Below are 72,089 nucleotides of genomic sequence, written 5' to 3' on the forward strand. Positions count from 1 at the left end.
AACTAGTGAAGAGTATAGCTCACTGAACAGTGTAGGCTGTACTTGCAGACTTTAAGCAAATGTGGAAGGTGGCCTACAGGTAGTAGTAAACTAACAGATGATCCTTCCTGAGCAATTCAACTGGTACATCAAAGTGGACTGGTGCTATAATCACACCATCCTTACAAATATTGTATTGCATTGTAATTATTTTAGCAAAATAGTGAGCTACAAGACTAGTAATTTTGTCAGTAACTGTGTGGGAATAAGAGAGAATCTGCCACTATTCAGCAGTGGCGTTATAAACTAAAGTACACCGCAACCTTGTTCCTTCAGTCTTAAACACAGGACAGTCAGTGTTAACACAACTGCAAACAGTGACATAGGAATATGACTGACTGGGAAAGAACTGACATATTAAAGCATATCTGTGAAGAAGAGGACCCATATTCTGGTTTTGGTTTTGCTAATTCTTTGTTTATCAGCAATTTTCTGGCATGGGGTATATTCCAGGAATATAGAAGTTCTTGTGATCTTTAAGAAGGGAAACAGATCCAGGGAAATTATAAATGTCCAGTTTAATTCAAGTTATTTCAAAAATGTGAACAAATTACTCTTCCTTATCTGAGTCAACAGAATAATGGCTAGGTAAGTAACAGTCAATGATCTGTCAAGAAGAAATTGTGTCTGACCTGTCAGACTGACTACTCAGTTTTCTTTCCAATTATCAGGTATTAGGGTGGTACATATCATGTGTCTTGACTTGAACAGCTGCATCAGATATAACATAAAAGCTGGAAGAATGCAGTCTAAATAAAACCACTGTAAGACAGAGAGAAATTGTACTCAAAAAGAGTAATCAATTGTTCCCTGTCAGAGTGAAAGAATTACATTAGATTCCAAAAAGTAAGTAAAGGCCAGTATCATGCAGCATTTTCATAATTATTTACAATAAGTAGAGAGTATGTTTATTAAATTTGCAGATGACATCTGGCTTGAAAATGCTGCCAACTTGTTGGAGGACATGGTTAACATACAGAGCAAAAATAGAGAAATGCCTTAAGGGGGAAAAAACCTGTCAGACACCAAGTTCTGACACTTGGGTAGGAATAAACAATATGGGATGGGAAAAAGCAGGCTAAGTAACAGTTCTAAGATCAAATCTGATAAATAGTAGACAAAGAAGGGTGGAAGGGAGAAAGGAGAAATTATGACTGCAATCTGAACACGTTCTCAATATCAAGCCGTGATGGCAAAAAGTGTCATACTATGAAGTGTAATCACAAACAGAGCTTGCAAATTGGACGAAAAAAAAAATCTTACTGCTGCTTTTCTTGGTTTTTTTAAGACTGTAGTCTGACTGTCATGCCTAGTTTTTCTAGACAGATCTAGTCTACTTAGTGAGAGTTCAGGAAAGACCAAGCAAAATTATGAGCACATTACAGAAAAAGGAAGACTGCAGGAGCTGGGGTTGCCCAATATACTGAAGAAAATACTAGTGAGGTTCAGACAACATGCTTTGCATATATAAAGGCTAGCTGTGATGAGTAAGAAGAACAATTCTCCATGTCAGTGGTGGTCATGGAACAGTGGACGTAACATTCCTCACAGGGAATTTCCTCTGGATATTAGGGCTTTTTAGCAGGACAGGTAGTTAGAAGCTGGTTAGTTTGCCTAAAAATGTTGTGAAACCTACTTTTATTTATTTTTTTAAAGAAACAAATTAGGCAACAACTGTCAGAAGTGATTTACATATAGAGGACCTTGCTTTGGGTAGAACAATGATTGGGTAGTTTTAGCATGATGCTTCAATGTAACAAATACTACCATGCATAATTTTTAAGATTTGAATATGCTACATAGAAAAGAACAGTAAGTATTCAGAAAATGCCCAAAGTTATTTGGAAACAAACTTTGAACCACATACTTAGCTCCTATTACAACGCAGAAATGTAATGTTTACTTACAACCTAAATAAAAAACCCCAAAGTTCCCCAACTATTTGTATCCTGGTCCTGATTTCTACATAAACGTTCTTGCACAGTTTAGCAGCAAACACAAGTAATTTATTTTACAGCACCTTTTTTTTCTATATTTCCTTCAAGATTCTGAAGTAATTGGAAGATAATGTTTTTATGTAAACTGATGACTTTAAAGAATAATGCTTCTAAATAAAAAAATGCTTCACATCTTCATGTGTATCAGTTCCATAAAGAATATTCCAAGATGTATTTTATATTCAAGTACGACAGAATGTTATAATAAAACAAATCAGCTTGCAAATACATGAAGTCGTAGAATTAAAATCCCTTTATCGACCACCACAACAGTGAACTGTAACTTATGATGACATGAAGTTTAGTACCTGAACCAGAAAAAAAAAATTACTAACTATAAAATCATTTAGCTTTATTTAATAAAATCCTTTGATATTCTTACTATTCCAAGAAATGCAGAAACAAAACATTTCCAGATTTTCTTTCATGCCAAATGGGAACATTTAGCAAAGCGTTGTTTTTTGGGTTTTTTTGATTTATTTTTTTTTTCCACTTGCCTGAAGCAAGTTGGACATACATTTTGAAAATTATTATGTATTGCGATATACCAATATTGTCTCTCTGATTATATTAAACAGTAGCACCATCTACTGGTTCAGAAGATCCTTTCAAACTTTAGAAAAAGCCGTGGAGAGTGATCCAGCCAAAATGATGCAAAATGCTACTGAGAGTAACACGTAGTTTTTCAGTCCCTGGATAGGCAAAGGGAGAGAAAAAGAAAAATATCATGTTGTCATAATAGATACCACTTCACAAAAAAAAGTAAAATAAAGAACTAGGGTTTCATTTTATGACAAAATTAATAAATCCGCTACATGAAATGGTAAATTTTATACTATTTTATTTCATATAATGTTTGTAACATTTGCTGTTCGTAACAGTTTAATAGAAGTAATCTATGATGTCATACACTCAGTAAAATATTCACAAATTAATTCAGCAATTTTTAGAAGTATTTTTAAAGGCCTTTGTCTATTTTCAGGTTATTTTTAAGCAGTAAGCACTTATGCAGAGACTATTCTAAAAGAAATGTATGAAAAGAATGCAAGATTTGGTGAGTCACAAAGATTTGGATAATGAACATGAGGGTCTTCTAATGTGGTGCAACATTAATCTGCAGCGGGGGAGAGAGAGAACTTCCAGTTCCCAATTCAAGGATGCTAACATGTTTTACACAGTCACCAAAAATATTGGGAAAGATGATCTCTAATGGCTAATTAGGTACTTACAGATCCTGGACAGATTAGCTAAGGGAACCTGAGGATTACACTGCTAGCATTCAATGCTTCAAATTCCACTAGAAAAATAATTTCTGCCATGTATGTTAACATCCCATAGAGTAAATTAGCCTGTTCTAGGCAATCACTGCCATATCAGTTTAGGATCTCTACATTATACTGTAATTAGCATGGCCAACTAACCTCCATCTCATTTTTTGGTCCTTTGGTGAACCTGACCCTAGAAGCCTCATCTACTTGGCTACGTAATTATTAGGAAAACTGCTCATTCCCCTACCCCCACTGAAAAACTGGCTCAAATAAAGACTGTTTTCAGGCTGTGCTTGGCATCCTGCCTCCTGGCCCTGCTACAGTCTTCATTTACTCCCACTGCTGCTCATACAGTTATGGAATTCAAATCTTCATTCCTGTAAAAATTGTTCACAGTTCTTCATCTTTCTTGGAAAACGTGGTATTGCATGGTATGACTTCCAGCTTCATAACGCAATACTCGTGAGGAGAAATCTAAGAGATACAGCTGTATACCAACTCATACTGTTCCTAGAGCTAGAGACAAGCAAGAGATCCTAGGTTAAGAGACCTAGTAAGATTACCTTGATTTCTTTAAATACAAGGACTCCCCACATTGCAGCAACAAGGCCAGGACCCTAAAGAATAAGATTCAGTTGTACATTACAGCATTTCTTTGAAGTGTACCGCTTTCTCATCATTGTTCTCAGGGTGGTTGAATTTTGTCTGGATAACAAATTTAGGCCTTTCCATTCTGTATAATTACAGCACTCATGGCAAAAGCATAAACATCACTGAAAACTTTACAAAGTAAGACACAATAAAATCTTCAAGAAGGGCTAAAGAGGCAAGAGACTTTTTCAGAGAAGGCGCAATTTCTTTCTAAATTACACTGTGGAATCTGCACTGGCTGTTATACATTCTTTTAGTAGGCTCCAAATAATATGCCTCACTTTAGTCCAAACTACAGTCCACAATGTTACCACATTTCAGAGGACTATTCAGGTTTATTGGCAGCTACCATGGATATTCCTAACATTTCCTTTATTAGCATGACTAACTAGTTGGACAAAGTTTGATTTTATCACTCAGTATGGTATCGAAAGACTGGAACATAAATGTATTTCCTGTATAGCAGGCACCGGGACAAAGCACAAAGCCAGCCAGATAGACAGGTCAGGAAAACTACTGATTATCTGTGATGCTGTTGTACAGACTTCCTGGCTAACAGCAGTGATACACAACGATAATTTCCAGGCACTTCTGGTAATACAGTTTTTCCCCTGTGGGAGCAACGATCTGAATTTTCATGACTGATGAGAAAATATTATCTGAATATGAAGCGAAAACTGGCTCTGTTAATGCTTCCCATTAGAGCTGCTCTCAGAAACACTTGACAGATGTTTGGATCTTCCTCTCTCCATCTTCAGCACTGCTGACAGGACACAGACTAAGGCCAGCAGGAAACAGTGTCTCATGCTGAATGTATTTGTGGGTGCTGTTTCCTAGTGAAATTGCCAACTATTATTTGAATAATAGCTAAAGTGTTATTTCACTTCCTAGATAATGTATGCTGTGAGAGGAATGCATTTTAAAAATGAAACAAATTGTTAAAGGGATGTGATGAATAGCTGTCTGAAATTCTCTCTAGGATGAAGCAAAGCAGGAGTTCTGAACCTGTGGTCCAGATAGCCAGTTTCTCATCAGTGCTGTCCTTAAATTTTTCATTTCGTGATTTTATATCCTTGCCCTTTAGGCATACTGATAACTAAGTTACTAAAGCTGCTTTCCATTAATCCTTCAATTTCTAATTAGAATGATCCCAAGTCTTTTTTTTCATTACATACTGTGGAGTTTATTCTGATTTACTGCATCTTGAGGCAAAGCTTAATCCCTACTAAGGTTGTTTCATTAGTTTGCTTCCAAAATACAGCTGTTCAGCAAAACTTTATTTTTGATATTTATGAACTCTCATTTGCTAGAAGTTATCCATTTTTGCCTCACCATCTAGTAGATTGGCAAAGGAGTAAAGGTAAAGTTTATTTTTACCTAGTGATGGAATTTATGCAGCTTCTGGAAATTAACAGTGCTTTAAAGGTACAGTATCATAAAAGGAATAAACCAGACAAAACGGGTGAACCTATTTTTCCCTCATTTGCATAAGAACATTATTTTCAGCAATACATAATCTGTTCTGTTTGTTCAAGAGCTGTAAAAAGAAAAAAATACCTGACTTTAATTAAGCAAAATGACTGCTAGAGGATAAAAATCACAAATGAAAACATCCAGAACAAAATGTACTTGCTGAGATGGAAGCACAAAATGTTTCTTCTTTTAATCACTTCAGTTTACTATTTAATATTGATATAGTTCTGATTACAGAGCTTTGGCTTTTATATAACCTAAAGACTCACACTTTCAATTCTTCTGTTTTTTTATGCTTGGCATTGACCAAGATGGTGCTTGTCACAGTCACGCATGTTCCTAAAAAACCAAAGGCTAGCAAAGACAAGCAGAAGAGGCAATGTATGCTCTTGATTAAAATGCTCTAGACACATCATAATTTCAACTTAATTCTACAAATGGGAGGGAAAAAAAACCCTTCACTTTTAGTTACAGTCACAAATTTTATTTTTTATATACTTACTGCAGTAATTATTGGAAAGCTGACCACTGCACTGAGATAGTGATTGGCTATGAACCAGCAGCAATTGGCTATTGCCCAAAGCACACCAGAAACAAATCCTAGAAAAATAAATTCCAATCAAAAACATGCACAGCAAGGTATAGACAGCAATTTGTGGAACATTTATATTTATAGCTCAATACAGAAACTGTATGTATGTATTTTAGTATGTCAACTACTTTAACAAGCTGGCTCTGATAATCTAACCCAAAGCTCAAGGGAAAAAAATCAGCTACTCCAACTGAAGTAGCAAATTAAAGTTCATAATATTCTGGGCAATGTGCTCTCCACTCTGGCAGAGTCAGTTTTGGAAAATCAACCGCATGCAATGTCATTTTGTTCTAGTTTCAGATAAGAACAAAATTTATCATTGTTTCCTAACCTTAATTAATTAACCTCATAGGAGTGATCTTTCAATAGAGACAAAAAGTCAAATGAAGATACTTGAAAAGCAAATTACAATTCCAACACATAGTTTGAACTAATCACTGCAAAATGGTCAGAAGAAGTAACTGAAATTAATTGCTAATTTAAAACAGTCATACCTGGCAATATGGCTTGGGGATAAACATTAGGTTTATTTTTCCTGACTGCACAGTAGATTAAGAAGTAGATGGTACTTGTAAGAAATATTCCACTGAAGTGTGCAAAAACATAATCTAAATCTGAAAGAGAAATTTAAAAATTATATTAAACATCAGTTATTAATTTTAACTAAATTTATTTCACTGATAGCATTCACACAGACAAAAACACATAAGGTGCTACTGCTAACAACTCAAATTCAATTGTGATTGTGATGAACACAGCTGCCAGTGTGACTGTGGATGGATTTTTGTCAATCACATACATATTAAACATAAATTAACTGCTGTGTTGACCCTAGCATTTATTATGCTTTTATGCATTTCTGTTAGTTGTTATTTTCGGAACTCTATTAGTCAAACTACTGAATTAATTTATTAAAACCTTAAGAAAATCTTCAGGTCAGGCTACAAAACTGGGGTGGGTATTTTACACAATTAAATCCTCTCCTTACCATCTCCATTTGTATTCCTGTAAATAGCCTTGTTTCTTTTTTGCACCTTTAAGGGCAAGGCAACTGCACGTACTGTATAAGCTAAACAAGGCACAGTTTTGTCCTTTTTTATCTTAAAGAATGCATCACAATTTTGATCACTATAATCATTAACAATAATAAACCCTTTATGGACTTCATATGGGCTAAAAGTATTTCCAACATGATAAAGCAGAAGCACGTAGCAAGGCGATCTCTATCTCCTTGGAGTTGTAAATTTTCAACAGGAAAGGCAGCTGTAGTAATGATAACATCTGTTTTGTCTAGCTGGGGAAAATATAAGTTGCAGTATTCAAGAGAAATTGTATGTGACATAACAAACAATTTCTTAATGGCAACATTATGCAATCTCAGCAATATGTTGCTCTTAAAGCTGCTGCTAGTATTACTTGATAGACTATACACTAAATCTTAAGGAAAATGTTTCTGGGGAAATGTTGTTTGAAATTGGCGATTAGGCTTATGTTAAAAGGTTTCCATTTCAAAAAATACAAGGTTTTAACTATTTATGTTGTTACATAACTCTTCTGCTCATTGGTTATGATCAACCTCCTCCTCTTCCTTTACTGGTGTACTAATCTGGCAATCGGTACAGCTTGTGCCCTTGTCTACCTCCTGTTCCAGGCGTATGAACTTTGTATTTTGAGAGTGCTAGTATTTAATGCCTTCTAAAACATAGCTATGAGTTAAGTATGGTATCCTCTGGGCTGTTTCTCACTGTTCTTTTAATGGTGTAATTCATCTCTGAGAAAAAGCAAGTGCTAGTACTGTGATTAGAACAACATATAACATAGTGCAGAACTGATAAGTTGTCATGGTATATTTTCAGGCATATCAAGAATTTCACTCTATGTCTTTACAAAAGCAGAACACAATATACTGATGAAACAAAGTAGAAGTGATCTATTAGCCTTTACCAAATTGACTTGCTCCTGTGTACATAGTTTCATTTCTTCTTCCATGGTCCTTGATGTAAAGTACTGGTATAAAACTGGAACCATAGAGTATTCCAGCTACTACAGCCAGGCTACATCCTCTTTAAAAAGAGCAAAAATCAGAGAAAATAGCCTAGCATTAATTAGGGAAGTAGACAATACACTTAAGACAAGTCCAGTATTGCAGTTAAAGACTGTGTATCGTATGACAATTGCTAGCAACACTATAAAAATAATACATTTTAGCATATTTTTATTTTCTAGTGTAGAAATTGTTCAATACAGTAACTTAGTTTTCCTATACTTTGTGGCCAAGTAACAGACAATTCTTGCCCCAAGAGCCTCCAGTCTAGATTAATGACAAGGTAAATCAACAAACTAGGATTTCCTAAAAGCAAAGCTAGGAGAAAACAAACAAAAATATAATTAAAATGGTCCCACCCTCAGCTTCACTGTTGCAATCTATATATTCTTTCTAACTGTTCCCAGGCTCATTGCCTCTTTAGTCCCCTTCTCCGGCTCCAGATAGTTGTGTTCTTGGCTGTCTCCACTCCTCACACTGGCCCCTTGCTAGCTGCTGCTTCCACCCTGGAGCATTTTTGCTGTCTCTTCTACCATACTGCCATGCCTTCTGTAGATGTATTCACTTGGAAACCACACCTGGAAGCATGTTATTAACATAGGCTCCTTCTACGCTGGAGTGCTGATCAACCACGTGATAAAAAACAGCTCTGTAATTACTTAGTTACTATTTACTTTGCCAAATGTTGTTCTTTTGTAGTAGAAACTAATACTTAATTGGTAAGGTAAAGCACACTCAACAGCACAAAGGAAATAATCTAATTAGTTGTGTAGCTATTCAGATATAGATAGGCACATTATACTAGTGCTTTAAAAACTTATATTTATTAGTGCATGACTGCACTAGAAAAACCACAGGGGACAAATTCTGCTCTTACGCTGTGTTCAACTACTTTCTCTGGCTACTTGGCCTGCACCAGTGAAAGAACTGTTAATAACTTACATGAGTCTCTTTTTTGCTGGAGAAAGTCTCTTCACCCATGAGTCATCAGAGTTATCTTCAGAAACATTAATAGACTGCAAAAAACCAAGAGTTTTCAGGCAAGTTTAGTTTAGTTTGATTTTTTTTTTTTTAAATCTCAAACACTGTATTAAACAGAACAGTTTTGCTCCAAGAAAATGAAAATAGGAGAATTGATTTTTTTTTTTTAAATCTCAAACACTGTATTAAACAGAACAGTTTTGCTCCAAGAAAATGAAAATAGGAGAAACAAAAGGAATTTACAAAAATACTCTATAGAATTTTTTTTTTTTTAAATATAACAAACTAATTATTGGATCTACCTACCTCAAAGTTTACAAGTATGAGTTTGGATATGGACTTTGGGTTTACTACATAATATACCTGCACTTTTTTAATCTGCGTGCAGGTAGACTGACTTTCAGAACCCGTCCTTCCTTAAATTTGATGAATGATTTAATCTATAGATTTTATGATGTGGTTTTGCCTTTTGTTGATAGCACTGGTGTTACTATCAGAATATCAGGACTATTTGCAACAGGGAAATTAACACCCCTGTCTGCAGCATGAAAAAATTGCAACGTCCCTTTATTCTAACCCTGCTATCAGATTGTCTTCTGTGATTTGGTCTGGTAGATTGGAAACTCCAGCAAGCATTGAGCACAGCTAGAAAACTCTGAGGGGCTCTCTGTTCAGGTAGCAACTGAGCACTGACCCACAAGAGTAAGGTACAGTGGTAGTAGGAGCCTACTGTTCTCCAGCTTTTGTTGCACTTTGGGCTCCCAGAAGGAGTGACAGGCAGTCTGTCTCCTTTCCTTGGCCTCCCAACCTATGCCACAGCTGATGCTGAGAATCAGCAACTCTTGACAGAATTATACACCGCTGCCTTTCATCTAAGCACCCTCCTGGTTTTATAGTTAAGTTTTCATTAAAATTGCTTCCTCTTCTCAGATAGTGAAGTAATACACTCTGGTTTTTATATCATCTCTGTCATAATGAAAAAGGACTTCTAAGTCATTTACAGCTGACAATACAAATGAATACTTGGGAAAACTTTTTTTGTTGCTCACATTTGACTAGATATACAAGATCCACAAATTAAATAGAATCAATGCATATTTATGTAGTTTTATGTAGTCTAACATAAATCGTAGCAAATCTGGTTAGCATTAAGCAAATTTTTTGTTTTTAAATGGATATGTACTTTCACTGCTGTAAAATAACAACTGTAGAGTACTTACTCTTTCTCTCAGTAAAGGCGTGCTTTCTAATGAAGCTGAAGAACTCTGGACTTCAGTTTTTATAAAAAGAAATATGACAGCACTCAGAAGAGAAAAAATACACCAATAAATACCACGTCAGCTCATAAGGACATAACATTTAGTGTCCAGAGACAAAAGTTACATTTAGAGGCATATTACTTTATTTTCATTATTGCCTAGAGTCACTTCAACGTATTTTAAAAATGCAATTGCTTTTAACAGTCTTAAACAACTTAAGTGAAACTAAGTAAATAAATTAGTCTTTGTATCACTTTATAGATCTCTCTTCTATGTAATGGGATTGAAATGTCTCCTTTTTACAATGTGTAGTTACAACCACATGTTAACAACAGTCGATTTAGTAAACAGTGCCCTTTTGTACTAAACCACACATACAATGGAACATCTGCATGAAAATTCCATATGGAACAGCTTAAACCTGCACAGAATTGGCTCTGTGCTTAAGTAAAAAAGTTAGTTTTCAGTCTTCTATCATATGTAAGTGAAGGAATACTGCTCCTACAGGGCCTCATGCATATGTGGAAGGAGAAGGGATATTGCTCATTGATGCTCCAGTGCACTAAGCGAATAAAAAGAAGAAAGGGTAACATTACTACTTGTACCCCCAGCTCCAGGAAATCAGGTAAATATGTGTAATCAGAACTGGCAGGATCTGGTTTTTATTTTTATGAAAGATATTTTAATGATTTAGGAATTCCTTCTCATAACTGTAAACAGAATGTTTCCATCTGAAGAATGATTCATCTCCTACTGAAGGAATAAGGGTAGACATAAAAGGATGTCAGCTTTCTCCAGAAGGACTAGACAAACATATACAGGTTCCACACAGGAGGCTAAAATGAAATACATGCTTCTGAGCTCTACAGAGCAACATACACAGGGTTTGTGCAGCTTGCCAGAAAACATGTTTGGTCACGATCTTTCTCCCTGTTGATCACTTCTCCATGATATGTCAGACAGAGGCAGGAAGCAGATGGTGAGCTGAATGAATGCTACTATTTTGCCAGTACCTCACAAAATCACGTGCTACATTTAACAGTAATAGGTAAAAAGCCGCGCACTCTTAGGAAAGAGGAAGAGTGGAAGCAAAATTCATGAATCTAAGGCAGCAGCTCTCTCCTAGCAATCAAGAATGGCTCCATCATCTCCACGTTCTTAAAACCCTTCTTTTTCTAAAGGCATCACATGCATCTGCTGCTTAGCACGCTTATGGCAAGCCCACTGCCCCTGGGATTTAGGGCCACCGTTACGCTCCTAGAAAGACCTTCCTGGCCACCCAGCTAGAAAGCAAGAACACTGCTACATAACAAAGACCCTCTTTCCTCTGTGTTTGGACCAAAATGTGCACTCAAGCAAATAATAAACAAAAAATAAGAGTAGAAGTCCTTCTGAAGATCCCAAAGGAAGCCACTGTTTGGGAGCTGTAAGTGTGGCTTAAGAGTTACAAGACAGGGAGCTATTAAGGACAAGAAATAATGCAAAGCCTCTGGCTTTTCATGGACCCCGAAAGATCTGGAAAGGGGTCCTGTAGCATATTGTACAGTTAAGAGGAAGGATTTTTACCCCTGACTGAGTGAAGTCAGATCGGAAATCTCTCAGAAGTTTTCTCACCAAGATTCTTCTAGTCAGTTTCTCCTCTCTCACACAAATTGGGGAAAGTGAACCATTTGAATAACCTAGCTAGGGAGACAACCAGGGCATCGCTGCTTTGCCTTGAACATTCCTACCAGCACAAAAATATATTTCTGTTTTTATGAATAACCATTTCACCACTGTACTGGATATCATGTATGTTTCTATTCTGAAATAGAATATTGACCAGCTAGGTATGGATAGCTCATGAATTCTGCAGTAAATCAATTTGCAAAAAATAATTCAATACATTTGCCCTCTAGTTAAATTGTCCCTGTGGTTATTAAATATATATTTTACATTACAGAAATTTATTATAAGAATAAATTTTTACCTTAATAGTGAAAGTCCAGCTCCAATATAATTTAAGATTGGTCTTGATACCTCTTCTGGGTCAATTCCAAACCAACCAAACCTGGAATATTTAACCAGTTTCACTTAGTGGCACTAACTACATAAAAATTATAACCCAGTCTTGGAAATCTTTACTCATGTAAATAATTCTGCCTAAGTTTGTATCAGCAATATTGGATCAGTGCTTTGGTTGGCTTGCAAAAAGCTATGTCTACTTTACAAAAATAATCTTTAAACTAATTTAATTTACACTGACAAATACATTATTTATTCATTCAATTATGTTAATGAGCATCACTGGGCATTCTTCTTCCTATTGAGACGAAGGAAACACAAAAAGATAAAATAATTAACCTGAGTACTTTCCACTAAGAGGGAAAAAGATCTTATATATATGATAAATCCTCTTTATTGGTGATAAGTTTTTTCACTGGAGTTAATGAAGAATTGCCAACATTAATTACGTATGACTTAAGAGTTAAACATACTCACCTTGAACTTGCCCAACCTGTCAGCAAATTAAAAGAAGCCCATATCAAAAGACCAAGAGCTAAGCCAATAGTTTTAATAATAGGGACAACTGTAACATTGCCTGAAATACAAAAAACAAAACTAAAATCAGTTAAAAACTAGACTGTGATCTTGTATGCTTTTTGCTTTAGATTCTGTGACTGTTCAGAAGGCAAAGAAATTTAGGCAACTACAAGGTGGTAGGAAATAGTGGTTTTTAAAAATAAATACATTAAACATGGACTTTTCCTCAATACCATTTTTAAAGTTATTTTTGGTGTAAATTCGATGCTTATAAAATAAGCATAATAAAACAGTATTTGCTATAAGGGCACAGCTCCATTAATACCAAGACTTTAAAAAGCCAAATAACTACCAAATAACTACTACCTTATATATGGAAAAGTTTTTATCACTGTTTTTTTATAAAGAGTTAAGATTACTTTGTGTTTCAAGAAATAGAATCTCTGTATCCTTACCCGTAGCCCACACGAAACCCCCAACCATAGCCAGAGGCCAAAACCGCGGGCAGTTCTGGATTAAATTGACCACCAAAGAAACTATCCATATGGAGGCACAGAGAATCCACTGGAAGAACATGCCTATGGAAAAATCAAATGCACACAATAGAGAATTTGTAGAATACTGCATGTGTGAATCTCTTAACATACTACGTTTTAGATAAAATAGTACAGAAAAAGTTGAAAGGTGGTCACCTCCTTCATGAATTTCCAGGAACCATGTTACAATATATTCAAAAGATGTATTTTAGGGTGTGGTGTTATAATTCTGTCAAACCTTTTCCTTACCGTGCATTCTTTATATGCAGCTACAAAAGACACTTTGCTGGACAAAGTTTACACAAGCCCCGATTCTCAAACACATGAAAATTTTGACAGACTTCTGACAAAGAGGATATTCAGTTACCGCAAATTTCTCCCACCACCCTAGTAGCAGCTAACACAGATGACTGCACAGGACAAAACTCTTCAAAGCTCAGGGCTCAGGCTTTTCCACTAATCCAGGACACTGAGGATAATAAAACCTTTGGACGCATTTCTTCTACCTTTAGAAGATGACCCTTAGATTCTCTAAGGGTCAAGTAGGCAGACCAGTTAACTTTATGCCAGCTGAGCTAAGACTTTTCACTTTAAAGACCAGCCTTGTCTTCTTAGGACCATATTTGGCACAAAGAAGAGAGAGAGGTTATATCCATCCTGTAATGCAGATACTATTATTGCAGTAACATAATGGCAGATTTATTCATCTAGGGATCTGGTAACTAACTGACTATGCTTCATATAAATGTGCAAATACAACATCAACCTAGTACAGTAAAGTGATAAAATTCCAAGTAAGAAAGAGAAGCTATTGTTTCCTCCCACTGAGTCATCAGATAAAAGTATTAAAATTTCAATTTTTGATTGTTTTTATGTTAGGTCCACAATTGAAAGGCAATACTCCAAAGCCCAACAACTTTTACAGTATAAATAACACTGTATGTATTTGAGAATCCCCACAAGGGTAGAAGAAAGGACATTTCACTTTCCATTGTGAAATGCTCATGAAATGCACATCATCACTGTTAAAGTGCACAACACTACATAAAAACACTCTTCTAAAGATTTGCCACATCCTGAACCCATACACTATTGCTTTATACCCTAACAATAGCAAAGAAAATTAAAACATGCTCTATGGATTAAGGCTGTGATGATATTTATAACTCTAGCTATAGAAACTCTCATATTTGCTGGCAAAATATTATTCCTATTAGCAAAAAACCCAAAACCAACAAAAGAATATAAATAAGTTTACCATCGCCAGTATCAAATTTCTTAACAGGCACAAAGTTTGTCCCAAATAGAAGGACAGCTACTGTGGAGGAGGTAAAGCCAATAGCTAGATCTGTTCCATTGCTGTTGTTAAAGGCACTGTAAGCTTTCCCAATGTTCATCTTTGTTCTGAAGGTGCCTCTTTTTGTGGAGCTGTTTTGCTGTGGGTCCTGACAGATTCTGAAATCAGAAAGTGGAATTAAACATGTGGAGTATTACATAATACCAACCTAGTTCAGAAATCTGAAACTTGGAAGGACCCTACTTATCAATCTCAAAAGCTGGAAAGAACTGCGAAGTATACTGTAGAATCCCATGAAAAGCTGTCGTAAAATGCTAGTGAAGTAACTTAAGAACAGATGCACCAAAAAAAGCACTATTGTGTTTCATAATCAGCTTCAGAGAAAAGCATGTCTGAAAACATACAACGTGAATGTAGAGATGCACACAAAGGTTATGAGGACATGAATCCATGAGGCCTATGGGAAGCCCTGATGCTTTAGGGAGATGCTCTATCAGAATATTCCTTATTCCTGTAACCAAAGCTGGGGAGTCACACTAGGGTGTCTAAAAAAGCATAGGCTAGACAAAATCTTAATTGGCAGAAGAAGCTACAGCAATTTGCAGCCCTGCTGCCTAGAAGTCAGGAACAGGTGCAGAGACCCTAGAGATGCCAAGTTGGATCAATACAGGATCATAAGGTAACCACAGGGATTGCTCTAGCTGATACAAAACATGAATAAAGGTTCATTTTTTCTGTGGGAAACAAAGGTATAAGCTGCCTCTAAAGTTTCTTTGTTCATTCCACATAACTATAAGAAAGGCAAAGATTTTCTTAATCCCACAATACCCCCCCCCTTTTTTTTAAGTGGGAGATTCATCTTAAGGTTACACTCAACAGAAGTGCCACATATATACTTTTGATATGGATTATGACTTTGACGGAAAAGGTGGCTCTGAGGACAACTATAATAACGTGATCTTTGCATACATAATCTTAATGCCACACTGAAAAGACTATATATAAGAAAAGTGTTTGGAAATTTTAACTTCAAACAGCAACAGGATACTTAGTAGGCCGTGAGTATAAAGGGGCATATTTATAGAGATACGTATGCAATCCTGTTGTCAAAGTAATGCCATTTATACTGAATCAAATGACATCCTAATGCAGTTTGATATTCTCCAGTGTAGGTGGACTAGCTACTGCCTGGAGGAAAAAAGCTGAAATAGGATGGTGGAAGTTTTGCCAAGTCTTGTAAGGGGTCCTGTGACTACACTCTGTGCACAAAAGGAAGAGCTGAGCTGCTGCACATTCTTTCATCTTATTCTACCCTCCAGTCTTACCTTCTCTGGAGTCCTTAGGACACTGACAACTGCATCTGCTGAGGTTGTGCTTTTATCTACAGCGTCAGCAGGGCCATCAGTGTCGGCTGAAATTAATTATTTGCATTAGCAGGTGAAAAGTTCAATCCCACAACTAATATAACCATCTAGTTTCTGTATTTTTTCCCCTGGAAAGATGTCAGTATATTTTTAACTTGACTACTTAAGAAAAACACAGATGACACTTAGAAGACACATCATAAAGGTACAACAGCACAGGTAGTTCCATTTATCTTACTGTCTTTTTCTCCTTCACTCTTCATCTTTCTTGCCTACTTAGAGGATAAGCTTCTCCAAGAAGTTTTCACCATATTTAAGACTCTTCTGTAAACTATGTTTTACCTGGGACCTATAGACACTGAGCAGTGCAAATAATAATGCTGGGATTTCTTCAAAGAGTGACTTCACAGGCTAAGAAACACTGTGACACCACAAGAATGGATTAAGATAGATAAAGGGTAACATCAGCTACCTTCATTCCATCAACCTTGATTCACTGAGTGAATAAGTTTAATTCATTTAGTGGGCAAGTACAACGCAAGACCTAGGTTTTGCACAGGAAGAACTTCATGTTGTTAAAAACACAGAAATAAAGCTGATTACACTGCACCTCTATGAATGCAGGGCTCAGTACTTTAGCCTTTAAATAAGTCATTACGCAGGGAAATATTAAGAACCTTTCAAATCTAAACTGGTTTATCAGCCTTTTTGATTTTGTTAATGTACAGAGAAATGTTACTTTAAAAATATTTCAGTTTTCTATCTTCTAACAGAAAATCTGTGTGCTGTGGGGCAATATACTTTTCTGCTTGCTTTTTATCTTCCAAAAATCTCTATATTGTGCACATTGAAGGCTGTTGCATACTTGGAGAACCAGAATCATGACAACAAAAATGGAAAGGAAACACAATTTCCAATTAACCAAGGAAGAGTATGCTTCATTCAGACTCCTTAAAATTCTGTAACTTTCCAAAGTCTGGGGCACCTAGCTCCAAATTTGGCTTAATTTCAGACCTAACTTTCAATTCCATTTTAAAACCTTCAAGAGAAAGCTCAACCACACCAGGCCTGGAGCAACCTCCTATAACTCCAATGACAGCACTGCTTTAAGCAGGGAGTTGAACTAGATGACCTCCAGAGGTCCCTTCCAAGCTTAATTATTCTACAATTATATGATCCAACGTCAAGAGCAAATAACGAACTGGCACACAGCATTAAGTTGACTATACTTTTTTGCAAATGCTTGCATATACTTTGCACGTCACAAAGCTTCAGAGAGTTCACTAAAAGCCTCTTCTCTACAATCCTATGTTCTTGCCAGATTTATAGCTACCAAATGCCAATCCAGAAGCACTTGCTGAACCTGCTAAGACATTAGAACACAATGGTTGTATCTGAAACTCAAGCAGAGACAACTGGAATTGTTGCTGTTATTGAAGGGTTTTTTTCACTAAGTAGCCCTTACTGAAGGGCACTTCAGGGTTCCCAAGCTGTAGAGGAAATATAATGGGATTTTGTTGGCACACATTGCCCTTATCCTACTAACTTCACTAGTTTACCTCACTGGAAGGTTGTGCTCTGTATTTTCACTGTTTCCTCTGAAATATGCCACCGTTTTCTTCCTTTACACAGAGACACAACAAATTGTAACGCCCACTTAATGCAACAGCAACACACTGCTAAAGGCTCTGCAGACAGGCAATGAAATCAAGAAGCCTGCCCTTGGGAGCTTTCACCTCGAGGTAGATTCAAGCTCTTGTCAAGACCCAAAAGAAACTGTTTGAGCTAATTGAACAGGTATTTTTAGAGGCCGCACGTCAAATTGACAGTGTATTTGCATGTTTCTCCTATCATCTATTTGCCATTAAGGGTGGATACTTTCGTCCTTATTTTAGAGTCTCGGAGCGACGTCCTCAGCTGACACCGTGACCCCCGACTAGCAGCTCAAGAACCGTTTCTTTGCTTCCCTAAGACGAACGCTTCTGAGAGACGTTCGTCCGGCACTATTTTCAGCAAGCGGCACCACGCAACAAGGAGGAAAACCGCGCGGCTGAGCTCTCGACACAGGCGGATTCCGCCGAGGCCAACCCGCCCGGCCTTCCGCAGGGCAGGCCCGCGCTGCAGGCGGGACTCGGCCCGCAGACGGTACAGGCCCGGCTCTCGGCCGAGGCCGCCGCGGGAGGAAGCGTCAGCGGCTGGGCAGGCCAACCGCTCGGCAACGCACCCTGGGAGGAAACTTAACCACCCACCACCACCACGATGCCGGACACCCTCCTTCCTTTCCCCAGCGCCCTACCCCCGGCTGACAGCCGCCGCGCGTTTTACGGCGCTCCGCTGCCACGGCCGGCGGGGCGGAAGGGCGGCCGGCGGTGGGCCCGCACCGGCTGATCCCTCGCCTGGGCCCTCCGTGCGGCCTCGGGCCTCGCCGCGCCAACCGCTGCCCGCGCCCCTCCGCCGCCGCCCCAGCCCCCGCCGCCGCGCTCGAGGCTCGGGCACAGGCCGCCCCCCGCCGCTCCGGCCGGGCGCCGCGCCGCACCGCCCCTCGCCTCGGCCCGCCTCCTCCCCGGCCGGGAGAGGGGTGGAGGCCCGCAGGCGGAGGGCGAGGCGGGCCGGGGCGCCGGCTGCCGGTCTGGCGGGGAGGAAACGCTCAGCGAAATCTCAAATGTAGGCACTCCCGGCGCGATAAAAGCGCCTTCGCCTCTGCCCGGTCTTAACGCGGCAGGCGATGAGACAGTTCGCGCTTTGGCGGAAGGGCACCGGTGTACTTCACGGCCCGCTGCTGTTACCACGCTACCCGTGGAAGAAAAGGCTCCCTGGTTTTGGCAGCGTGTGCCCGGGAACCCCTCAGACGCGGTGTGGAGGCGGGACTGCTGCCGGAGGGGAGCGGGTGACCTCCTCGCCGCTCCTGTCCTGCTCCCGAGGCCTCCCGGCCTGCCGGGGAAGGCAGGAACGCTCCGAGGCCGTGCAGCGGCCGCTGGCCGGGAAGCTCCGTGCTGCGTCAGGGCAGCCGGGCTGGGCAGCCGGCACACGGTGGGTTGTTTTTTTTTTTTTCCCCTAAGCACAAAACTGACCACCTTTTTCTCTGGGAAGCCCCCGCGTTGTTCAACAACCAAAACCGAGTACGAAAAAAAGTCTTTTGCATGATGTGGAGAAGAGATTTCTGCAGATTTCCCTGTAAGGATTTGACCCAGACCAGTTAAAGCGCAGACTGTTAGTCAGCGTGTTTAGTCACGAAGCAAACATTTCTCTCTGTCCGCTTGGAGTACAGTTTCCAGATGGCAGCCCAAATCAATCCCCTTACGAACACAGCACAGCCCTTCTAAAGTAATGCTTCACATTTTGCAAATCAAATCTGCATTATCCATAATAAGGACATACTTTTTTCCTTTGGAGAATAATTTCTCAGTCCCGTGGACTTGGTAAAGCTAGAATTGCACCATTTATCGATCATTTTAACATAAATGTCAGTCCGTGTGACGTTTAGAGAGATGAACTGCAGAACGTCTCTATGGAAACAGTTTAGCTGTAGTGCATCCAAGAGGAACATCATCCCATATGATACTCAGATACGTAGCCTGGAAAAAAAGAAGTGCTTTTTATTCTAAAGGCAGTGCAAGTCTACATGTTACATTATTTTACTCAGAAAAAAAGAAAATTTTAAGAAAAATATTAATCTTTTACATTGAACTGCCTGCACATGGAAAGCAAGAACACGCACAATAAGGAGCCTAGCCTGAAACTACATCCTTTCAAGTGTCCAGGGATAAAGAGGGGTGTTGAGTTTTGGCTTCAGAAGAATCCTGATATTAAACAAAATGTTTTCCAAAAATCCTGCCCCTGATTTCATTTAGAAGAATGGATCTCAGAGGAGTCACCAGCAATCATTTCTAATTACCGTCTCTATCCCACGTGAACGGATACTTAACCTATTCCTCACCGTTTCATCTAGTCCTCACTATTTCTTCAAACCATGCTGGTTTTGGAACATTGTTTTTCTCATTAACACAACGGTTGAAATGACACTGATGGTACGAATGAAACACCTCAAATATGGACAGATTCTGATTCATGCATTTGCGCTGTTTGGTTTTATTGAAATTAATAGGTTGTTGGAGATGAAAAGTATATGGAAAAGGAAGTCCATGAAGGCACAGTGTTTACCGAAATGGAAAATGGCAACATTCATATTTCAAATTCCAGAGGCTTCTATGAATATAACAAGTGTTCACTTAAAGAGCGTCTTTTGTTGCAAAATGCTGTACAAACCAGCACAGACAATATTTTGTTCTTTGCTGAATCGCAGCAACTTCTGCAGCCATAACTACAGTGGGAAGAACCAAACTAAGACATATTGGAAAACTAAAAACATAAACATCTTTAAATCCCATATCTCAAAACTGAAATGACTGAGTGGAGCAAGAAGGAAGGCTTAGATGAAGAAATAGGAGATGTATTGCTTTAAAATACAAAACTGATACTTGTAAAAATTGACACACAGTCTGGCATTTTGGAGAGAAACATACTAGCTGCTAGGTAGCTTTGGTATTAATAATAATAATATTGTATCACTGTGTTGGTACAAATGTTTTTCTCTCCGTTTTTCTCTAGTTCTCCGGGTGTAGTATTCACTATCCCAAAAGGCTGTACCTGGTCCAGATTAAAGAAGGAAGAAGATCACCTACAAAAGAAGCTGTAAAAAAGGAGCATGAATAATAATTCAGACAAGAAGGAAGAAGCTGTACTTGGTAGAATTAAGAAGGATGCAAAGGTGAAAGGCTATAGAAGATTGCATAGGGGAGGATGATTTATGCATAAACCCTGTGAACAGGAGGTTTTGAGAACTTTCTGGTGAATTTTTGTAATTTCCTAAAAAATGGGTTACTATCATCTTCCCATCTTCAGAGATTTGAAAATAAAGCAGAGCATTTAAGTAGCTGGATGGTGCTCTTTGAGGTTGCCAGCACATGAGTCAAGACACAGGAGCTTGTGACTGGTGGTCATTGGCTCAGTCCACTGATCTCCCACAGGTTGGCCAGAGACTGCCTGCTAGGGGGGCTGGCGGCAGTGCTGCCCACCAGCTTCTTCAGAGTCTGTAGCTTGTCCAGCACCATCAGTAGCACCCCGAGTGACAGTCCTTCCTGCAAATACAAGTTGATCTGGTTTCTTCTACAAATGCAGGTACAAGTGAAGATGAATTTCAGAAGTTAAACAAAAAAAAAAAAAAGAAGAAGAAAACAATTGCAAATCTGTAATTCAGCTACTCATTCACATTTTCAAACTATACCTAGGAATGTCAAGGACTAGAAAATACTTCTTAAATTCCCCTCTTCTGTTCATTGCTATACTCTAATATTAGTTTTGATATTCCTGTGTTCCTAAACTTAGGCAGGGTTAACACTGGCCATGAAATATGGGTATATAAAGAAATGACATGAGAAGTTGAGTTTAGTGGATGCAGATGGCGATACCACAGATATAGTTTAGAGCAAGGAATAAATACAGAATCTAACTGACATTACAGGCTAAATATAGGTAGGCAAAGTGCAATAACCTAGGCCAGAATTTGGTCAGACAACTAGTGTTGTTCATTCTATTCTTTCAAAAAATTGGTCTTGAATATTTTATGACCACAGAGAAAGCACCCTTTCAGCTCAGTAATGCCCTTTAGTGCCCTGCTGCAGCTTTGGTTTGGTAATGATTCCAGAAAGAATACTACTACCCACCTGAACAACATTTTCTTTGTCTTTCCAAACAAGTCCATAGACATTCCAGCCTTAATTATTTTGTGAAATCTCTTAGGGTGCTGGACCTGTACACTACAAGAGCTGAAAAAAAGAATTTCTCTTGATATGTTACCTTTTAAAGGTCCAAAATTAGAGGCAAATATCTGCTAAATTAACAAGATACTGAATCCTATTTAGTTGAATTCCTACCACCATCCATTCCAAAGAATGTAACAGTGCAACATTTAAAGAATGAGTTCTCCCTTCCTGAACAGGAAAAATAAAGGAAATACTATTGCTATCATCACATTTAGAAAGCCTCAGAAAGCCCTCAGCAGTCAACATTATACATCAGTGAGTACAACACATTTTGATTTCAAAGCTACAAATGAAATGAGGAGTGAAGAACAATTCTCCATATCCTTTTATAATTTCCTGCAGATAATCTTTAAAGAGTTGCAGTAGGAAGATTATATAACAGATTTCAAAATTGTCATAGCAAAGGAAAGCTGTTAGTAACTGGAATGGACTGTTTTGGCACTGCTTGATTGTAATGGACAGGTCACAGTGCTGTCTACATGCAAGAACTGGGCATTTGAAAACAACTGTTGCAGTGTGATAACATTTCCAACTCAAGCAACTCTGTGCCATTAGCAATATAAAGTAAAATCCCCCAAAATAATTCAAAGACACTTGGAAGAAATATAGTGGAGTAAAAGCTTCATGCTGAATTATTTGCTGTCAAAATCAGTGGTAAGTCAAAACAGAATCCAGAAGGTGTAATTTTTTTTTTTTTTTTTTTTTTTTTTTGCATTATTTATCTTTAAAGGAGGGAGCCTATCTTAGGCATTTCAAAAAATTTCTTCATGTGTATGTGTAAATATGTGCTATGGGTGAAATTCTGCTTTCAGGCTGCAATACCCACTCACCCTTATTTACCCTGTTTTTAGCTATATAACTTTGCTGATATTTTGCACTCACTTTGCACTGGTATTAAATAGGATATAGGAGGCCGTTCTCACTGTGAGCCATGTACAGTGTCTGTTGGTCAAATGGGCTGCAAAGCTGGTACCTCTCACTAATGACCCTTCATCTTTCAGAGGGACCCTCAAACATCTAAGACTGATCTAATAACGTCCATCTCTGGCAAGTTCTTTAAAGCATAAAAAATGTTAAGCAGCAGTAGCCACATCTGTACTGACTTTATTGATACACTTGTCTGGAACTTTTTAAATTAATCTTTGTTTGGGATATGTCCCTTCAGTCAGATTTGAACTAAAAAGAAAAAGAGAGAACTTAAGTGGCTAGAGAAATTTCTTACAATCCCTATTCCTCCAAGAACTTAGATTTGGAAAAAGCAGGTGATATGAAGGCTCTTTTCCTGGTAATACGCACAGATGCTGAAAACTTAACTTAATAGTACACGTTTAAACAAAAAGTAAAGTGACAGCCAGTGAAAAAATCCACTCACAAAGTTTATAAATTCCGATGGGACCCATCTGAAACATAAACAAATTCCTTAACTGTCTGTTCCCCTTAGTATTAATAACGGAGAAGAGAGTATCTCCATTAGCTTGAATTACAGCAAACATATACATTTTATTATTTTGTACTTAGACTAGGCAAGGAGTCAGAAGTCAGAGCTTTGCCAGTGTCTCACTGCTTAACTCTGCAGAAGCCCTTAACTTCTCTCTGCTTCAACTTTTCCATCTGTATAGCGACTATGCTATGCCTTGTTTTGGAAAGCATAAATAGGAAACACTCCTGAGCTGTTTAATAGCATTTTAAAAGCCACTATCTGTTTTTCATTTCTCATCACAAGAACATATGATTCCCAAAAGTTCTAAAATTCAGGGGGCGGGGTATTTTAAAATTAAAAAAAAAAACCCACCAAACCAAAAAAACCCAAACATGAAAAATGGGTATTTCTTCAGTACATTTACATGCAGTGCACTAGAGGGCCCTCAGGAGTTAGAAATGGATGGAATGCACTTTTGGAAGGCACATACTTCACAGGACTTTTCATTACAGAATTTAAAATAGAAGTTGCTGGGGTTTTTTTTTTTGTTTTGTTTTGGGGTTTTTTTTGTAACGTGAGGTTCATGTAAGTTTATAGCAGTCCATATGCAAACCACCTCTCAGTACGGTTAACTTCCAAACAGTATTTAGCTTGCAATGAAATACCTAAATGTGAACCATACTTAAAACTGAAATATGTGCTAGAATACTTTGAGATCGTCAGCTTTTACTAAGTTACTTTTATTAACCTAAGGAGTTTACCAGAGCGAAGGATGTGTCAAGCTGAATAGGTAAGAGAATTTATATTTTTATAGCACTATATATACACAACATGCACTTATTCTATCTTTGTTTCTTTGCAAGGATATATAAGCCATTGTCATTTTATTTGAAAAACTATAGCTAGATCCTATCTATGGCTTCACAAGAGTGAAGAGAATTAATCATCTTTCATTTTTAATGGGTGTTTATGAATTATGTGAACTATATTCATATTCAACTAGGGAAATTTGGCACTGGTAATATATTTTTATTAGTTAAATATGCACATATTTGCTACTACAGTTACTGGTGGTTAATATTGTATTATTTACAGCATTTTCATAACATGAGGATTAGTGAAGACTTTGTCTCATAAGAAAAAGATGATAATGATCTGGGTTTGACAAGCTTTTCTTCTAATGCTGGAATACAGCTTGTTGAGATTGCAAATTGAGCCTGTATTTCATGATTTTGGTGTTTAATTTATACTGTAATAAGAAAGTGAAAGATGTATCCTGACAAATTGCTAGATGCATACTGTATCATCTAGAACTTCTATCTCAAAAATATAGAACCACAGATGCCATAGGTGAGTAACAAAATGAAATACTATTTTCTTTTTGCAGTTTGCAAAGGAGGTACTTCAGATCTTTTAGACTACAAGTCAGTAAACTTTGCTTACGCAGCTGGCTCCATTCATTCTCTGAAGCCAATCATTTCCCCTGTGGTGGCTGATAAGAATTTAACGGCTTGAGAAGGTGGAGTGTCAGCATCCTTAGTGCTAAACACATTCCCAGGCATATCAGTAGCCTCTGTCCATCACCCATGCTGGAAGCTATTTGGAAAAGGAGAAATAGAAATCAGGGAAGGGAAATCATGCATCATCATCCTGGCTGGAATGTACAGAAGACTTTATGCTGTTTTCATCATGTGGATTCACTAGAGAAATGACCACCTTTGATCAGCCAAGTAAAATAAAAAACTTGTTTATTTGCTGCCTGTGCACCCCACGGGTGCTGAGGCTCTGGACTTGCAGGCGCCCAAGGACAAGGAGGAATCTGCTAGTGGGCACCGCGTGTGTGATCTACCTGGGATTCCTCATCAGTCAAGTGGGTCATGTTTTACCCCAGCACAAAGGAGGACATCAAAAGATCAGTTCCAGAAGTCTCCAAGATGCAGCCCAAACTCCTTTTCTGGGCATCCCACTGGATGGCACCCTGTCACCACCCAATTTCCAGGAACCCCAGCTTGGTAGCAATGGGACCTTGCTGCCACCCAATGTAGTTTATATCACCCTGCGGTCCAAGCGCAGCAAGCCTGCCAATATCAGAGGAACAGTGAAGCCAAAGCGCAGGAAGAAACATGCAACCCCTTTGTCCTACGGGCAGCGCTTTCCAAAAGCCACTTTTATGAGCCAGGAAGAGGCCTTTGCCCAACAGCCAGGGAGGGCAACGCATGCCACAGGCACAATGGGAGCAGCAATAGCTCTGGATGCAAGAAAGCATCAGCTGGATGAAGACAGGCATAAAGGAATGGCAGTCAGGGAGAGGGGTCACCGGAGACCTGGGGGGATTTCTGGAGCTATAAAGGCACAGCCCCAGCCTGAGGAAAGCAATATCAGGATTTACAGCGAGAGCTCTCCCTCTTGGCTGAGCAAAGACGACATCCTAAACATGCGCATGCTGGCAGATTCTCAGATAGAGAGCATCCAAGAAGTACCTTCTCACAAAGCAGTCCTGGTAGTATTTGCGAGAGGTCCCAGCACCACAGGAGCTGCTTGTAATCAGGGACGCTGTGGCATCATCAAAAGACCCCTCGATATGAGCGAGGTGTTTGCCTTTCATTTGGATAGGATCTTGGGGCTAAACAGGAGCTTACCTTCTGTAAGCAGGAGATCGGAGTTCTTCCAAGGTAACACATTCCTATGGTTTTCAGCTTGCAGGTGGGGTGCTGAGGTTTCCTTCGCCCTCCCGCATTAACCATGGGGCAGCAGCTACCACCTTTAACTCCTGCGAGCCTGAGAACTAACCCCATCATTACAGGGAAGTAAAGCTGGTATCTGTGTGTAACTTCTGCAGCGCAATTATCTGGTCTAATGGACACAGTACCCCAAAGTTTAGATCAAATACCACTGAGCTGCTGAGGGCAGTAACAGTTTCCCTTCCACAAGAGTCTGGAATGAGAAAAAGAGAGGGAGTTATCTGTAGATCGCATGATGTTGTACAGACTGCCTGAAGTGAAACTGGTGAAAAATTCTAGAATGCCCTGTGATTCAATGGGTATTTCTGATTTTTTTTTTTTTTAATTTTCTTATATTTTAGAATTGACTTTAATAAAATATTGTTGAACGTGAGCACAAGAATTCATCTCTGAAACAGGCAGTAGGAAAGGGCTTTTGTATTTAGTCAGATAACCTACTCGGAGAGGTAGGGGACCTTCTTGCAAAAGCTTGATGCTAGTTTCATGGTACTAATACCTCTGGGAACTGAAAATTTTTTCAAAAGTGCATTCATCTCCCCTGGTAATTAAAAAAAAACTAAACAAACTACATTTCAGTGAATCCTGCTGTACCTTTTGAGGTTCGCTGCACACATCTATATATCATGCAAAGAAATATACACAGTAAATATCTCAATACACCTGTTGCATGATTGGTATAACTTTTTCAATTAGAAGTTTGATTTTTAACCTTTTGTGAAATTAAAGGTCGATTTCAGGCACATTGTGAGTTAGAAGTCTACTTCTAACATTTCTATCTTGTTAAATATGTCTTCAGCTTAACTGCTGGTTTTGTACAGTTACAAATCACAATCCAAAAAGACTACATTGCATTTTAATGAATCATTGGTAAAGTGGCTAGCTATGTTTTTGCTGTTCATTTCTTGCTGCTGCAATTAGCTTATACCAAACACTTTTATATCAGTCTGTGTTTCTTAAAAAAAAAAAAAAAAGGAATGCAGGAATGACTTTCTAAAGTTTGACAGCAGGAAGACAACCCAGTGATCTCCAATTTCTTCCTGCTTTGTAAACCTTCCCTCTGGCAGCCTGTACAACAATGTGAATGAATCTCTAGGAACAACAGTTTGGAGGCTTCTGAATATTATTCATACTTGCAGAGCATGGAAGATACATTATGCCTCATTTATTTTTTGGAACAAGATTTATTGCTATAGAGCTGTCATAAGGCATTAAGGTAGTTTGGCTGGAGGAACTCTGCACAGTGTGGCTGTGGGAGATGACAGACTGCAAGCCTCTGAAAACTGCTATTAGCCTAGTTGTGCATTGTGTTGCTCAGTGTCTGTCACCTTACAGTATGTTTTGGACTGTCTGGGACAGGGAGTGTCATTCTGCCCTCTTTAATTTTCTTTTCCTCATAACTGGCTATGTTCCTATAGCACGAAGAGTGTTGCTAGGTGATGAGAAGAGAAATAACATTATTTTGGTCTCACTTCATTTTTTCCAGCTAAAGGGTGAACAGAGCATTTGGAACAGTTACTGTACCTTGCCTCTCTCCATTTCTTTAGCCTGGAAATATGCTGGAGCTCAAATGCCTAGTATCTACTTGAGCTCATTACTATTTATATGCTTGTATTTGGTATAATCTGGAAAACATCTGTGTTGAGAAAATGAGCAAAAATATATTCTTAAAAATAATATGAACAGTCAGCTCATTTCTATAACCCATATGCATTTAAGTTAAGAGTAGGTGGGCACTGTAAAGTTTTTTTTCAGGGTGGCTTGTGTGAATCATGGTTATTCATATGGGAAAGCAAGCAATGCAGGATTAGAGACTGTGCATGTGTGTATGAATGTACACAATTTCTGGGCTGACATATCTCTCTCCACGACACATCCCTTTAGCTTGCCTCAGCTGTGATGTGATCTAACAAGACATGTTTGATGTAGCATTAAAATCTTAAAAAATGGGCTTTTCAAAACTGTCACTCATTTTGTCAAAAGCGGTTTCAAAGAACCGCTTAGTAAATCCCTGTACAGGTTCTGTTTCCCCTATTCCCACAAATCCCCCACTGTTTGTTTTTAGTTTTTTTTTTTAAAGTCTAGCAAAATACTGTATGCAAGTCCTCCGTCTGCTGCCCTTGCCTTCCCTAGTTAATTGTAAACCCTTTTAAAGTGTTAACGGGGTTTTTTTATGGTTTAGCTTATTTTTCCATCATGGATGGAAAAATCAGGTATGATAACTCTCTCTCATATTTTTTGCAATGAATTGGCTGAACGTAAAAAGCCTGGGGAGTACAGGTGGGCAAAGCCCTTCTGAGCTCTGTATTACAGTCTAAAAGAGCATGATTCTGGGCATACGCAAGCAGTCATTCATTATTCTCATTGCTACCTACAACGTGTGAAAAATGTCAAGAACTCCAAAACACCTATAAAGAAAGAAGGATAAGCCTGTAAAACAACAAGAAATAATCATAAAACTGTGTCTATCATGGAGAAAATGGAGGCTGACCCTTGCATGTCTGAGTTTTGGGATGGTCACTTTAATACTACAGGACTGATAATCTTCATTATTTGTTCACCATAACCTAAGGCACAGAAGAAACAGAAGTGATCTTGCTTGGTGTCACAGCCCTACCTTAATTAATTTGCACAGAAGCTAAGTAAAATGACTGCACGTATTGCCTCTAGCTTGGCAACAGCATTCACAAGGTAGGATGATGCCAGTGTGTGTTAGGGCTTGAGGTACAACCTGAGCAACATGGGCTGGAGCAGGCTTGCTTCTGTGTTGCAGCTGACAGCTGTAAGGATAGAACTCTGGCTCCTTGGATCATAGCAACAAGGCTGAGCTCTTTATTCAGCTTTTGGTACAAAATGTGCAGGTATTGCTATGCAGTTGTGTTGCGCCACTTGCTGAGGGCCTGAACTACTACATGCTGACAACCACCCCTCTTCTCCCCTAGTTTTCTGGTATCATAAGTTTGGCTAAATATGTTTATCCTGTACTGAGAAGAATAAGCACAGGTGTACTCAATTCGGTTGGGCTTTCTTTAGCTAAAGATTAAACCCACTATTTGCCCAGAACCACTTTTATTCCTAAAACATGCAAGAAACTCTTCCTTTGAGTAACACCTTTCATGGTTGGTTTAGTGCAAATAGATGAATGACATGATAGATAGCTCCGCTGGTTGTACTTGTCATTTTCCTTTACTGGCCTCTGCATGATGATAAACGGAGCCATAGGTTTTTCCACGTTATAACCTGCACTATCAGCCTGCCCTTGCCATCCCACCAAAAGTTATGCAAAAGCAGGCAAAGATATTATGAATCTCTAATGTCAGGGCACAGAATAAGAAAAATTAAACACTGCCTTATGCATTCAGAATGCTCTAAAATGTTTCAATTTATCTGTCCTGTTTTCTGCCTAAAAACCCAAACAACTTACACCATGGTGTTGTACCTCTCAGAGGGGTACCAGAGGTTATATTTCCAATATTCTCTTGGGTAGAGAAGTTCATGTATAAGCAATAATGCAGTCCATAGTCTAGAGAGCAACTAATGCATGTTTCATGCATTCCTTAATTCTGACATCCATATGAGTGCAGGAAAGAAACCTTGCAAATAAGGTGCAGAGGGAAGAAAGAAAAATGCCTAACTTCTCCCTGCTTTGTCCCTTGTAATTTCCCTCAGAACTTAAACTCTAAAATTCAATGCTCTGTACGTCAGTCCCTCTCATCTTTCCACACTAAATTACCCTCTTCTGCTAATATATGGGCAACTGAACTGTTTCTTTCAAATGTGGCACTGGTAAGCTGTACTGCTTTGCAGTGAACAATGAGGAGTTTGAGAAAGGGCTTTAACAGGTACTTAATGCCTTCTTTGCCTCAGTCTTTAATAGGGAGACCGGTTATCCTCAGGGTACTCTGCCCCCTGAGCTGGAAGGCAAGGACAAAGAGCAGAATATACCCCCCTTAATCCAGGAGGAAATAGTTAGTGACCTACTACGCCATCTGGACACTCACAAATTTATGGGACCAGATGGCATCCATCCGACAGTACTGAGGGAGCTGGCGGAGGTGCTTGCCAAGCCACTCTCCAGCATTTATCACCAATCCTGGTCAACAGGGGAAGTCCCAGAGGACTGGAGGCTTGCCAGTGTGACACCCATTTACAAGAAGGGTCAGAGGGAGGATCTGGGGAACTACAGGCCTGTCAGCCTCACCTCGGTACCGGGGAAGATTATGGAACAGTTCGTCTTGAGAGCACTCACATGGCAAGTCTAGGACAAACAGGGGATCAGGCCCAGCCAGCATGGGTTTACAAAAGGCAGGTCCTGTTTGACCAACCTGATCTCCTTCTGTGACCAGGTGACCCGCCTAGTGGATGAGGGAAAGGCTGTGGATGTTGTCTACCTTGACTTCAGCAAGGCCTTTGACACTGTCTCTCATGGCGTACTCCTTGAGAAGCTGGCGTCTCATGGCTTAGACAAGTGTACTCTTCGCTGAGTGAAAAACTGGCTGGATGGACAAGCCCAGAGGGTTGTGGTGAATGGGGTGAAATCCAGTCGGTGGCGGGTCACAAGTGGTGTTCCTCAGGGCTCGGTGTTGGGGCCAGTTCTGTTTAATATCTTTATCAATGATTTTGACGAGGGGATTGAGTGCACCCTCAGCAAGTTTCCCGATGACACCGAGTTGGGAGGCAGGGTTGATCTGCTTGAGGGTAGGGAGGCTCTACAGAGAGATCTGGACAGGCTGGATCCATGGGCCGAGGCCAATTGTATGAAGTTCAACAAGGCCAAGTGCTGGGTCCTGCACTTGGGTCACAACAACCCCATGCAGCGCTACAGGCTTGGGGAAGAGTGGCTGGAAAGCTGCCCAGCAGAGAAAGACCTGGGGGTGCTGGTTGACAGCCGGCTGAATATGAGCCGGCAGTGTGCCCAGGTGGCCAACAAGGCCAATGGCATCCTGGCCTGTATCAGAACTAGTGTGGCCAGCAGGAGCAGGGAAGTGATTGTTCCCCTGTACTGGGCACTGGTGAGGCTGCACCTCGAGTACTGTGTTCAGTTTTGGGCCCCTCACTACAAGAAAGACATTGAGTTGCTGGAGTGTGTCCAGAGAAGGGCAACCAAGTTGGTGAGGGGCCTGGAGCACAAGTCTTATGAGGAGTGGCTGCGGGAGCTGGGACTGTTTAGCCTAGAGAAGAGGAGGCTGAGGGGAGACCTTATTGCTCTCTACACCTACCTGAAGAGGGGTTGTAGTGAGGTGGGTGCTGGTCTCTTCTGTCAGGTGGCTGGTGATAGGATGAGAGGAAATGGCCTCAAGTTGTGGCAAGGAAGGTTTAGGTTGGATATTCGGAAAAATTTCTTTACTGAGAGGGTTGTCAGGCATTGGAACGGGCTGCCCAGGGAAGTGGTTGAGTCACCATCCCTGGAGGTATTAAAAAAGCACGTAGACGGGGTACTCCAGAACATGGTTTAGTGGGCATGGATGATGGTTGGACTTGATGATCTTGAAGGTCTTTTCCAACGTCAATGATTCTATGATTCTAACTACCTCATGAAAGATTTGCTCTTTTTAGTGATGCTCTCATGCACATGTTTGAAAATATTTTCTTTTGAGGGAGTTAGAAAAAATGCTGTAGATACAAATTAGAGCACAAGACAGAAGAGTAACATTTGCAAGTGCATCTTTGTGGTTAAGAAGCATACAGATTATTTTCAAAGCGATGTGGGGTGTGGATATCTAAGATGATGCCTATGTGGAAGAAGCCATGCAGTGATACATTACCTAACTGCACACAGAGCAGTTTGAGTACCTTGAGGTAGTCTAGCCTCAGCAGCCTGAGATTTCATCTGCGTTAGCTTATTCAACTTAGGATATCCTGAGCCAGTAGCTCCTAAGGGCCCAAGAAATTTTTATAAATATTTTGATGTTTAAAAACATATATGAATTACTAGGAAGCTGGTTCCAACACAAGTTTTGAAAAAATCTTTCCCATACAATTTTGCAGATCATTTTTAGATATTTTAGATAGTTAAGTAGATATATAGATCTAAAATGGCCAATTAAAATAAAATTAAGTCAATCAGCTTTGGGCAAGATTCAGTGCAATGCAGCTGCAGTAACAGAAAAGCAGTAGACCTTTGTGCTAATATATAAGCTGATTAGGAAAGAGGCACATGCAGAACACACTGGACTTATACTGAAGTGTGCTCAACCTCCTCACTTTTGGCTGTATCAAACTGGAAGCTTCGATTCTTAGCCAGGCCTTACTTTTCACCATTCATTTAACTTCAGCCCCATCCTCACGAGGTTTGAATCAGAAGAGCTCCACTGATTTCAGTGGGGTCATGCCAATTCATGCAGCTATGAATCAGACCCCTTATCTGCTTTAATTCAGCATCTTCATGTTTTTCCTGCAAGTGTCAAAAATTTGAGTCACTGCTCTTTACTGAAGCTGCTCTTTCATATTCCTGTAATTCAATTTATATTACAGTGTTGAAAGACTTTATTTTGACTCATCTTTTCTGCTCCCATTTCCTCTGAAATGCAAACATTTCCTGTATTTAGCTTTGGTCTTTTAAAAATGTTTTTGTTTCTTAATAGAAACTGGCAAGATATTATTCATATTTTTCAAGTGTTTATATTACTATTGTTTATCATGTCCCTTTTGGGCAGACAGGAGATGTTTGTTTTGTTAGAAGACCATTTATGTATTTGGTTTGTGGAAGAATACATGAATAGTTACATAAGCTGTTATTGGAGATATAAAAATAATAGATCAGACTTTGTCCTGAAGAAAGCTGTAACAATTCTCAATGCTTATATAGACTTTCTCCAACTGGCTTGGAAAAGAGGCTTAGCCAATAGTTGACCTGACTTGGTTAAAGTCATCTACAATGTAGGTGATGGAGCCAGAGCAAGAGAGATGGGGAAATGGCTAGGATTTCCCAAATTAATTTCCTAAATACTTATTCAGGCACCTCAGTAGAAGAAGCCTGATTTTCAGGAGCACTTGGCACTTTTTTTCATCCGAGGAAAGAGTGTGGAGCATGGTGATGATAAAGGTAGTACTGATCCTAGTGAGAGAGAGAGATTGATGTTCCTAATGGAAAGACACTTTCTGTGTTCCTAAGGAAACATTGGACAACTGGGAGGGAAGTTAAAGAGGTGGTGGAGCTGCACATTGGGTTGGCTTGAGAAGGACTACCTTGTATGTGCAAGCCATGGCAGAGAGAAGAGTACATTCTGGTTTTGGAGAGGAGTTTTTCTCTTGGGCTTGATTGCATTTGGGGCCTATCATGCTCTGTTGGCAAATACAAGATCAGTTACTGCTAAGTATGGGCAAAGAATTTCTTACCTGTTGTTTTAGATCACTGAGCATCATTTGAACAAGTTGCTCTTTGATTCAGCTGTATGGAGACCTGTTATTAACAGTTCTTGCTGCTTACAGGTGGAGCATTCACATTAGCAGCTTTTACCTTGCTGTTGGCATTGATACCAGTTTTCTATGTGCTATTCTCTGTCTGGTTTGCCTCTGGAGAAGAAGGTGCCATGGATCTCATTGCCTTCATTCAAGTTTCTGAAAGCTTCTTTTCAGATGCATCTCTCGCTCCACGGGCATGTGGAAGACAAAGAGACAGTTTAGGCTGCATTTAACTATGTCATAAATTGTGCAATAGTGTGGGCTTTAGGTTCATTGACCTGCAAGTTGAATATAAATAAATTTAAATCTTTATACATATTCCAATACTTGCTATTTAGTAAATAGTAGCTTTGCAGTTAAATGGTTCCTCCTCTCTGTACCGAGACATCATATTTTGGTCTTCTGTCTACACCCAAAAATATAAAGGATTTCTTTGTTCTAATGTGTGTACAAGCCGCAGTCAGTCCTGGGTCCTTGACCATTTAAGGCAGCGGCAGCATTGCCTCAACAATGAAAAGGAGAGTTCTACTTTCCTAAGAAGATAGATAGGCCTGTTAGTTGATACTGGGTGAAATATATTTGTCAGTTCTTATACTGGAAAAACTCATTTTACATTCTTTGCTGAGGTTTCTTCCCACTAAGAAGTCTGAACACTTGAATTCACCAAAGCTAAGGCCCTTGACTTCATTTCAGGGAAGAGCAGAATATTCTTTACAGAGAAGAATTATAGAGTGTAGCCAAAAGAGCTGCTATACAAAACAGATCTCATGTTATACCTGGGTAAAGAAAAAATACTTGTCAAGGTGTTTATTCATGCTAAGCTCACACTCTGTAGTATCCTCATATATCATTTCAGAGCTGTGAAATCATACATTATAGGCCTAAAATACTAAAGATAACAAAATAAATCCACTTTGAGTATAGGATTTGTAGTGTTTCTATGCCCATTATGCAGAAAAAATACTTTGACATAAGTTTTCAGCTCTTGTAAATCATCATCAGTTCACTGGAATCAGAGGGAAATAACATCCTTGATTCACAAAGGCATTGTAGGCTCTTAATCTACCTATAAACTTTTTAATTGTCTGATTTAGTATATGTTTTTGTACATTAATCTCTTGCTTCAAACAGAGAGAGCTTTCTGTACACTGAAGATGCTAATGATGTCTGTGCTTCTTCCATTCCTATGGTGGGTGGTTTTATATGTGGAATAAGGCCACATTAAATGCAGGCTGTCAAGTTATTAGCTCCTGGCCATTTTTCCTGCCACATCTGTAAAATGATATAATTATTGATGCTTAGGCAATGTCTAAAGAATGATCAAGTAAGTCTGACAGTATTGCACTATACTAATGATCTGTTTTTCCTTTTTCAGATGGTCAAGCCTGTCCTGTTATTCTCTGGGATTCCTCACTGAGTCCAACAGATGATAATACCCATTCATCAGTGAGATTAACCTGGGGGCAATATCAGCAGCTATTGAAGCAGAAATGCTGGCAGAATGGAAAAGTTCCCAGAGCTGAGTGGGGCTGTACTGAAATCCATCATCATGAGTGGTCCAAGATGGCACTCTTTGATTTTCTTCTGCAGGTAAAACATTTACTGAATGCAAGTATCTGCCTCAAAAGTTACATAAGCACACATGTGACTCCTCAAAAAATCACTTTAGTTTATTTCCTTTTTTTAAATGGGAAAGAGATGTATTTGCACAGTTCAGTTTGAACTTGTTTCTGGTTGTTTCTTATGATTAAAATACCCAAAATGCAACTTATAATCAGGGAATGAGATCAGGAACTTAACTGACTCATTTTCTAAAAGAGAAAGCAAAGGCTTTTTGTCTTGAGACATCTTGTTTCACCTCGAGGCCAGCATACTGTTTCTCCTTGACTCCTTTCTCCAAACATAGTTCTTGACTATGTTCACAACTGTAAAACACCGTTTTTTACTGTGTGGTCCTTCCCACACCTCCCCAGCCCCCAGGGTTGATTTAAGTGGTTTCGGTCAGCTGAAATCTGGATCAAGATAACAGTTGTAGTGGCTGATTTCTCCTTCTATTTCAAAATCTAGCCAGCAACTTAGTAAGGAAAGAACAGAGCAGGAACTGATGAATGATATGGGTGCTGTTCTTCAATTAGGTATTGCACATAATCATCAGCTCTCCAAATAACACAAAACTAGGGCTCTGCCTAGTGGTGTCATAATGTGTGGCTACAGTTACAGCAATTATGTAGTAGAATATTAATACACATAGTGTATTAATAAGGATGAACTGAACCACCTGTCTGGAAGCTAATTTTATGGCTTCCTGAGATATGGCACTACTTCCAATTGTCCTTGTCTGCCAGACAGGTCCAGGTGACTGAGCCTCCTGTAGCACTTACTGGTTTATTTAAAACTGCAGCAAGCACTAGCTTTATGCACTATGTTTGGTTGTTCATATAATTCAGTTTTTTATGGAGTTACATTTCTTGAAATATAAAAATCATGACTTGGCTTATGCATAGCCTATCCCTGTCCTTCGCAGTCCTGTTCCAGGATAAATGGATGTTTCCAATTTTTTTTGAGTTACATTTTTGCAGACTTCTTATGTTAAACAGAGCATTCAATTCTTCTCTTAAAATAGTCACTTGTCTAAGGACTCCATCTTTAGTCCCAGTATGTGCAAGTCATTCTTAGAAACTGGTATAAAGTCATACGTGGATTATTCTGATGCTAAACATAGTAATGGCCCTATAGGAATAGTACAGATTGTGTCAGAGTTAATGTTTTCATACCATTGTCTTCTTGTTGAACAGTTTAAAAATTCTCATGAGTTCTGTGTTGATTTCTAATTTTAAGGTCTTCTAAGACAAGTTTTTAATCTTCATAATAGAACTCCTATTATCCAGAAGGAGCAGTCAGTTAAAATAAGATAAAACAGGATTGAACTGTACCAACAGGATTGAATTTTACATGACAAAGAAATTACTCTTACAATAGTAGCTGGTATCAGAGTGATTTAAACCTCCAGTTGCCTACCAGACAGGAATGTGCATACCAGAAAGTGAGTGGAAGTAGGTCTTATGGTTCTTAAAGATTAAAATTTTATCTGGGTGTGCTCAGACTTAACTTTAAAGTTTATCAGCAGTAGAACATGAAGACTATAAAACAAAAAATGCCAAGAAGGGGTTCTAAGTTTAAAAAAAAATAAATCCGTGCTTCATGAGTCATTCAGAAATAAAGAATAATGGTGAAAAGTATTCTCTATTAAACATACTTCCCTCAGAAGAATGGGTTTGGTGCCCATAATAGATGTTCCTAATCTCTGGTTTCAAACGCTATAAAACATAGGAGCAGGCTGAAAAATGCTTGTAGCTGACCTTCACTTGCCTTCTGCAAGAACTCAAGTAAAATAAGGACATTAAATGTAAAATGTCATCTTTAATTCTGGGGGTTTGGACCTCTCATGTACATAAATATATGACAAACCCCAGTGCTAAACTATTAAGTTTGCAGCATCAATTCCAGAATGTCCCATCATTCTGTCTTAACACTGGAATGATGCAAGATATCATGAAGAGGTTGTCTGTAAGAACATGAACTCATCTATTTAATGCATGTAATGAAGTGTGGTGCAGATGAATTAGGGCTATACATCAAAGGAGTCTGTCTAGAAGGACTCTGCTTCACTTTCTGGCAAAGCCTTTGGATGAGTTGAATGGGAGATCCCATGAGCTAGAAGACTGCAAGCAAGAGGGGCTTTAGTGCCTGCAGATGCTCAATGCTGCTCATGAGAAGAGAAAGAGAAATCTGTTCCTTTCCTCAGAATTTTCACGTCTGAAAACAAACACTGCCACCAGGACTGGTGGCAACAGTACTACATAAGAAAAAACAAAACGACTCTAAGACTTTCATTTGATGAACAAAATTGGGAGGCCTTTTCAACATGCAACATAGTTCTACATTGGGAAAAGATCCCAACAGTTCATTTGGGATCTTACATTCATTGTAATCGTAACAGTTCATTTCACTGGGGTGTCACAAAAATAAAATTGTAATTTTAGAAGGCTTATGTGAACATTAATGCTTTTATGCTTAGAGCAGTTTGAAGAGTTAACAGTGTACAACAAACAAGGACAGAAAAAATTATTTACCTTTGATAAACTACTCATTCAGCCTTAGATGCACCAGACCAGACTTCCACTTTGTAAGCACCTGTCAGCAGGAGCAGGGCTGCTCCCTGGGGAGACGAGCTGGAGCCAAGGGCAGCCCCATGGCAGGCAGAACAGGCAGGGCCAGCAGCGGGAGAGGCAGCCCAGCAGGAAGGATGGTGAAAGCCACGGGTCCCATCGATAGCCCAGCAGGCATCCGGCACAGACAAGGCAGCAAGCCAGCTCAAAGTCCACTGAGAAGGAACCCCAAGCAGCAATCCAGAAGCATCAGGTAGCAGGACAAGCAACAGATACATTCCCCACACCCCCAAAAGGGCTCAAAAGAGGGCTGAGGTGCCAGGCCTGAGCTTAAATGGGGCTCCTGGCCCCACAGGCAGAGGGGGTGTGTGTGGAGGTCCCAGGTGAGGCTGCGTAGGGCAATTAGGGCCTATCTGTGCACTCAGGACCCTGGCAATGTTGTCCATTTACTCTCATCTAGTCAACAGGTGTAGAAGCACTTTCGAGGAGTGATTTATCCTTCCTGTATTAGATGGTTATCCTAAAATGGCATCCTTTGCTCTGTGGATGCCTCATTCTTGTCATTGTTTATGAAAGGGAACATAAATGACTAAGTTACACCACGAAAGTTAGACCACATGTATTCCTTCCAGCTAAGTGCTGTGTGATGAATAAGGGAGAGTTCGCATAGGAAAAAATAGCCTAGACCATCATGTCATTAAAGTATACACCACAGTGCAACTCAGGGAGGCTGCTCTGTGATTATAAATGCACTCTTGTATTTTGTAGCTTTTGATGGTTTGCTGTGCCCCTTACTAATCTTCTCAATTATTTTGCGTAATATTAGTCTAATAGGTCCCACAACATGGAGATCCTCTGTGTGTGTCAGGCTGTGCTATTTCTATTGTTCTGCAGTAGAGAAAATGTAAAAAAACTACAGTCTTCTGAAAAATATGGAATTATATTCACCGTTTTGTTATTCCAGTTACACAGTTGTATTGTTCCATTATTTTCAAAGAATTTCTACTGACATAACAAATCATGGCTATAAAATGGATAAAATACACAGTCTGAGGAATTGCTTCTATCAGTACTTGAAGTATGGGGACCAGGTCTTCAATGCGATTCACTGCTGACTTTAATTATACTTGTCCTGAGCTTGCTTTCCTGTCAGCTGTGTTAGTGAATGATGTCTTACAGTGACGATGTGCCCCAAATACTTTGATATTGCTTTCACTTGGCACTCTGCTGTACTTTGTTTTAGATCTATAATCGACTAGACAGAAACTGCTGTGGATTCAAACCTCTCAAGGAGGATTCCTGCATGCAGCAAGGACTGAAGCTGAAATGCAGTGATCAGGATGCTGTTGACCTGACACACATAGTTCAGAGAAGGCATGACCGAAGGCACTTGGCCTTTATAGACAATAAGGGTTTCTTTGACAGAAACGAGGACAATCTTGACTTCAAAATACTACAAGGAATCAATGAGTAAGTTTTAAGTTATTAATTTTGTAAAAAGATAGATAGTTTCTTCCCAGTTTGAGCATGAGACACCGAGTTACTGGAATAGATATCATCAGGCTAAGACATATACAGGATGTGTCTAAAAATGTTTGAGTAATCCCACTGCTGTAAAAGATGCAATTAACATGCATATGATTAGGCATGCATGGACTTCCTTTGCTGAGTTGCAGTCTATATTCATAGAATTGATTGCTAAACCACAACATAAATATTGCAATTCAGAGTGATGGCAAAATTGATGAGTTTCTTTGTGCTTTTCCAGATTCCCTGAATCTGCAGTTTCAGTGCTGAGGAGCCAGCGTTTACGTGAGAAGTTGCTTCAGTCTTTGTTCCTTGACAAAATATACTGGGAGAGCCAAGGAGGCAGAAAAGGAATTGAAAAGCTTATTGATGTAATAGAAAGGAGGTCCAAAATTCTTCTTACTTACATAAATGCACATGGAGCCAAAGTATTGCCCATGAACGAATGAAGCAGTCTTGTTTCTATCTGATAGTCTTCAAAAAATATGTATGAGGCAAAAACTGACAGTAAAATTGATTTAATTCATAATAAAATAATTCAGGCTTATTTAATTTTTATTTTTTCCCAACTTTCAAGTTTATTTTTAAATAAGAAATCTTACATGGTTTAAAAGCAACATTTAAATGTCAGCTGCAGCTCAACACAGTGCAGTCTATTCTATGTCACCAGTGAAATGAAATGAAAAACAACCAAATGGTACAATAAATAATGTAGTAATGTGTAGGTACCATGAACACTCCTTCTGTTAAACTGTTTGAAAATTAGCAACAGGATTTTCAGTACATTAGGCTGGATTACTCTTAATTCCCTCATTGAAGTCAGTAAAAACTTTATTGCAAATTTAAATGGGAACAGAGATTTGTAAGCACTTAATACATTGATGAAAACTGTCATCGCATCTACCTGCTGAAACATATCTACTATGGGAAGTTGTTTTGTTGATTATGAATACTAAAAGGCTGCCATTTCTAAGGGCTTCTTTTGGTTCATTTTATTTTGATCTTTTGAAATCTGAGGACTAAATTCAGCTCTTTTAAATGCAGAGGTGTTTGTACTGGACATGAGGGAAATTTAAAAACAGAGTGAGGAGAACACGGATTTAACATAATAATTAATTTGACAAATACAGTTTTCACCTGTCCAGTACGGAGTACAATTCGTCATGAGTCACTTGTTACAATGTACTATTTTCAGTACAGCTTGTTTTGATGTGTGAGTGGATGATCTGATACTTTCTGTCTATTGATTAACTCGGTGTTACTCACAGAATTGTCCTTTATTACCACTATTTTAAAAAAAGAAATTCAGCTTTAGCTTTGTATGAATATGCTGCTAAATAAGTGAACATGTTTTGGTTTTGCAATATGCTTGACAATATTTTTTAGAATACTATTCAAAAAGGAGACCTAAGGACGTGAGTGTTGTCAAACTCAGCACAGAAGATGTTTGTGCTGTGTGCTTAGCTCTAGCCAGCAATTCAGGCTCTGGTTTTCCATTAAGATTGACCACTGTGGGGTGATGATTCTAGCTGATGGCTCGGCCCAAGTATTCCCACAGGTAAGGTTGTTAGAGAAGGTTGAATAAGCACTTTGGATTCTTAACCTTCATCTGCTCCAGAAATAAAATACCAACTGATATAGTCTATCATGACATATACCTTCTACCTATCTGTTTAGAAAGACTCTTACTATCTTTCAAGAGAAATATCTATTATCTTCTTGCCATGAGATAATGGCAGAAGTTGAATACTTTCATAGCTACTCTTGTCTTTATGTATAGTAAAAAAGTATAGAGTGTATAAGATTTTAAAATATTTTTGAAAGTGCTTGTGTAATGGTATGAGAAGCTAAAATGTTTCATGTTGATGTTAATGTGGATGGGTGAATTTAATGTTTTAAATAACTACAATTCCACTGCAGCTAAAACAGATTTTCTTTCTTAGTATCAGAACAGCTATTAACAATAATTGCATTACTGGAAGAAATAGATCTCGTTATAGGCAGAGTTAAAGATACTTAGTAAATTTTAAGAGCTTGGCCATCTAAATAATCTTTTATTTTATTCTGTCAGCAAAGGGCAGACAAATTTGTAAAAACTTCCTAGAACCTAACTATTGCCTTGAGAGGACACGTTTTAGAGTGCCTTGGAATTTTTAATAACACCAAAGTAGAATTTTACAGGATTTTCGTATTATCCCTTTCTTAAAATGTTGTAAATTATTAGCTGGGTAATTTCTATCACAGAAACAAAAATATTACTGTAGCTTGCGCTGTGAGCAGAGCCTAGAGAAAGAAATAATCCTCTGGATCCATTTCACATGGAATTCCTGTTGCAGTAAATTCCACTCCTTGATGACCATTATGATCAATTTGTCTCATTTTCTAGCCTATCTCACAGTTTTCTTCCTGCTAGATACCTGTTCAAATGGATTATCACACGCTGCTGTGAGTGAGAGAAAGGCATGACTCTCAGCTGCACTGAACTTAGAAGAGGGCCAAGTGGAGATACAAGAGTGTACCTGATCATGAACAAAAGTCCCATGAGAACTCTGTCTTCTAGCTTCTCCTCTTCTGTCTTTAGACTGCACATCGTGATGCCAAGTCATTTCCCCACATTGCCCAGTTGTATTTTTTTCCAGAATTGACTCATTTCCCAAGAAGAGAAAGAAATCAGAAGTCAGGATTTTTTTATCTTTCCAGGTTAGGTCATTTATTTTTATGGTGATAACTTGGTTCATTCTTCTCCATTTCTTCTGGACATGGACTAGTGTTTCCTTGAGCATGATGCATGCTTTTTTATTTGCCTGGCAGTTCAGTGCCAGCTCTTAAAGGAGCAATGTAATTGCCAGCTAGTAAGTAATTGCCCTGAAGCTGACCTGGAGCACTGCGTCTCAGTAGTCCTGAGTTTAGGAGGTCCAAGTAGTCATGGTGCTGTGCAGTACTTAAAAATTTGACCAAGCATGAAAAGCATAACTGTAAAGAGCAGATTTTCTGGAGACAAATCCTGCAGATGAATGCCCTTAGGAAATGAATGCTGTTTTTTACTAGACATTTTTGGTGGCAGAGGCATACAGATGAAGTTGTCACTAGAGCTAATCTGCAGGGTGAAAACAATAGTTAGATTTACGTAGAAAGTACAAGGGGAAGAATAGGTGTATCTCCCCGTGCTGTCCAGTATGGACCAGACAGTCACATGAAGGCACTGTCTTCTCAAAACTGCTGCAGGGACCAGTGAGTCCAGAGCGAATGGCCAAGGCAGACTGAGCTGTGCCGTTGCTGCACACATTACACTTTCAAAGGGCAAAGAAACAATTCTTTCTCTGAAAGTCTGAATTTGGGTCTAGGGCAAGGCGTTCTGCAGCCTGCCTTCACCTTGCAATGGTGCCTTAGCATTGCACTGCACACAGCTGGAGGCCTTGCTTTCTATGCTGTGTTAACATGCCATATTTCTTATATGTACAAACACTCTCATAGTCTTCAGGGAAGTCAGGAGAGGCTTTATGAGATTGAGCAGTGGGACTGGACTGTAAATTGCTTCTAATTCTCTAATGTTGATAACAAACTCCGGAAGATGCCTTTTCTCCATAATGTTTATCCTGTTGCTGTGGAGCTTGGTACTTGAATCCAGTATTGTTAATCATACAAAGTATGATTGCGGTAGTGCTTATGAGTACATACTAGCCAAGTTCTAGAGTTTTTTTACAAAAATGAGGAATTCTGTATTTTTGAGTGCATTTGCATAAATGCTCCAGTAAAAAATACAAAAAAGCACTTTGCAGAACTTGTTTATTCGCTGCTACTACATTCAATATATCTGCTCTCCCTTCAGTAACAGGAGTAAAGTTTATTCGGAAATCAGTCCACTTTCTTTTAAGACAGCATGATGTTGGACTGACATTCCTGCACTGGAGCCTAAGTAATATTAACCAATAGGAAAAAACCCAAAGAAGACTTACTCTACCTACGGTGGTGATGGACAGAAAGCCAAGAAACTGTGTTTTAGTCATCTTTGCTGGGCTGTCTTCCATTTATGGGCATACGGGATCAGACAAAGATTCATGTTGCACATTACTCGGAAGGGCGTAACCAATGGCAACAGTCCAAAACCTGTGGGTGGGAAAAGATGATTATGTCATTCTTGAATCTGCCTGAAAGGCAGAACCACATGAAATGGAATTACTAAGAAAGTCAAGAGAGTTTGGTGATTTCATAACATTGGAAGACAGAGTTAAAAATAAATAGCACAGGCACAGATGCCTTAAAAATCCTCGGGAGCCTGCCAGCAAGTTAATAATCTTAAATGTTTCAGAAGCTGAGGACATGAAAACTTTTGTGGAGCACTGTGAGAGCAGTTTCCTTCTTTTTTTGTGGGTGTATTCTATAATGCACTATATTAAAGGAAGATAAATTCCATGGTTTCAAATAAGCAAATACAGATTTAGGGTACATTAAGGGACAAGCTTCCAGTAGCAGTTCTGGGAACACTTTCATGCATGTGTGTGTATGCGAACACAAACATACATGTATATGTATATATACTTTGGCTTGTTTCTATAAAATGGTCACTTTGGCTAATAAAGAGTTGTTTATACAATTTGCTGTTTACATGTAGAATTGTATTTGTGAGTATAAGTCCAATTTCGGGTATACACAAGTTGAAGTTTAAACAAAACTTTATTATGGATGAAACTTTTGTTCTCAAAGGATTAACTCTTCCCTTGCTAACACATTTATATAATCTTAAAAGTTTTCTACTTACAATTGTAGAGAAAAACAGCAATATGTTTGTATCTGTCTGAGCTAAACTGCCAGTGATATCAACTCAGATGTTTTAATTGAGTTTTATATTAGATATTGAATTTCCATTTTCTTTTGGAATTTGTGCATTTTAAAAGTCAATTTATTTGTCCTTTTATTAGTAACAGTAAAAGTGTTATCACAAGTAATGAATTGTTTGAATCTCTGCTGCTATTGTCATATAATGTCCAGAAATATATAAAATAAAATAATATCTTAATCAGATTTTCGGGTCTGATCTCTGAGTTGCAATAACAAAACTGAACAGTCTGCCCAGAGAGTTGGTTGAGTCACCATCCCTGCAGGTATTTAAAAGACATGTAGATGTGGTGCTTAGGGACATGGTTTAGTGGTGGACTTGGCAGTGCTGGGTTAATGGTTGGATTTGATGATCTTAAAGGTTTTTTCCAACCTAAACGATTCTGTGATTCTATGATTAGATAGTGTTTAGAAAGAAGTATGGCCTTGAAACTGCTTCTTCAGAGAAACAATGCAAACCAGACTATGAAGCTCTTCCTGTGGAAATATTTTCTAGCTGTTTACTCACGAGACTTGTAACTCTTTCTTACTAAGCTGATTCACTGTAGCTGTGGAGCTTCTGGTTACTGCAGCATTAGTATTCACTGCCTTCTTTAGCCATTCTGACAATGCCTACTTACACAAACATTGAGCAGAAAAGGCCGTGCCCATCTATGATGCCAGAACAGAAGCAGTGACTGATGACTGGTAAACTTTATAATAGACCATGAGCAAGTACAGGAATAGGAGAAAGACACTGAACTCTACGTAGAATAGAGACTCACACAGAGTTAAAGTAGCCTGAGAACTTTTGGTCTCTGAAGCTTACATTTTTTCCATGATCCAAGAGAGACTAATAGGAAACACAAAGATGTTTGAACATTTTTAAACATTCTCTTTCCCACACAAATTAATTTGACTTGTTTTATTAAAAACATTATTTATTTTTGCACATTGCTGCATGCTTCAGGCTAAATTCTCTCAGATGATACATTTGTGTAAATTCATTGCAATTCCACTAAATTATCCCATTTCCAGATAAAAAAGTTTAAGTCAGTTAGTTAGGTTAATCCATATTTTCAGAGGTTGGAGAACTGAACTCTGAGGTCAAAAGGAGACCTTAGGAGAGTGACAAACAAGTAAGAAGGAGAGTTGCCTGAGATATAGCACAGGTATAGAACTTGGCATGCAAGTTCTCTAAACAAATATCTGTGGGGTCCAAGCAGGATCTACAAGTTTTCTTTGAAGACTATCAACCTGTTCCACCTGTATTTCTGCGGGAAGCCCTCACCTAGCCAAATACAAACATTTGAAATAAGAAATAAAATAAGCAGTGCAGAAGTATCTTCTTTCATGTCTCATGAATTATATGAACTGTATTTCAAAATTACATTATTAAAAAAGTAATTTTCCATGGTATAGGAAGAATGCTTTATTTGTGGATTGAAATCTGATTAGAAGATGGCTAGCAAAGGGTAGAGCTTCTCAGAATGGAAGAAAGTCAAGCAGTGGGGTCCTCCAACGATCAGTGCTGGGACTGATTTTATTCATCATCTTCATCACTGACATAGAGAAGGCAGTGAACAGTGAAATTTCCAAGGATGCAAATGATACTAAGCTCTTTTGCACATTCATACGACAGACTAATAGTGAAGAACTCTAGAAGAACCTCATGAAACTGAGTAGCTTACACCTGGCAGATGAGCTTTGGTGCAGATTAATGTAAAGGCTTTACCTTGTCACTATTTAAAACACTGGAGAGGTTTTAAATCTTGGACCGTGTGTGAAGCCTGGTCTCCACATCTCAAGAAGTATGAGCTGAAGTTAGAGTCAGTAGAGAGAAGAGCAACTGAAGTGATCAATGTGCTGAAACCACTGTCTTGTAAGGAGAGATTTCTTCAGTTTGAAGATGAGAAAGCTGGTAATTTAGGTTTACAAAATCATGAAGATGATGGATGAGGTTAATGCAGAAAGTGTTATTCAGCAAATCCTGCAATACCAGAGGTGTGGAGCACCCAGTGAAACTGGTATCTCTTTTAAGAAGATAAAAGAAAGTTCTTCACACAGCAGGTATTAAGTTTCTGGACCTTGCTGCCATGAGGGACTGTCAAAACTGATAGTATCAGGAGATTGAAAGGGCAATAGACAAATTCAAGAACAGCAAGTTTATATATGTACTTTATAAAGAATTGGGTGAACTTTCATCCCCTACATTCCTAATACAACAGTTCTGGATGCCGGGGAATATAGGGGAAAGGGGACACAGATATTGCACGAAGCTCATGTGCTCACCTCACATTGCTACAGTCTAAGATGTACTACTGGGCTAGGTGGCCCACTGGTGGGACCCAGAAGTGAATTCCACGTATTCTTATATTTGAAGGCTATTCAACCAGCTGCAATGTTGTAAGCTGTTCAGGCCTTTTCCCTGTTTATAAGAATATATAAAATTATCTTTATTTGCAAGGATGAAGATGCTTGGGTGTTGTGAGACTGCTTTGTCTTCAATGAACGAAAAGAAAGAAAGCAGATGGCAACCTTCTAATGCCTAAGGATGGTTTTCCAAAAGCAGTTCCATTGCTTTTGTTCTTTTGGAAAAGATTAAATGCACACAAAACGTAGAAAATTTTTTTTCCCAACTGTGATGCATTGTTCTATCTGTATTTGGCACTGGGTATACCAATGCCATTATTCAATTGAATCAGATCTTGAAATAAGTTGCTTTCTCTAGAAATTAGTTCAGTTCCAGTAGTTATTTCGGTTTTAGCCTTCTGCAGTACATTTACTTCTTATTTAATCATTTGGTTTCAGCATTGACTGTTCAGGAACATTATCTGTATTTCCTTCAATGGAAAAGCTGGCATGGCATTCCATGGAGGTCTGTTAAGCTGCACAAGCACGCCTTATCAGAGGTATTCTTCAGCTAGCTATGCAAAACACTTTGAGATTTGGATGGAATTTATTAACTGTTAAGGAAAATAGCACCAGTGTGAAAGCCAGCCTTATGAAGTGTGAGAACTATGTCTGACAGATGGTAAAAGCTGGCAGTCCAGCGAGTTGCTTTGCTCTGGGAATTCTGAAACAACTGCAGGTCATACATCTTAATTTTCAGATATACGTGGATATATCACATACCTAAGACAGGGTCTTTTTTGGTCACCTGTTTTTTTTTCCTACCTCAGGTCTCCTGAAAAAGAAATATGCAGTCAAAAAGTTAAAGTGAGAACTGACTGAAGCATACTCTGAGGGCAGCTGTGGCATAGCTGCAGTAAACTGGTGATACTCAAACAGAAGCTAGAGCTGCCTTATAAAAGCATCATGGTGAAGGAAGATAAAAGGATTTGCCCTGTTAAATATGACAAGACCTAGCTTTAAAAATCCTCACTGTGTGAAGAAAGCATCTGAGGCTCTTTATCTTAGACAGGATGCTCAGACTCACATGGCTGTAACAGATACCTCGCCAAACTCCCATTCACTCATTCTGCTACCTCTTTTCATGATCATATGGACAATTCTACCATCACAGCTGTCACTGGCCTGTAACATGAATATTATTGAACTTGGACAGCTCTCTAAGTTTGAATACCCGGGATACTCCTAAATCTTGCTGATTCTTTCCATGTAATAGGCTTAACCTTTCCTCCCTCTGGGGCTGAATCACTTAAATGAAAAACTCCCAACACTACACCTGCAGTTTTTATTTTGCACCTGATCTCCACAAGATGCAAGTCTCTTTTGCAGCTGATAAATACCCATTTGTTTTTCTCTAGGTGATCTCCAACGATGTCAAGCATCAGTACCAATCATCTCGCAGATTTCAAATACAAAAGTAATATCTTTTTTTTCTTACCAGATCTTTTTCTTCCATATAACATTCTTGTTACAGCAGATACCACTGTTACTCTCCAGAATTGCAGTTGCAGCCTGGATACCTATATGCCTGGAGAGAATCTGCTAATTTATTTCATGTGTATCGTTATTAGAGTGTATCTAGCTCGATTTTTGAGAGGAGGGCATAGGTGAGAGATAGATTGTGATGAGAAATCTCAGAAGCGTGGGGGTTTTTTTGAACAGTGTGCTGTGAAAGAATATGAGACCTGTTATCACATAGGCAATCCACAAATTCCTGCTGGCTCCATCTTGACTGATCACTTTTGTGGAGGGCCTCAGCTAGCTCATTCCTCCTGCTGTGGGTCCCTTTTCTGCTGTGGGTTCCTTTTGTAGTCATTCAGTTCCTGTTGCACTTTTAACCAGGAGATTTCCATTACAGCGTTGTTAGTTGAGAAGCCTTTGTAGCATAAAAGGGAAGGGGACATAAAAAATGCCTATTACATTCACTAAAAATGCAGTGTGTTGTTTTCTTAATAATCAGACTTGAAAAAGTTGTATTATGAGATATTACAGTTCTGTTCAAGTTCTGTTCTGCCTTTTTCTGGCCTTCTGCAGAGAAGATGCTCAGCAATCGTGGCAGTTCCCGCAGACTCAGTGCACTGCCAGCTATCTGAGCAGTTGCTTTCTAAAGTTGCTTTCCAACTGAGGTATGAGGCTCTTTCTGTCCAGCTGCAGGAGTCACTGCACTTGGCATCACAGCTGGGGCCTGGGCTGCTTCACAGGTTTTATACCCCATTGGGTAGTGCTTATAGTACTTGCTGCTAAAAAGACTGCAAAATACCATCAAAACCTATACTTCTAGTCACACTTGAATGCTTGCTTGGCTGTATCAGCATGGACTAAGCCAATAAGGCAACTCATGCGACAGAAGCGTTGATGTATTCTGAGAGCCACAAAAGGTCAAAGAACAAAAGAGATTAAATCCCCATTAAAATCACAGCTTTCCACTTCATTCTGCTTTGCGTGCTCGTATGTCTAAACTTGAACTTGAAATGCTAGTTTGCAAGTAGCTATAATGTGCAAACACAGCTTTTGTCAACTTGTTAGTGTTTGTGTTCTGAGGCAGGAGATCCAAAAGGCAAAGAACAACACATTAAAGCTTATGCAGTGTCAACACCATACTGGGAAAGAATTCTTACCCTCTATCACAGTCTTATCTGAGTGATAATCTGCATGGCCATGGAGAGCTGACGCGTATTTTTTGTTACACTGTTGCCTTAGTGCTAAGATTTCTTTGATTTTTCTGCTGTCAGCTTTACCACCCAGTGTAGATATCCTCGAGCTTTCACAGTTGCTGCCTTTCCTGCTAAGAAAACAGAACTCACATGTGTTTCAGTACTTCTTGGCACCCTGCCTCTCACATATAGTTTAGGGTCATATTTTCAGCCTATTTGCTTTCCTTGATTTTAAGCATAGGTAATAGTGTAATTAGCAAGGAAAAATAAATAATTTTCCCTCTTTGGTGGTGGAGGAGTCCTGCCAAAAACTGTGTAAATATACCTTGTAAGGAGGGACTGCAAATCATCAGAGAAAAGCATACTTCAGAAGTGTAGATCTGAAAATGTGATCTGATATTCATTCAGTTTCGCTTTTTCAGGACTGGATGAATGTTTAAGAAAACGAAGAGAATTTCCTCGAACAGAAGTTTTTATAAGCTGCCACCCTCCCTGCCACTATATGATGACAAAGGCCTGGAAAAGTCCTGCACTTTGGATGACTTTCACTGTGGGATCCGGATCAAGGGAGGCCACGCTTTCTCACGTAGCCAGCTCTAATATCCTCTCCCCCAGACTCCATCCCTGGGGGCCACTCTAACAACCTCAAGTCTTGGAGCCACAATAGGATTGTGTCGCAACACAGTGTATGGTTAGTTTTGCTAGATTTTGTTCCACTCTTGCATATGTTTCAAGTCTATAACAAAGTCCTTATTGGCATTAATGGAAGCAAAGGTTGTGTCCTGTAAGGCTCAAACCTGAACCTCCAGTTCCAGGGAAGCTTCTGCAATTAACGCATCATATTCCCAAGCTTCTCATTTCTCACTTGGCATACAGATATTGCCAAGATCCGTTCAAGCATTCTGGACTGAAATGAAGCATGTATTATGCGACTTTGATATTTTTCAGTGGAGAAAAAACTTCTCTGGTTTACAGAAATTTCCATAAACCTAAGCCTTTGGTCTTCATACTGAGTTGTGCTCAAAGCCCAGTGGAACTAGTATGTCTTTTTCCTAGGGATGATGAACGTAGTAGAGACCAGAGCTTGATTCCTCTGCATTTCAGAGATCTGTTCTGACCTGAAATGTTTTCTAGTGAATTTTCCGAGTGCTCGTTGAAATGGGTTCCACAGAAGAAATTCAGAAATATCCATTTCAGAAAACTGTTGTAATGGTTCCTTCACAACTGTAAGGGTTCCTTCCCCCATAGAGAGGTGGGTTACCTACATTCAAATACTATTTAACTGTGGAGGTTTTCAGACCAGGTACTTTTCAGTTCACAAGTGTGCTCTAACCATTAGGATCCTTTGGAAAAGGACTACTTTGGCCAAGTCCACAGCTGTTAATTCCCAATGGAAATAGATCATTTCCTCCAGCCTGCATGTAGACATGCAGCTTGCAGCATTTCCTTCTGGCTAAGTTAGGAGATTGTCCAGTCAGTGTGCTGTGTTTTGTGGCACATCTCTCACATCATGAATCACAGGCAAAGAAGGCGCTAGCCATAGAATTTGGAAAGAAGATAGCTAATGGAGGATTAGGTAATGTGAGGTTGTATCTAGGTTCTCTCTCAGTTTACCCAGCTCCTCCCTAAATACTAACAATGTTTACATACACCTCTGGGCATGATTTCACAAAAATGGAAACCTTGAATTATCCACATTAGTTCTTTATGTGTTCCTAATGGGGTTCTGATTCTCATTTATACTGCTGGGGTTTTAATAGAGAATTCTTCACAGTAACTTTAGCATGGGGCTTTTCAGCATGTTTAATGGTCCCAAAATATATTCTATACTTGCCAAAATGAGTAATAACTTTTCAGAAGCACAGTAGATAACAGTGAATTGCTAGATTGGACATGGTGTGACACACCTTTCCATTAACTCCAGATACAAAATGTACCCCTCAGAGACATCCTGTGAATGCTCTCCAAGGGTCTCACAAGAACACAAGCAAATGAACACCTTAGACTCTTATCCACACATGAAGTTTTCACCTGTGGTTCATGTTACCTTAACAATACTTTTCATTTAACAAACAATCCAAGTATTATTCCACACATTTTGCAAATACAATTCAGAGTTGGTTTTCATTTAAACCAGTTTAACAGCCTCCTGCATAGAAGGATATGATAAATTAGAAATTCCTAATGTGGTTCTAGAGGAAGGACGTTAGTGCTTTCTGGCAAACTATTCACCTTTGAAGCAATATAAATAGGTAATATCGTGAATTTTTGTCTGAGGAAAGGTCTCTACTTGTTCAGGCTTCATAATCAATGTGAAAGCTGCTAAACTGTACATGCTACGTTTTACATAATGCTGCAGTTTCGAGGTGCAAAGTAATATGGATCAAGTATAGCAGAATATTTGTCAGAAAAAAAAGATCGTAAAATCATTTCAGCTCAGAATACATTTCCAGCTAAAACAGGATGTCTAAACTGGTTGGATGCTGCCATTTTATCTAAAGGTCATTCCTCATTTAAAATCTGGTAGAACATTCCCTGAAGACCTAATGGCAGCAGTCCCAGGGAATATGGTAACTGTTGGCTCAGGCTTGTGATAATGATGATACATGCTCACTCGAGAGTCAGTGCTTCCCAACATGATGTGTTAGATCTCTGGTTTCCAGAGTAAGATCATTAAGAAATTTGCTCCAAATAGACAATCAAAGCCAAAACCCAAAGAAGTTTAAAATAATGCAGCAAACTGAATCTAAATACAGTAATGAAAAAAGATGAATGAATGAAACAGATTTAGAAACGAGGCAATTTTCTTGGAGAAAGCTCAGTTTTCCATGGGTGAGTTTTCTTACAACACACAGATGTTGGGAAACTGAACGTTTAACTTTTTTCAGAGTGGTCAAAATGGATTGGAAAAGTAAAAGCTATCTTCCTGTTTGTTATGAAATCTACACTGACAATACGTGTGTGTGAGCATCACAATGAATCCTGAGAGCAGAACTTCTTTTAATCATAAAATGGGAGTTATTTCTGCCTGGCACAACAGAGGAAAAATGTAGCAAAGGGCAGAAGTGAGCATTGACTCTGACGCTGCCTCCTCATAATACTTTTTTCTGGGCTCATTCATATAGTTCACTTGATTTCTCTTTCACTGAAGACATAGTCATAGATACTACATCAAATTAATTAATTAGTTACAAAATTATGCTAGCAAACAGTTCTTAAAATGGACATTCATTACTTACCATTTTAGATATATTTTAGTAAAAGTATGGCACATGAAAACAGTTGGATTCCCTTTGACTTCTCACTTTGTGAGGGTAATATATTTTTTTAAACTCTAATTAGAAAATTTGACACAAACCTAATGCTATCATTGAAAAATAGTTCCTAAAATTCTATGAGTTACGGCTGACTTAGGATCTGATAACAGCTTTGAAAGCCAATCAATTGGGTGACGACAATAGCCCCATATATGACAATACAGCTTCAAATCAGCTTTAAAACTATCATCACAGGATGTCCAGGTGAATACCTGCAATTCCTGAAGCTGCAATCCAATTAGACAGCTTTAATTTACTTGTAAAAATATGAAAAGATTTCAATTCATTCTCTGAGATATGTGAAGCAGTTATTAATTTTCAGCAAAGAGCATTAATCTTTAATTAGGCCATTCTGATTTGGAGCCAAGTTCTGGAACGGGTGACATTTGCCAGCTCGTTGTCTCAGGCAGGGGCTGTTGGGTTGTGCAGCAAAGCCCCCAAGGGACCAGAGGGCTGTTAATGAAGCCCTGTGTGCTTCCACTGGCTCTTGTTAACACACATTTCCCTTTCATCTCCTACTTTTCTGTGGGTTTCTTCTCCTGTATTTCTATGGGCAGCTGCTTTCTTGTAGTGATTATTTTTTATTGTAGCTCTGGGAGCAGACAAAAGTGTGTTTCAGGAGTTAGCAATACCAGTGTTAAGACCCAGCGTCAGAGTTGTAGACATTTTGTCTGTCAGGTGGTTTATCTACAGCTACACAGAAGTATGTCCTTTTAAATGGCCCCTTTCCCTGGAGCTTTGATATAGTTCAGAACTTCAAATGTATAGAATTTCTCACACATCCAAGGCAATTCAGTTACATAAAAGAACATTTATGAAATATTATGGACTGAAAAAACAGAGCACTCTAAAAATTACATGCAATCAGATGTTTTTTTATTTGAGTTTTGGAAACATTCCTTAACTTGGAAGCATTCAAATTAGGATTCAGTTTGCCTATAAGGGTTTGTCTGAGGTCTAGCTTCAGTTTTTACAAAATTATTGTTCCATGGCATTTTCTTTCTGCCCAAAAGTAGGATGCAAGTAGTTAAAAAGATAATTGCATGTTTATAAAAAACATTGGCAGAAAGACCTGGTTATGTTGTGGGATTGTGGGAATGGGTGTTCAGTTCATGTAGAAGTGCTCAGGTGTCTCTTCCACGTCAGGTGCCCTGCACATTTGTATGCAAATAGCTAGAGCACAGATTTGTAAGTGCAGTTAAGTGTCTAATTGAATATCATTTGGATAGCAATACCTTTACTTATTTGCATATGTACTTTGATTCACAGCAGGTAAAATGGTGACTCTTGCTTGGTGTACTGATCTGTGATAATAACTACATTAAAAATTGTAATGGAGGTGCCATTGACTTATGATTGATTAAGGTCTGTGCCTGAAAACTTGCCTATTTTTTTGAAGTGTATCAAATAATTTCTCAAAAGCTATCACCTATTTCTTTAAATTGCTTTGCTCAAAAATCAAGATGCTTAGTACAATAAAGGGAGCCATACATCAGATATATAGACTTCTTTCTACATTCTGATTGAATGTTTCCTTAGCCTCTTCTTCTCAATTCCTTAATCCTGATTTGATCACAATTTCAACAAAGAGAGAGCGAGCTGGTGGGGGTTTGAAATACCTATAATTTTGAGGATAAAATTAGTGATGTCCTTAAAAATCAGGTGTTTGACAGACATATTTCAAATTCAATTGCTCAAAAGAGAGAGGTAAAATCCAAAATGGAGCAATACTTTGAAGATAGGCTTTAAAAAAGAAAAGAAAAGAAAAGAAAAGAAAAGAAAAGAAAAGAAAAGAAAAGAAAACCCCCTAAAAAAACAAAAATCCAAAAGGACAGATAGATAACTATAGTAGTAGGACTAGTTTTGTTTATTTTTCTATAATTCAGCCATGCAGAACTCACTGTTTGAGCTTTCCAAGCTTGTTTTATAAACACTTTCAAGCTGACCTCAGTGAAAACAAAAAAAACAGGACGAAAGCATTAAATGAAAATTAAACAAATCCTTAAATGTCTTTTGACTACTCAAGACAGGGTGATTGTTTCTAAAAGTAATCCTTGGTGTAGAATAAAACTCTCATACAAGATGAGCATCTCTGTTTAGGACACATGGCAGCCTTGCCTGTGTTACAGCATTTGCAAAAGCAACGTGATGATGCTGCGAGCCTAGCCTTGCATCCCAGAAAGCCATGCAAGTAGTTGTTTTTAGTAGTTCTCCAGCATGAAACTGGAGAATATTAGGAAATCATGTGTCTGGTTGGATACTATTGTGCAATTGTTGCACATAGAAAACTTCCAGAGTACTCCCCGGGAATCAGAAAGGGTGATGGCCATGCAATGTATGGTAAGTACTAGCATTTTTGAGGCCTCTTTTGCTTTCTCAAGTAATTGTCAACAAAGTTTTTGTCATGAACTTTGAGAGCATAAATTAATTAGGTTTCATAACAAAATGAGCTTTTTAATTTTTCCTCCAGATCAGGTCATGGAAAGCTAAATTGCTTCTATTTTCAGGATAATACAGGCAATTTTTATAGACAGGGACAAAACTTCACCAGAATCTCTTAAAGAAAAAAAGACTGCTTTGTGCAAGCCCAGCTGCTTGGGACTGTGCCAGCACATATCCTATAGGAATTAATCTTGGGTTTTGGGGGTGGTGGTGTCTAAATTACTGTAAGACACAGTTTTCCATTTCTCAGGCTTCCTTAGTACATAAGGCTGTCTTAATGGAGCATGGCGAGTCAAGTCAGCCACTGGAAAATGAGTACCATAAAGCATCTCCTTGAAAACTTTTGCTCACTTTGGCAGAAGTGATCAGTAAAGCTTCTCCTGAGCCTCTTGCTCTTCTGGCAAGTGAAGGAGACACTGAGTGCAAGGCTTTGTAAATCGGCTGAACAATTTAATGTAAATGAAGGAGATGCTGTGGGACAGTGAGCATTCAGTTGTGAGCCAAACAATGCCAGAGCCAAAATCTTCATGCAGAAGGATGTTCACACCATCTGTGTAACCATCCAGCCGCACAGGAACTGGGAAACAATTGTCTTTTTTAGGATGAGGATGATGTATGGAATTGTTTATCTAGGCTGGGCTGCTTGTCGTAGAGTTAGGTCAAAAATGGAACCAAGCAGAAAAGATAAGAGCAAGATTAAGAGTATCTCAACACAACTCAGCTGGATGCAGCACGTTGAAAGGCAAGTCCCCAGTAACAGCCATAAAGAAAGACTTGCTTTCCTAAGAGTAGGGAAAGCAACGAGGAGGAGCACTGGAAGATTAGATTGTCCCCAGCCATTTATCTTAGGGGCCTGCAGGAGTGGAGGCAAGCTGGCAGCTGAGGCTGGCCCCAGGGGCAAGAGTGCTGTCCCTCCATCCCTGGCCAGGAGGGACAGAGCGGGTCCAGTGCAACTAAGTTCAGCCAACAGCGTGGTGACCACCAGGCAAGGCCACGTAGTCGCAAGGCAGTTGCAAGGCCAGGCACAGCATATATACAATACAGCATATGTACAGTGTAGCTCAGGCGAGGTCAAATTTTCTCCAGTGGAAGATAGTTTAGGGAGGAAGAATGTGAAATACGTAAGCTTCTCTTGGGAGATGACAGTGAAACGGAGGGCTGCTAAGGTTCATTGTGGAGGAGTGGAGGGGAGGCTCAAGTGTGTGTGCATCAGGGCAAGAGGGGGTACAGCAGCTTGTGTTTGGCAGTCATGGCTGCCTATGGACTTGGAGCTACAATTCCTTTAAGGCAAATTAGAGGTGCAATTTTTTTTTAAGGCCAAAGAGTTTAGAAGACAAAGCTTTGTTTTCCCTCCTAGCCTTTCAGTTGAGCCTTATTGTCTCCATCTCTACTTGCTCTCCAGCTGCCCTGTATAAAGTGTTTTTCCTCCCATGCCCTGGCACTTCAGGGCTGGGATGTGGAACTGAGGTAAAGCTAAACTGGGAGAAGCCAGGAAAAGCCAGAAAAATACTGGAAGAAATTGTAATTAAAAGGCTTCTAAGGCGAAGTCATGCTCTTGCTATAGAAGGATTTCCAGTCATGACAGTAAGTAAATAGTAAAGAGCATATTGATTTAAATATACTAGATGTCTGAAGGAATTGAAGAGCAGGCTAAGGAAAATCATAATATATGTTTAATAATCATAATATGTATTTAATATAATCCTTATAGACATGGGTCATTCTTGATTAGAAGTTTGCACCAGATAGATATTAATTCAGTATCCTTGTACATTCTTTGCAAATGCAGAAATGTATGAATTTTTCACTTTTGCATGGCACTTTTCACACCAAGATAGTGTTCTTCTGGGAAAAATTCAAGACAAACTATAAAAAGAATTTGAAAGTTCATCATTGCTTCAAACAGTTCCTCATTGTCTGTATTTTTTAAACTGGCTCGAAATACCAAGCCTCCAGTTTGTTTTGACTGGCCTCTGCCTGATACCATCTCATGGGTTTCTTGCCAGCAGCTAAAGTTTAATGAAGATTTTAATCTTTTTCCTCAAATCCTCGCAGACAGCTCCTTTGTCACTGTGGACAACATCAATAGCTGGCTTGTCACTCAGGCCTGCAACTTTACCATCAAATGCAGCTTTGCAGTTCTGTGCAGCTTCTACAGGATACAGCTTTCTCTCTTCCACCCACAGCTAAGAGTTTTGTACAAGCTCTCATATCATGCCTGGGGTCCTGAAACACCCTTGTCTCTGGGGTGTGCTTGCTAATTGCAATGTTGCCATATATGCAGCCATTCATAATACTACTAGCAAAGGTTGTGACCATAGCAGCTCTCTTTCTGGATCTTAGTGGTAGCCTTCAATTCCCTAACACACCAAATGCAAACATTCGCTCCCCTTTCAAGAACTTTTACGGCATATTCCTATGACAAATTCTATCATGTGTTGGTGCCAAAATCAACAGGCTCTGACTGGCCTGTGGTGCCAGGCTCACTGCCAGACTAGAAATGGTGTCACTAGCATTTTGCTATTGTTTTCACTGAGGGTTGCCTCTTATACAGGTCCATAGATAGCCTTAATTTTGTGACACGTAGCGTGAGGTACAGAAACAACAAGGCCCAGTGTTGCAAAAAAAGAAAAGGTTGGATCAGTGGATTCAGTATTCTACTGGTTGGAAGGGGTTGAACACCCAGCGGTAAACCTTCACAGGCTAAACTAGAATGACAGTGATTTTTTCCTGTAAGGCTAATTTAGAAATGATTTTCCAGTGCCAGTGGAAATGGAAGTTAACTTTTGGGGTAGTATGTAATCTCTTTAGTATGGCTACAGAGATATGAAGAAGTGTACTTGTGTTTTGTTTTTTAACTCTAACTGTACAAATGGCATGAGTTAAAATGGAAAAGACCCACAAAGTAGGTGGAATACAGTCCATAATATGCATTAAAACTTGGATGGAATGCGAACAGAGGAATTAATCCATTTTTGTGATTAATGAATACTAATTATAACTTGCTAGAATATTCCCACAGTTTATGATAAATGTACAGCTAAATCTCTAAGATATGGTTATCAATCTTTTGCTCTGTACTCAGTGTGAGACAACTACTGACAGAATTTACTCCTTATGTTTTATAAAGTAGCCCCCAGACACCAGAATTCTGAGACGAGAAATGTTTCGAGGATTTTGTTTGCAAGCTTAATTGCTTAATTTTGCAAACAAACTGTAAATGTTAAGATCTCTGTGGTAGTACAGTGGTATGTTGCAACTAAAGTTTATTGTATCCCAAGAGGAATTTTGCAAATAAGACAATAGCAGCATTGTTTCAAGCAAAGGGAAAAGGTGATTGAGATTTATAAAGTTAACTTGTTCTTGTGATGCCTTGGTATTTTGCTGCATGTGTAGGAGGATTTGCAAATTCAGTCAACAGCAGCCGATATAGCAGAGCCTTGACCCATTCATTCAGCAAAGCTGAATGAACCATTGAGAACGTTCCTTTGAATAATAGCTTTCTAATACATCATGAAATCCAGTAAACATATTATTTGCTGAATGCATTTGACAGACTATCTGGTTCTAGAGGGAGTAAAATCTGAAACACAGCTACAATGCAACCAGTAATTTTAAAGTGTGCCAGAAAGGTTATCCTACACATATTAATCAACAAGCTCTCAGACTGATGTCAGATGGTGGCTGAGTGCTTTGGCAAGCACCAATGGAGCACTTTTTTCTGGGGAAAAAACCTATAATCTTTACATACTGCAGGTAGTGCTTCATACCCTCTGTCTCACCGGGTCAAATTCTCCCCAGTTTCTTCGTGTCCTTGTGCATGTCAGTGTGCTTGAATTCACCCACATGCACTAATCTTTTTCTTGATGTGTTTTAAGCTCTGTAGCTTCTAATGGCAATGAGTTTCACGGGTTATCAGTTCACAGCAATTTTTATGTTTGCAGCCTTTCAAAGAACATTGTTTCCTCAGTCTCTTGTGAGCTCTAAGTAAGAATTTGTCCCTGACAGGCACCACTCATTGAATTTTCCTTTGCAACATGTCTTTCTCCCCTTAGAATAAGCAGTTCTGATCTTCTTGCTGCCCTTTCTTAGTGTCTTGGTCTTGGACATGGTAAGGTCAGAGCAGCTATGCTGTTCCTGTCAAACGAGCATGAAGGCTGGGCGCTTGGTGGTAGAAATGTGTCAGCTCTATGCGCACAGAGGGACTGCAAGGAGCATTTGCTATTTCAGTAACACTGGACTCAGGTTTCTAAAAACCATGACTACGTCCGTGGAAATGAGTTCAGATGAAAAATAGTGAATTAAAAAATATGACAAATAAACATTAGCTTCTTCTTGCGGCCCCCTGTTTTCTGTGCCCCAACAACTGTGTATGTTACATTTTTTCAAGCCTTTCTTTTTTTTTTTCCTAGCCAAAAGATCTAGAAATATGCTTTAAAAAGAGGGAAAAAAAAAGTCTTCATTCCCTGAGATTCTGTTGTTCATCAGCAAGTTGGGAAATACTGCCGAAAAGGGCGAAACTAATACTAAAACTGTAAGCTCTGCCAACATCGTTGCTGCATGTGACTGGTAAATTTGCATTTTCTTCTGAAATGTAATGTATTGAGATGTCAGGGTTCTCATGGCACTTGTTGTGGGGCCAGAGAAGGAGTGCCGACCCAGGGATTTTAATAGCAGTATTGAGATGGTCAGTGCAGCTGTTGTAGAGCACAGCGAGGAGAAAAATTTCCATCAAATTTCTGCTGTGTGGGGTGCGAATGGGAACATTTAAACCTTGTGTTTAGCTCCCAGATGCACAAACCACATGTCTGAGCTGACACACTGGGAAGTATTGTTCATCAGTTAAAAATTGGCATCAATTACTTCCTCCCTTTGGGCCAAACTGGGAACCATATTGTGACTCCTCAGCTTCTGTGGCAACAAAATTACATACTGCCTCACACTAAAGAATTAATTATTAGTCTAAAGGGAAAAACCATGCAACACAACAGATATCTGGAGTATGAAATGCAACAGGATGAGACAAGTGACAGGAGGCATACATACACATATGACTTCAAACTGTGTCAGATTAAGGGAATCAATGCATGTACCACTGCATGTGTCAGTGCCGTACACATTTGCCTCTTCTTTTTTTCCCTGATCTTTAATAAATGCTGGAAAAAATACAGAACAAAATGAAAAGCTCCAACCAGAGGAGAGAACTGTTGATGTTTACAAGACCTCAGCTGGGCTGTGGTCAGAGCAGTCGCTTTGCCTTTGCTGATGTTATTTCCCAGGCTGACTCCCCCATGTAAACTACAGCTGCGAGCAGGTGGCAGTGCATGTTCATGGGTAATGGCCTCTCTTTGTACCTTGTGTATTTGTTCATGTTCTGCTGAAAACATAATTTACAATGGCAGGCAGATATAAACAAGAATTTCACAAGATGAAAGCAAAATACTTAGTCCAAAACTCCTAGTGTTTTGGTTTCCTTTCATGGTTGTACTTGATATTTAAATATACTTTACAATGAAATACATCTTTAGAAAAGAGGTCAGATTGGGTGAATACATAAGCTGATTTCTTCTTCTTCAGATGAAAATGGATTTTTTTTTTTTTTAATTGGAAAAAGATCAAGCCTCTCCCCTGTTGCTACATTTTTTTTTCCATGGAGAATTGACTTGATTGTTCTCCAAACATTGTTTCCTGTTCTTCACAGAGGGGAAATGTTTGTTCCTTGTTCCTAATAATCAGACATACTGTAATGGCTTGCTCACAGGGAAGAAAAAAATACAGGAAAGTTAAGACTGATGATTAATGTTTTCTTTATGCTGAAATTTTAAAAGAAGTAGAGCAGTAGCTGGTCTAGCGAAACACGTATAATATATTGGAAAGCCTGGGTAAGCTGAAGGATGTATATCAAACATATAGTAAGAGTACACAGAGGCATTTATTTGCCAGAGAAAATGAAGAAAGAAGTTTTTTCTTTGTTGCTGCTCGTCCAAGCAGGCACAAATCTTTTGGTGCCTGTAAGAAGGGTACAACTGCTAAATTGGAAGGCAGTCACACCAATGTTATTCACTTAATTACTTAATTTTGGTTTGATTGGAATTATCACAATGCATCATTCCAATGGTAATTTAATATGTCCCAGCAGATAGTTTAGAATGCTGTTTAGGCCAAATTTGTTGGGGTGACTGTTTCAGGATGTTCCTGAAGCTGTAGCTATTCCCCATGCATCAGATCTAGGAAAACCAAGGTTTTGCCTGCAAGAGAGAGTTTGTCAGTTATACTAGTATAATTACCACTGGAGCCAAGGTGCACAGCTGTGCATACTAGAACTCCTCTTAAAATGACATAGGGAATGCCAAAACAAAACATGGCAGTTAAAGCCACAAGCCACATGATTTTTCTGCCTTAATTTTTGACATAAAGTTGTATCATAACTTACTGAAAAATCTTTCCCACACAGACAAGACCAAATGTTATATTTTAACTTGCCACCTCTATGGATAGATTCAAGGCATGAAAAATTCTGCTGGGATAACCAAGTTATTTGTTGTTTTTTAGTTAAAATAAATGTGCCAACACTTATTAATGCCTTCAGTGACCTACAGTTATTCACAATGTGCCCTCTTCAGCACAGATTAATTTTTGTAGTGTACCTGGTGGCGTGCCGAGTTGGTGGGATATCTCAACATCGGTTCCCCATCTTTGAGTGTCCCTTTGAGCTATGGGAAAGAATAAATATATAGGAATATCTACCATTTTCATTCTACTCAACTCCTTATTTCCTACTGCCTATACTTACATGGGGCAGTGCTGCTCCCAAGTAAAAAAAGTCTCTTTTTTGGAATCTCATTCTCCTTCTAGCTGCACACCTGGAACATTCACTTCCATTTTCTGCTATGGGTTTAGAGCAAGAGTTGTTGCTGTCCCAAAACCCAGCTCATTAGTTGCTATTAGGGCATAGGAAAAGACTGATAAGTGTATTGTTTAATCTTTTGGGTTTGGTTTGGTTTTGGGGTGTTTGTTTGTTTCCCCCACAAATCCTAAATATCTCAGGAAGAAATCCAGAGATAATACATTTAGACTGAAGTGTAAACCTGCTCTTAAAAGTCCGTGTCTTGAGAATGCCTTCCTTAGTTTTTCCCTTTTGAAAACTGTAAGGCAAATGAGGAGATAATTTATATGTGTCTTATATTCTTCCCAGATGTTTCTATTCAGTAATTTAATGTTAATCTCAAATGTAATGGATTTTGTAAGGGTTGATCTAAATTAAGATATAAAATAAAACTAATTAATTAAAATGTAAATTACTATTGGAAGCAATGAAAACAGCAATGAAGAGAAGGAAAATGCACAAAGAATTTAAGGCTAACAAGCATCAACAGAAAACAATGTTATTATGTGGAAAAGAAGTAGGCCGATATAGTCATAAAAGTTATGAAATTTTAAAGTCAAATCTCTGGAGCAAAGAGGAGTTTTGTAAGGATTTTATCTACATATATAGCAAGAAAAGAATTATGTTAATGAGAAGTGAAGAAAAAAGCCTAAATCTGAGGGAGAGCACCAAAGTCGAACTGAGTTTGCAGAACACAATGGCTGCTAAAAAAAGATAGTTGCAAATCTTTACTGAGGTACTTATATCAGAATTCCAGCTGATAAAACAAGAAGGGGTCTGTGTTTCTCCATGTTAAGCTAATTCCACTAAATTTAAAGAACCACGCTGAGTTCAATGCACTACATTAGAGGGAAGACATTGATAAGCTGGAGAGGTTTCAGGAAAATCAGCAAAACTGAGTGGAGGGCTAGGGTGTGAAGTAAAAGAAAGAAAAAAAAAAAAAAAAGCCCAGAGCAGCATTCCTTAGTTAAGCATACTGAGGACAGGATAAGCGGTTGCAGCGTATGAACTCTAGGAGATGGTGAACCTGTACGCTTGTAAGAATGTAACTCGGAAGAACAGGACGGCACCAATGCTGGTTGTGGAGCAAATAATAAAAAAAAATACCCGACAGTGAAAGTCAGTGCTTCTCATGTCATGGCACACCTACCACATTAGCTTGGTATGTGACAGAAACTAGTCCCAGGTCCCAGTTTCTGCCACTGCCTAACCAGAGCTGAGGCAGGAGCCAGCAATGGCCTCCACCAAGTGCCAAGGCTGTGGCTGGGGGCTAATTCACGATATTTCCAGGCTCCATCAGAGCCGGCACCTGGGACCTGGCTCTCAGGTCCCATGACGTGCATGTCCAGGTGGAGGCAGGCGGCACCCCTGTGGCACACGTGCCCAACGCCACCCCCCGTCTTCTTCCAGCATAGGATCCCCTGGCAGGAAACTTGGGTTTAGAGCAAGAATTTCAGTAGAGGAGGACATGGGGCAGCAATTCCAATTGGTGGATATTTATTACATATTGCAGTATTGGATCTTATCTCTAGATTGTACAGTAAAGGAGGGAAAGATAGGCACCATTTTTCTTCCTGCACAAGAGCATGGTGAGGCAGAGTCAGGAGGGATTATAGATGCTGCTGAAGCTGTGGGCACCATTTCTGCAACTGCTGCAGATTATGTGAGCAAACAGTAAACCCTAAATTCTCACAAAACAGTTCTAAATCTGTCACAGAGACAATGGATGAACTATGTATATATTTCATCTCTAACTGCCATGATTTTATAATAAGAACATAGAGGATTTTACATATCAATATTTGCTATTATTTCACGTTTCAGGATTACTTCAAGGTAGGTGGTAAGAGGAAAGCTGGTTGTAATCAGAGACATCCCATAGATGTACTGACCGTAGAGTTGGATGTGTTTTGAGCTTTAGGGAGAACAGCAACATAATTTATAAAGCAGTGTTTAGGATGAGGAGGACGGGAACACGCAAGAGTTAGGTGAATTGCAAATATGGGACCAGTCTTAAAACAGCAACATTTCAGCCTGAGCTGAAATAATCATGTGAAATTTTAGCACCGTGTGTTCTCATACTAAAAAGGTGATGCCTCGTCTAAGCAGCTGTGAATGTCTGAAAACCCTGCTAAGCCACAAGAAATAATTAGATCAGTTGACTCAGATACAACAGTGCTATTATTCACCGACTGGGCTTACTTGTGATGCTGGAAAGGTCTAAATTTTTACAGGTTTATGGGTCTGAAAATAAGACTGTCTTACAAGATGCCACAGCCCTAAAAATGACAAGTAATGGGTCAGAATCTGGTGACAAAATGTAATGTGAGGATTTGGTGATTAACTACCACCAGCATCCTATGCCTTTAGGATTTTGCTTCCTGCATGCTTCCATCTGACTTGTGTGCTCCTCAGCAGGGAGCCCTAAAGCCTGCTGATTCTGTGTTTATAGAAGCATAACCCTTGATTCAGTGGCCTTTGCTAGCTCCTCTCTGGCTGCCACACACCACGCATGTGCAGGAGATACACCAGCTGTGAAGTCAAGCTGGCAGAGAGCAAAGACTAAAGGCAACCGAGACTTTGCATACCTCCCAATCCTCACATCAGTGAAGTGCTCCTGTGTCTCTCCAGTAGCTCCTGCCAGCTTCAGCTCTGTCTCGCTGTGAAGCAGTCTTTTACTGCACTCACTTTCCCTTTCATTGTCCTCTGTCTTCTCCTCTTCTGTGCCCAGCTAGTAGACGCAAGCGGCTGAAGGGTTAGATGCACTTATGTAGGGTGGGCTTTTTGGGAAACTGTGGTCTGGATGCTGCCTCTCACTCAAGAAGCCTGTACATCACTGTCATTTGGAAAACAGAAGCGTATACCGTGATTATTTTAGATATAACTGGTTTGTACTCTTTTTCCCTAAGTATCAAATACAAGCAAGTGAAGTTGTGGGACTACATTAGGTGGATACATTTTATGGATTGGTAAGGCAGTTTTTGAAGGGAATATGTTTTAAAGAACTTCTGAAATGACAGTACCTCCCTTTAATTTCTTAGAATAGTTGTTTGAAAAATGTAGCTGTCTTCTAAAGAAGTTTTTAAGTGATTATCATTATAAGACTGAGTTTGGCAAATATATGCTATATTTCTCTCTACCAGCTCAGAAGTCTGTGTTTCAGATTTTGCATGTGTGGTCGATGGCTGATAGATGTTTTTTCACTTCCTCTGATATGAATTACCTGCCTTGTATTGAATGAACAGGCTACAAAGAAACAGGAAAATTTCACTTTTTTAATATAAGCTCATTCATTTATTTGTTGAACACATCTCTTGGATTGAAAAAATATCATTGTAGCAACTTCAAATTTATCTAATGAAAGATTTTTTCTGATTCATTGAAAGGTGCTCTGAGAAGTTAGAATACAAACTTTTCCTTGACAGTAAGAATGGCCAAAAGAATACTCTTTTTACCTTAAACCATTGCACAATTCATAGAAAAGTATAAATTTCAACCTGTAGATGTAGGTGGTCGCTGATGATACCTGCCTGTCTGCTGATAATTTGTTTTATACCCATGCAATGCAAATAAAAGCTTTTCCCAAAGTCTACTGGGGACTAAAGAACAGAAAATAATGAAGCGCCTGTTGCGTCTGCCAAAGAAAACTATGGGAATACTAGTAGCTGCAGAAGGAGGTGAAAGGGGCAGAAATGACACACAAGAGCTAAGTGGTGCCATTGTTATAATTTGCTTCTGATTAAAGATCTACTTGTCATGATCGATCATTTACTAGAGGTTCAAACAAGTGGCCATCAGAGAATGCTTCACTAGAACTGCAGTGATGAGGTTTTGAAGACAAATGTGCATTTTACCTATCCTACCACAGCTGCTGGAAAATTAATGTGAGTGCTAATGAAGAAAAGTCTCTTGGGATATTAGGAAGCTGCAGAGTTGGAAATGTGGTTTTTGTTTACTCTCTATAGAGGAAAGACAGCTCAATGCTTTTTCTGTCACTACAGTTTTTAAGATATTTGGATTTATAAGTCCCTAGGTTCTGAATAACACATACCTAAAATAACTCCTACTCATTAAGAGAAAAATTACCATGTAAAACAGAGCTGGAATCTATTTGCTCATGCTTTATTTTACTACATGCACAAGTACCTCAATCTAGTTCGGTCTTCTTGCTAGGTAGGTTTTCATAACATCCTGCAATGGTTCTTTAAGCAAAGTCCATTGCCTTAGAAGTGCAATGGCTGGTGGAAATGTCTGGCAAAAAGTCATTTAAAGCAACAACAGGCTTTAAAAAGCAACAAATATTACTCATCAACATTGAATGCAGGTTAAGAAAAAAAGAAAATTTTAAAATAGAATTTATTTAATGAAATATATTCTTGCTGTAAGTCTGGATGTTTGGGAAATATCTTGCATGATTGGTTTTTTCATGATTAAGGATACGAATTTTTTTTTAAAAAGGAGGGGCCTAAAATAAACTTAAAAAATAGAGGGGCCTAAATTAGTCTCCTGAATTCTTTTCAGACACCTAGCTACATGTCTTTTCTCTCCTTTTCTCTAAGCACTTTACAGCTCACACTGACCCTTGTTTCATTTGTTCTCCTGAATTTAAAAGTTTCTAGTTTTTCAATGTTTCAAAAATCTGACTTCTTAAATTAGAACACTAAATATAGGTTAAGAGTTCAGTCATAACTGGACATTAAAAACTAACAAAAGAGGAAAGTTGGCTCAGCTTCATATCCACACCCAGAAGAAAACAATATATACTAATTATTACAGAGAAGCATCTGAGACTGTATTAAGAGGGATTTATAATTTTTCAAGAGCAAGTGTTCAAATACTGTTAACCCTTTACAACTATGAAGACACAGGATTTCTTAATAAATTTTGGAAATGTGCAGAAATCACAAGGAATCTTCATAACTTCAGAACACTTTCAAAAGTCCTGATAATCAAGCAATCTTTTCCAGAACTGAAATGTCTTCTGCTCAAACTATGAACTGGTGGTTGCATAGAAAACACAAAAGCTTTGTTAGTTGCTACAATTAAAATAGCTGGAGTATTACGATAGAAGCGTTTGTGTTTAGCAGTATTTTTTCAAAGCTGTTAGCTAAGAGCTTGCTGCAGTCTTCTGGCATACATAGAAATGAGACCCTACTAGGTCAGTATGTCTATTTCCCTTCTAATTCTGGATTCTTTCATGGAAAATACTAGTATTTGCTGAAGTCATCAGCTGACTGCAAATAAGAACTCAATTTTCTAAATACTTCTTTTTAAATTTACTGCTGTAAACATTGGACGAAGTATAGTCTTTTCAAGTAAACCAAGTGTTATCATATGCTATGAAAGACATTTTGAAATTTAACTGCATTGAACTATGAAATCTTGCATTTGATTGAGAAAGTTTATAAAGTGAGATGAACTGAAGGATCTGGTGTGAGACTGGATGGTAGATGCTGGAGATGTGGCTCTGCCTACCAGACAGTCCTGGCTACAGCCAGAACAGCCCCAGGCAGAGAAGTCCCAGGAGAAAGGGAGAAGAACCACCTGTTACCTCAAAGTCTATACCTACCTGCAAAGAAAGACTGGAGGGATGGAGGGAAATAGAGCTAACAGGGTCATCCAAAATATTAGGGGACTTAGTGCCCCTTGCCTGTTTTGTGAGAAGGCGTTTCTCTCCCATTCAGTTCTGCATATAGCGGAACAAAGTAGCTACTTCCCTGACTCTGCTCCTATGAATAGCAAGTTATTTTTATTACCCTGAGCCGTCCCTTTACAAAAATGGAAATAGCTTGTAACATTAGCAAATATTTTTAGAGCAGGTCAAGTGAGGACCCAGTGACTTTATAAGCACTTATTAGTGGTTTCTTATCTAGATCCACTCTTGCCGTATGCTTCCTATTTTTCTTATTTGCTTTATAAAAACCACTTAGCCATTGCTGTTATCATTCTGATGTAACCTCCAGGTAATCTGCAGGAAGAAAGGCAAAATGATGCCATTTTTGAGGAATGCCTAGGGACTGCCAATTTCAAGTTGAGAAAAACCTTTTGTCTTCTAGGTTTTGATTGGAGGACACAGAATTGAGTGTATGAGATAAAAATTTATGTTCCTTTCAGAGGGAGATTGGATGTCACTCTTCATTGGCCTTTATCAGGCTAAAATCACAAGAATAATATTTATATAAGCATTGCACTGGTTGCAGTATGTGAAAGGAATGATCTATGCACAAAGCACACTTTAGAGTATCGCTTCCAACTGCAAGAAAATGAAGATGGAGGGAGGAGTAGGAATTTGCCGAATATCTCTTTAATCTGTACTGAATTCAGTAAGGCAGTTTTAGAGTTACATCTGTTCAAGTGAGCCTAGAGGTTAGCATAAACTCACTGTTTCTCATCCTTCTCTCTCTCCGTCTTGCAAACTTCAGTACTGAGCTGCAGATAACTGGCTAAATAAAACTTTTTTTCTTTTTTATGTCCTTGTTTGTGCATTTCATTTGCCACATGTGCTACATTGCTTGATTTACTCTACCATAAATATTTTTAAGATCACTTCCACCTAGACAAGGAGGATCTAGACTTCTGTGACAACTAGGACACATACCAAGGTAGGATTAATTTAATTTTGCTTGGGTTTCCGTAATTAAAGATAGATCAAGTCAGGAAAGGAACAGTGTAATCAAGGCACTGAATTCTTGTCTCTGGCTCATATAAATTAGAAATCATTTTGTTGAATTAATTGTAGTTAAGTCATTTTTGTAATGTTACAGGTTCAGTATTTAGGGGTGGACAATTTGGCATAGGATTTGTCAGCAGATACATCCACTCATGAAGGTTAAAAACTCCTGTCTTTGACAGAGGTAAAGATAAGGAGTGGACCCATCTCCATGATAGTCACATCAGGATGTGCCACAGAAGAAGGCTAGAACAGACAATTCCAACATAGACAAAATAAATAAATAAACACCTGAAAGATGTTGTGCAATTTAATATTAATGTCATTTTCAGACCTGTGTTGGATGAAAATGAAAGTTTTCAAACTTCTATCAAAGGTTCACCTTGAAAGGACAGATCAAAGACAAACATTATTAGTCCACTCTGATCTCACTTCAGTGTTCTTTTTCCTGTGAATGTGCCCATCAGATTGTCTCATTGTTTTGGTTTTTTTTATTAGTTTAATATTTGTCTGAGTAGGTGCTAAATTCTCTGATCTATTTTTATTTGACTCACAAGAAAACTTTAGAACTTCTGTCAAGGAGAGACAGAGAGAAACAATGTGTTTCTGCTTTACTTTTTGTTGACTCCATTTGATTATCAGGGACCTAGTGTCTGCAGCGTAAATAGTATAGGGTTGTATAATGCCATGTAAAATAAAAAGTGGTGGCCAATATTCATGTTCACTGTTAGAATTAATATGAAATTATTTAGTTGTGTATTGAAAAAAATTCTACCTACTTCCACGACCATACCATTATACTCCACAGTGCATCTTTCTCTTAAAACTGTTTGATTCAGTCACTGCCATGAAAATTTTTTAGTAGAATCCCTTTTGGACTTGTACCTTCCTTTCTTCTTGTTGCTTCTAGCATATCTTTGTTTCTAAAACAATTCTCTGGGCAGGATTCTTAGATATTCACCTTCTACATGGGTGATTTGTTCATGCTCCATAATGCCATTCCTCCATTACTAATTTCTTTGTGATAGTCAACTGATGTTTAAATGAAAGTCTGATGTAGTTGTGGTATGCATCCTCTTCCCTTCTTGTGTCATGGGGCAATACATCAAGCTGAAATAAACAGAGTAGAGTAATGCATATGAACTTCTGTAATGGTTATGCCTCATGTCAGACACAGCGCTGTATTGATGTTCATGACACTGGCTCAGTTTCAGTTAATTCTTTATGACTTACTCCAATGCCTAGTCTAAAATAGCCCCCTAGGCTGTATAACATTAATATGCACAGTATGCAAGTCTGCCTGTAACTCTTGAGGGTCTCCAGTAAACATGTGCAGTTGAGCCCCAAGGCTTGAGTGAAATGTCCTGCAGCAATAGGTATAACTCTGTGAATGGGACTTGGATGGCAATAAAACGGTGCTGCACTTCTACTATCTTACTTCATTGGTAGATTTCCAGTTAACATTTGACTGATAAAGCCAGTGCTGCCCTGTGGCTGGAAACAGAACTTTTGGCACATTAGGAAATGTAACCTTAGAAGAAAGATACTTAAAAATACTTTTCTGTGAACACTGGAGGCACAGCCCTCTGCTAAAGTCTCTTCTGGACTTGGAAACATTCTTGGGACAAAAGCAGTAGAGCACAATGACATTCACTTAATATTTCTAGCATAGATCCTTACTGCTAATGTTGCTGAAGCTGTCCTTTTGTCTTGGAAGTTCATGTGATTACCCTGCACAGAAACAGTACCTCAGTAGCAAACAGCTAAAGTCTTAGCAAGACAGTTTGTTTAAAAAAGAAAACTAGGGCAATTCTTAAATTTGAAAAATGACATACACAGGGAATACTGCCTTTAACTGTCAGTTGATCTTATGGAAAAAGCCTGCAGGTCTCATACATGTTTTTGCTTTCCCAATTTGCCCAAACAAACCTTGCACAAACTGAGTGGCCTAGAGTTCATTTTGCCATGCATAAAAATGGAGATACCATATCTGTAAGCCAGGTTTCACTCTGGAATTTATGAAAAAGAATAACTCAGTGTTCTCTGAAAATGTAAAGTAATTTGGAGTCTTGTACCTTCTAGGGGTTGTGTCTGTGACTTTTCACCTGTTCCTTTGCCCCTACTTCCCCAAATCCTTGCTAATGTAACTTTATAGATCTGCCTGTAGACCTCCTGCTCTCCTCACACAGGAAAGCTGCTGAGCATGGGAGATTCTTTTTCAATGGTCTCTAGATCCATGTACAATTGCAGGGACTCTATGATAGCTGGAAGCATTTCTGCCTGTGTAAAATGCCCTGGGGTTCAGGTCTCATGCAGAGCTGGACGCTGGTCTAGTCGCTGCCATGTGTTGCCATCCTTAGCATAATTTTTTTACTTCACCTTTGAGATTTACTTATGTTCCAACTTTTGTTAAAATCTAGCACCCATTTTTTGCTCTTTGTACATCTGTCTTCAAACAGCTGATTTAAATAAAAACACAGAAAAGAGATTTACAGCATTTGAAAATAAAAAAACCTGCTAGCTATGCGTGTTGCTAATTATGCTAGCTGAGGCCGGATTTGGGGTAAGTACTCAATAGAAGGAGACAAATCAGCTATGCAAGTATACTGAATAATTCTGAAAAGTTGACATCATATAAAATATATGCACTTCTCTGATCCCGCCACCCTTATTGCAGGTAATGTTTTGGGACTGAAAAGTCATTATGGTCATGCTGAATAAACTTGCTAGAGGGCTGCTTTAGGCCAGTTCCATCTCAATCCTTTCTGATGTGTAAATGCATAGAGCTTTTTAGTACTTACACTGTCATGGATTATTTGTAAGAGTTCTGCAGGTGCAAACCTACAGTTACAAACCTAGCTAATTCCTTAATTTAAGGGTTGAATTAAGCATATGAAATGCAAGGCTCTTCATCTGAGCAAACATAACACAGAAATCACAAATATTTATTATTTCCCTGATCTGAGATTTTTGAAGTTCCAGTTAGTGAATAAGTCCAACTTTGAGTGATGTTCCCCAAGTGTATCTTTATCATTTACATCAGTGGTGGTCTTCTGAAGATGTCCAGTTGGAAGACTTTTAAGTATTTGTCTAGTTTAGCAACCATTTGGTAAATGTCATAGGGTGAAGGCTGCAACTGGGTCAGCAGGGCAGAAAGGTGACAGAGCAGAACAGAAAACAATGTAAAACTTGTAACTTCAGCCCTGAGTCCCCTCTCCAAATAGAGGGTTTTTAATTTGAAATGTCTACATCAAATCCAGTAATTTCTTTGCTGTTCTTGTGTTCTACCAAAAAGTATAATGGTTTGTGGTGTTGACAACTCTAGTCAAAACTGCATTTAAAAGAAAAATATGAGCAACTCTTCATACAGAGGTCACATTCTGTATGCAAAAGCATGGAACATTAAAAAAAGTTCAAAATACAAATGCATTTCACAAGTCAAACTTTTTGTCTGTGTGGCAGGACACATCTCTTATGAATAAGAAGTTTCATAAGTCATTGAAGATGGAAAAAAATGAGCATTCTCAGATCTCTCAAAAAATGCATATAATCTCTTTTCATTCAGTGAAAGATGTAAATTTTCAAAATTCAGGGTCACTACCTCTGCATTGATCCGTACAAAAATCTGCAGAGGTGCCTTGTGTTTGTGGCTTTCAAATCTCTGTTTAGCTCCTGGTGCTTTTAAGGAGCTCAATTACGTGGTAGAAAAATTTTAAAGAGGGAAGGATAAGAACGAGATAGAATACTACAGAATTGACACAAGGAGTCTCCAACATTGGTAATGTGCTG

General features: G+C 38.9%; 2 protein-coding genes across 9 annotated transcripts; one reads left to right on the forward strand and one right to left on the reverse strand.

The window, feature by feature from the left end:
• Positions 1-540: 540 nt before the first annotated feature.
• TMEM144 (transmembrane protein 144) lies at positions 541-18,709 on the reverse strand. 5 transcript variants are annotated; one of them, XM_030015515.2, is made up of 13 exons: positions 18,321-18,429; positions 15,986-16,071; positions 14,622-14,818; positions 13,283-13,405; positions 12,786-12,885; positions 12,274-12,354; positions 10,266-10,347; positions 9,007-9,080; positions 7,965-8,083; positions 6,515-6,634; positions 5,931-6,028; positions 3,868-3,921; positions 541-2,728 (listed from the first exon to the last, which is right to left on the reverse strand). In XM_030015515.2, the coding sequence occupies exons 3-13, from the start codon at positions 14,758-14,760 to the stop codon at positions 2,645-2,647; spliced, it is 1,074 nt and encodes a 357-aa protein (XP_029871375.1). In that variant the 5' UTR covers positions 14,761-14,818; positions 15,986-16,071; positions 18,321-18,429; the 3' UTR covers positions 541-2,644. The 5 variants fall into 5 exon arrangements, with proteins under 5 accessions (XP_029871375.1, XP_029871425.1, XP_029871417.1 ...); XM_030015565.2 differs by lacking the exons at positions 15,986-16,071; positions 18,321-18,429 and adding an exon at positions 18,587-18,709; XM_030015557.2 differs by lacking the exon at positions 15,986-16,071 and having other exon boundaries at positions 18,321-18,541.
• Positions 18,710-22,304: 3,595 nt separating this feature from the next.
• Positions 22,305-44,126, forward strand: GASK1B (golgi associated kinase 1B). 4 transcript variants are annotated; one of them, XM_030015491.2, is made up of 6 exons: positions 23,807-24,056; positions 24,654-25,938; positions 34,784-34,998; positions 38,821-39,047; positions 39,346-39,489; positions 41,518-44,126. In XM_030015491.2, exons 2-6 carry the CDS (start codon positions 24,942-24,944, stop codon positions 41,555-41,557), a joined length of 1,623 nt encoding a protein of 540 aa, XP_029871351.1. In that variant the 5' UTR covers positions 23,807-24,056; positions 24,654-24,941; the 3' UTR covers positions 41,558-44,126. The 4 variants fall into 4 exon arrangements, with proteins under 4 accessions (XP_029871343.1, XP_029871351.1, XP_029871361.1 ...); XM_030015501.2 differs by having other exon boundaries at positions 39,346-39,475; XM_030015483.2 differs by lacking the exon at positions 23,807-24,056 and adding an exon at positions 22,305-22,500 and having other exon boundaries at positions 39,346-44,126.
• The last annotated feature ends 27,963 nt before the right edge of the window (positions 44,127-72,089 follow it).

The sequence above is a fragment of the Aquila chrysaetos genome, chromosome 1 (assembly GCF_900496995.4).
Source record: "Aquila chrysaetos chrysaetos chromosome 1, bAquChr1.4, whole genome shotgun sequence".
NCBI lineage: Eukaryota > Metazoa > Chordata > Aves > Accipitriformes > Accipitridae > Aquila > Aquila chrysaetos.

Excerpts from the sequence above, each read along its gene's own strand:
- TMEM144 (XM_030015565.2), bottom strand. The coding sequence starts at position 14,760 with ATGAACATTGGGAAAGCTTACAGTGCCTTTAACAACAGCAATGGAACA. Across the intron at positions 12,886-13,282 it reads GGGTTTCGTGTGGGCTACGG|GCAATGTTACAGTTGTCCCT; the intron begins GTAAGGATACAG and ends TTTGTATTTCAG. Across the intron at positions 3,922-5,930 it reads GCTTTCCAATAATTACTGCA|GGTCCTGGCCTTGTTGCTGC; the intron begins GTAAGTATATAA and ends CTTATTCTTTAG.
- GASK1B (XM_030015483.2), top strand. The coding sequence starts at position 24,942 with ATGCTGTTTTCATCATGTGGATTCACTAGAGAAATGACCACCTTTGAT. Across the intron at positions 25,939-34,783 it reads GAGATCGGAGTTCTTCCAAG|ATGGTCAAGCCTGTCCTGTT; the intron begins GTAACACATTCC and ends TTCCTTTTTCAG. Across the intron at positions 34,999-38,820 it reads TCTTTGATTTTCTTCTGCAG|ATCTATAATCGACTAGACAG; the intron begins GTAAAACATTTA and ends ACTTTGTTTTAG.